General features: G+C 41.7%; 1 protein-coding gene across 1 annotated transcript; it reads left to right on the top strand.

Annotated features, from left to right (window-relative positions):
• The first annotated feature begins 16505 nt into the window (after positions 1–16505).
• DDX4 (DEAD-box helicase 4) lies at positions 16506–40952 on the top strand. The gene is made up of 13 exons (XM_069881173.1): positions 16506–16659; positions 23093–23167; positions 24188–24256; positions 25296–25438; positions 27014–27166; positions 28309–28463; positions 29674–29803; positions 30852–31018; positions 34584–34729; positions 35512–35611; positions 38385–38655; positions 38812–38883; positions 40878–40952. The coding sequence occupies exons 1-13, from the start codon at positions 16506–16508 to the stop codon at positions 40950–40952; spliced, it is 1710 nt and encodes a 569-aa protein (XP_069737274.1).
• The last annotated feature ends 12618 nt before the right edge of the window (positions 40953–53570 follow it).

Genomic DNA, 53570 nt, shown 5'->3' with positions numbered 1-53570 from the left:
TGCCTCCACAAAAACAAAACAAAGCAAAAAAACCCCAACCAAACCAAACCAAAAGAAGCACACACAAAACCCCCCCAACAAATAATCTGAAGGAGAGCATGAAAAAGGAAGGAAGGAAAATCAGTAGTTTTCAACCACATCCACTCTCCAGGGTTCAAACAAATCCTTAAAGAGGAGTAGGAGAACATTGAAGGCAAGCACAGTGGAGACTGGGGAAGCACAAAGACTCGTTCAACCTGCTGAGGAAGTGCATTTTATAGGACAGGCACGTGGTCGCTCTCTCCCTCCCTGTCCCAGCGTGCTAAGCACAGTCAGTGGCTCTTTGCTATCAACAGGAGGTGACTGCTGGAGGCTCCAGTTAAACAAAATGTTACTGAAAGCAGTAGCACTGCCCTTGACAGCTCAAGAGCATTGGTGTGATCCTACATTAAACTGGGCTGGAAAAACTGATACAGATGAAAATTAAATGTTCTCTTCCTTGCTTTAAATTTAAATCAGTGCTGAGCTTGGGGCTTGCTGTCTGGCTGCACATACATGCATGCTTGTGCAAAGGAGGGGACAGAGCACAGGTGAATCCATTTCACCAGGCGGCACTGCCAGTCTGCTCCTACTTTCAGCATCCACGACTAGAGATTTGAACATTACTGAGCTTAACGGCATGATTTTCTCTTGTTCATTTTAAGTCTCCGAGGACATAATAAGTGATCAATAATAACCCAGGCAATCTCAAGAATCTTATCTGCACTCACCGATAGCATCTTCTTTCTCTTGCATTTCATTTTTGCCATCACACTCCCTAAAGTTTTTTCCCACCTTTTTTCCAGAGCCTTTCCAAGATGGGGTACTCTTACCTGCCTTACCTTACTGCTTCCTGCCTGCTGACACTGTAACCCTTCTAAAAACCACAAGCTCAGATTCTTTATCCTAAAAGTCATTCTCTTCTACACTGTTGCTGCTGGTTCCTTGGCCTCAACTAAACATCTGGGTGGAAAACTGGTTGGCTGGCCGGGCCCAGAGAGTGGTGGGAAATGGTGTGAAATCCAGCTGGAGGCCAGTGACAAGTGGGGCTCCCCAGGGCTCAGTGCTGGGTCCAGCCCTGTTCAATGTCTTTATCAATGATCTGGATGAAGGCATCGAGTGCACCCTTAGCAAGTTTGCAGACGACACTAAGCTGGGTGGAAGTTTCGATCTGCTGGAGGGTAGGGAGGCTCTGCAAATGGATCTGAACAGGCTGGACCGCTGGGCTGAGTCCAATGGCATGAGGTTTAACAAGGCGAAATGCCGGGTCCTGCACTTGGGGCACAACAACCCTGTGCAGTGCTACAGACTAGGAGAAGTCTGTCTAGAAAGCTGCCTGGAGGAGAGGGACCTGGGGGTGTTGGTTGACAGCCGACTGAATATGAGCCAGCAGTGTGCCCAGGTGGCCAAGAAGGCCAATGGCATCTTGGCTTGTATCAGAAACGGCGTGACCAGCAGGTCCAGGGAGGTTATTCTCCCTCTGTACTCGGCACTGGTGAGACCGCTCCTCGAATCCTGTGTTCAGTTCTGGGCCCCTCACCACAAGAAGGATGTTGAGGCTCTGGAGCGAGTCCAGAAAAGAGCAACAAAGCTGGTGAGGGGGCTGGAGAGCAGGTCTTATGAGGAGCGGCTGAGAGAGCTGGGGTTGTTTAGCCTGGAGAAGAGGAGGCTGAGGGGTGACCTCATTGCTCTCTACAACTACCTGAAAGGAGGTTGTAGAGAGGAGGGTGCTGGCCTCTTCTCCCAAGTGACAGGGGACAGGACAAGAGGGAATGGCCTCAAGCTCCGCCAGGGGAGGTTTAGGCTGGACATTAGGAAAAAATTTTTCACAGAAAGGGTCATTGGGCACTGGCAGAGGCTGCCCAGGGAGGTGGTTGAGTCACCTTCCCTGGTGGTGTTTAAGGGTGGACGAGGTGCTAAGGGGCATGGTTTAGTGTTTGATAGGAATGGTTGGACTTGATGATCCTGTGGGTCTCTTCCAACCTGGTGATTCTATGATTCTATGATTTTACACATTCTCATCCTTATCTGCTGCTCTGGTGACCACTCAGCTTATGAGGTCCTGCTCTTCACTTCCCGCTATTTTCTGTCCTTTCTACACATGGTGAAAACTGCTTTCCAAACCTGCTCTACAAAGAGATTTCTTACTGCACAGCAATATTTTCATTTCCTTTCATGTGGTGCTCTGTTCCTTTCCCAAGCCCAGTTACAGCTCTTCTCTTGTTCAGTTCTTTCCTACTGTTTTCACTTATTTTTCTGTAGCTCCAGGTCATCTCCTTCCTCCCTACTGATTTGCTGTACCATCCCATTGTTATATTAACCCCAGTGCACATCACACCTTCCTTCAGCAGCTACATACTTCTGAAACAAACCCCACAGGCCCCAGAGATTTCATGCACTGCTACAGATACTCCACCTACTCACCTGCCATCCCCATTACAAAACACTTTTTGCATCCCTCTGACCACACCTGAAGACAGCAGCCTTCATGCACCTTTATTTTTTGCTTTCAATTGTCATCTCACTTTCTTTCCTTCCAAGGCCTCACCGCTGGTCTCAGGTAGAAGACTGGAAATGCAATAGTATCTTCTTTTACTATTCCTTATCTTTTTCACCTTAACACCCTGCATGCTTTTTCTCAAAAAACCCCCAAACCTAAAACATTCTCAAAAACAGACCCCTCACACATTCTGCCTTTCACAACACTTAAGAGTTTAAATCACACTTTTGATCTAGCCATGAAAATGCAGGTGAAAATTTAAATTCCTAACACCTGAACTAAAATTGGAAATAAATTCAAATCCCAAATACTCTGAAGTGGTTTTAGCCAGAATTTTCCAGAAGACTGCAGAACTAAGATCCCTTCCTTCCACAGGCCCCATTTTATGGTGCATATTAAGCAGACATCAAATGGTGATTTAAGATACTGCTTTAAACACACCTCTTCCCTAAAACCTGTTGTAAATAATCCATTTGTGCTTTACAATTCAATCTGACAAATCCTGACATTGATCACGTTTGATATTCTCTACACTATGGCTATAAATAAAAGAACCCAGTACATTTTATAGTATTCAATAAAGAAAAATAATCCCTCCAGAATGCAGGTTACAGTAGGTTGGGCATGACAGCCTGATTTAGGGGTTAGGGAGTATGGGAGCAACACCAAGTATACGGAAGATTAATTAGGACTAACCTAAAGCATGAAGCTAGTACCAAGTATATTAGAATAAACATTACTTAAAGGACCAGGTGTTCCAAACCGGACACACAACAAAATGAATACTGAAAGCAGGAGAAGGCCAGGCTGGAAAAAAAAAGCCTGGGAATAAGTGAATTGGAGACACAACTGTAAGGAGTCATAAGAGTGCAGAACAGACAAACCCATCCTTTTTGTCTGAAGTTTGGAAACCAAAAAGCTGTATAAAAATCTGCCTCAACAAGAGATGTGGTACTTTCTGAATCTGACTCCTGCATGCTGCGCTGATTAAAAGAATATGCTTAGAGAAGACCATGAGGTCTGCGTGTCCTTCACTGCTGCAAGGGAGTTGCTGCTTACCGATTCTTTCAGAGTCTCCTTAAAACCTGGATCGGCAGCTTTTTACATCTCTGCTGCTGAGAACAGGTGGGTGAAGCTTACGACCAGCGAGCTGGGTTCTTTATAAAGACACGCCGCAACGACACACGGGAACGCTACACGAGAGACAGCCGCAAGCAGGAAAGCGAAGTTACCACCTCAGAGATTAAACAACACGTTTAACACTCCTTACTTAGGTCCGCGGGTCCCCCCGGCCCGCGACACCCGCCGCCACCTCCCCGCTGGCTGCGGCCGCGCCGCCCCCGCCCCGCTCCTCACACGGGCCCCGCCGGCGCGACCCGCCGCTCCTGCTCCGCTTCTCCCCCCAACCCCGGCTCCCGCTTGCCCCGCCACCCCCAGCCCGGCTTCTGCTCCGCTCCGCTCCCCACCCCGCCCCGGCTCCTCCTCCGATCCCCACCCCCACCTCGGCTCCTACTCTTCCCCCCGGCTCCTACTCCAATCCCCACCCCGCCTCGGCTCCGGCTCCTGCTTCGATCCCCCCGCCCCGCCCTGGCTCCTGCTCCGAATCCCCCCACCCTCCCAGCCCCAGCTCCTACTCCTGCTCCTCCGCCCCGGATCCTGCTCTTCCCCCTGGCTCCGATCCCCCGGATCCTGCGCTTCCCCCTGGCTCCGATCCCCCCGCCCCAGCTCCTGCTCTTCCCTCCGGCTCCGATCTCCCCTGCTCGGCCGGCCCCGCTGTCCCCCGTACCCGGTGCGCGGCGGCGGGCAGAGCCCCGGGCACAGGCCGGACTACGGCTCCCAGCCCGCCGCGGGGGGGCGGGGCCGCGCTGCGCGGACGGGGCGGCGCGCGCCTCCTCTTAAAGCGCCGCGGGACGGCCCGGAGCGGGCGCTCCTGTGAGGGCGTCGCGCCCCGTCGGAGCCGGCGGGGGCTGCTGTGAGGGAGCGGCCGAGGCCCGACCAAAGGCGGCTGGACCCGCTTGCGGCCCCGATCCTCGCTGAAACAAACCGCGCGTCTTGTGTGGAGAACGGTGCTTCGCGAGGCTCCTAACCCGCCCGGGGGTACTCGCCAGAGCGAGGGGCGGGGTGAGAACGGCAGCGCCAAACAAACTAGATGCAAATCTCAGCCTGTACTTTGTGTGCAAGTGCAGCCTGAACCAGATTGTGGCTAGCGGCGCGGCTGCTCCTGCAAGAAAACTGCTGTGTAGTGGAATTTTAGACTGGGAGGAAATGAGGCAGCAGGGACGAACGCCACCCATTATTCTGAAATTCAGTGGCATACGAGCTGAGTCAGACCAAAACTCTTGTTTCTGTGTAGCCCAGCAAAATCTTTTGCCTCTGAGCCACTGTTATGATCTGAGCACACGCTGCGGCTCTTGGCCATTTTTGTTAGTGAAGCAGGAGGTCTGTCCATCTCCTGCCACATGAATTTGAAGTACAATGCTAATGCCACATGCTGGTCCTGTGAAAGTGAATTAAATATTCAAATAGAGATGTGTAAAGATCTGGATTTTTTTCTCATCATGTAAGCATACAGTCTGACTCTCTCAAGCCTGTCTTCTGTCTCCTATGCTATGAAAGACCTAGTTACTAGTATAGTGGATAGATGACCTGTATTTCATTGTATTCTCGGTCACCAGCTGTAGTCCTCGGAAGAGTTAGCTTTGGAAAAATGTTTTGTTGTAAGAACTGCACATGGGCCAAGCCTAAGTGTAGAGATTCCTCCTGCTCCTTCCTTAAAGCTGCTTCCAGTTGCTGACTTCATGAAAGGGTGTTCAGTCACTGTCCTGTTGTGGCTTTCTATTTTGATGACACATCGCTTCTAGACCAGCATGTCTCTTCCCACGTGCTTGGGCAGTTTCTAGAAAAATGCAAGTTTAAATTCATTTAAGACCTGTTGGCAGATCTGTAAGACAAAGAGGGTATTAGCAGCTTGTTTAAAAAAATCCGCCTCAAACTACGATCCTGAAGGCATACTTTGCTCTGTACTTGCAGGTATAACGTAATTGTAAAATGTAAAAATTCATAAAACTGAGGCACTACAGACATATTAGTGGTTGAACAAATAACTTTTTCCCATCACTGCAAACAGAGGCGTAGCCACATGTCTAACAAACTTAGTGGGGGTCTGCATTTTGCTGGAGACCTATGTTATTCCAGATTTCTTTTTGAAAAATACTGGCATTGGGATGGCATTTAGGATGTAGAAACTGTGTTACACTAAAAATCTTGTTTGTGGGCAAAAAGAAAGCGCACCTTATATATAAGTAAAGCCAAGAATTGTTGTTAGTGCCACTGAAATTCAAAGTCTAATCATTATTAGTCCATCTCTAATTGTTAGGCAGAAACAAAAAAGAAAACTTTACGCACATGCCTTCTTTCTACCCCATTTCCTGGTGGTACGCTTACCCTTCTGCTGCAGCTCTGAGTCCTTAGGTTGGTGGTTTGATTCTTGGGCGATGGTGAGCAGAGGGGACATTATGGCAAGTGGTCAGCATCTGGAGTTCTTATCTGGGAGAAGCAGGATGTTTACATTGCTGGTAACAATACACTCTAGGGGCTTACACTCAGATGAGGGGTTATTTTTATAAGTTTTTGAAATTTACTTCTACATGTTTTTCTACTGATTTGCATCTCCATGTTACATTTGAATGTACTCTATGAGACACCATTCATGTATGTTGAATAATTCTTTGATCTTTTTTTGGTTCTACGTGACTCTGCTTGAGTGAGGCTACTAGGACAAAATGACCTCAAAAGAAGTCAGCAAACATCTTGTGAAATGTATGCCCTGCCACCATGATTTACATTGAATTGTTGGCAGCCTTAGGAGAAAAAAAAAAAAAAAAAAGTTGTAGCTTCCAGAAGAATTTTCTGAGTTAAACCGATTTGTTACATTTACTGTGTAATTTCTTGGCATTCACAAAAGTTCATTGTATGGCTTCTCCTGAAGTAATAAGAAATAGTTTGGAGGCAGCAGATAGTGTCCTACAATGAGAAGAATCAAGGGAACAGAGGAAAAAAATAGGAACTCTCCAGGTTCATCCACTAGGTAGAGGCTGTGACATCTGATTATATCTAAAATTAAGTAAGAGATCATCCATAAGTCATTACAGATCTACCACCATAACAGCATGTGTAGTTGCTCCCTACATCTGGCATTAAAAGTATTAACCTGAACTGTATCTCCTTGAGTGAGTTAGGGAGTGCAGAGCATGGAAGTTGTGCCGTCCACACTGAGGGAATGGTAACCTGTTGATGGAAAGGAGGACGAACAATTTGAAAGCTCTCATTTTGGCACAGATGTACCAGAGTGGCACATCTGCTATTAAACATAAATTTCTCAGGAAAACAGACATGCTGCTCCTTTTCTTTATGGCTGTTCAAAGTAGAGCTTCAGTGCAATGAAAACAGAAGCCATTTTGGCTCTCAAAGCAGCCTACTCTGTTTTCTTGTTCAGGCAAAAAGTGACACAGTGTGTAGCACAATGGGTAAAGAGGGTAAAATTTAGCTTGCAAGCCTCCCTACTGATTTCAGATGCTGTGTCAGAAACCTGAAAATAGCTTTATACACTTCCCACAGAGACCCTCCCACTGCATGTTCTTATCTTTGGACATTGTGTGTCTTATGAAACCTAATGTTCCAGCGGCTATCTTTGCTACCTCCACTAAGCACAACCTCATATATATCATGTGGTGGTGCAGTTTCAAGCTCACTGTGAGACGGAGAAACTGGTTCTTAATGTTTCTTAGCTGCTTTGCATTTTAAGTTGAGCACAACCTGTGTCTTGTCCCGATGTTCCTGAAAGGTGAACAGCTATAAAGAGTAGGGCTGAACTGACAATGAGTAAGATGAAAATAACCAGAGCATTAGTTTAGAGACCACTCTCCAATAGCCTCCATCTGCTGCAGGCATTTCTTTTATTGTTGCCCAAAGCACCTACTAGATACTCATATGTTCACTGCAAGATCACAGGTTGAGCGTTGCTTCTCTGTCACAGAAGGCATTAAAATTCTTCAAGAGGCACACAGGTTTATAAGTAGCTTTTCTGATTCAGAAAATCTGTTGGACATGGTGGAGCAAGTTAATGAGTATCATATTTATGGAACACTAGATACTCTTAATTCACGATTTTCAGAACAAGCATTACTGTATTGTTTCACGGTGTGAGAAGAGGTGTAGAGAAGACATTCACTGCACCAACAGCTCAGAAACCCAAGAAGTGCCAGAGTACTAACTGCAATTTTTAATAGAATGTTAACTGATACAAGCCCTACCTATGTTCTGTGGCACTTTAACATAAACAGAACTCCAGAGACAAGAATTTAGCCCTCTTTCTTTTCTCTACCAAGCCTGGTATAATGAAACACTATGGGTAGGGGATGTTGTTCTTAAGTCTGCTTGGTTTGTTTTAGACAAATATATAGTACGTTTAACCTAATTAAACTTTTTCTAATTCTAGCAAAGTGTTATGTTCTGTTAGTTGTTACGTTAAAGCTTGAAAATTTTGTTTGCAGTAATATCTTAATTGCAGTTCTGTTGAAAGTAATCATAAAATTGTGAAATTATAAAACTGCAAAAAGGCCCTAATGTTGAAAGACGTCCACAAGGAGCTAAAAGTCGTACTGCAGATGTTATGAATAAAGAAGACATTTGATTAAATGTACTGTCTTTTTAGCAAAACTAACCTTGAATGGGTGCCATGGGGCAAATTTAAGATCAGAAATAGTCTGGTAAACAGAGTGAGCCAAACAAGGATGTGGTAACTGAGAAATGCAAAGACTAGTGATTTGACTACCTTTTTAGGAAAATCCAGCAAGAAAGCGGCAAAGGTTTATCAGTGAAAGGCTGTGAAATAGCCACTAGAGATTGTATAAAGATTGTAGAATAACACATTGAGGATTTCAGGGTGTACATGCAGTAAAAGATGAAGATAGTATGATCACTTTTGAATATGCCTGACTTTTCCGGGAATTTTATGAATAGTTACCTATGTGTAGTGCATAAAATTGTGGGGTCTATGTCATGGGCTTTGGACTCAAGTTTGAAGGGTCTATGCCCTCCTCAGAGTGTCCAGAATTTGTGCAAACTCAGACTAAACAGTATCTTTCTTGGCAATGCAGAGATTGCCTTACTGTACACTGAGGAACAGATCTGCATTTCGGACTACAGTTCTGCCAAGCAGAGGACTTCACTTTTACTAGACGTCTGTAAAATAATCAAAGTTTAACAGTCACACATGAAGAAATTAAGGAATGCTCAGGTGCTCAGAGAGCCAGGCAGGATCATCAATCAGAGCACAGAAGCACCCGGATGTTCTGAACCCATGTTTTCCTGAGCTCCTGTCTCCTTCCACTGATACCAAAAATGCTGATAAATAGTCTCTAAGACTTGTTTTGGCGTTTTAGAGACAAGCATCCTTTATCAGGCTTGGGCAACATGGGGGAGTGATCTCTATTAATCATGTGCAACAAGACAAAAGCTGGTTACAGAGAATTGATAAGCTTTCCTGCAGCTATTTTGTATGTTTAATTGTCTTGTAATGTAAATCTGTCTTGTATCAAGAGATAATATGCTCCAGACATGGATAAATATCCTCAAAGAATAAATGCTGTCATAGAATTGCAAGAATTTATTGATATGCTTAATTGTCTTATACAATGTATGTTTTAGGTCAAGAGAGAACCTGTCATAGGGCTTCGAGAATTTAATAATGTGCTTAACTGACTTGTGAGATGCACTTGTCTTGGGTCAGGAGATAACCTGAAGGAAGTATCCAGAGGTGGTTTGATAACCTAAAAAAAAGAACATTCTTTAAAAACTTATACGGTTCTTTGTCTAAAACTAGTGTATATATCCACTGCTTTTGTAAGATGGGATGCCTTTTTTAGAAAGGCATCCAATTCCCAATTCAGCACTGAATTGTAAAATAATATTACTGCCTTTGCTTGGAAGTTTTTGTCCTTTTCAATATTTTACCAGTAAATAAGTGTTTCATAGAATCACAGAATAGTGTGGGTTGGAAAGGACTTTAAAGATCATCTAGTTCCAAGCCCCCTGCCATATGCCGGGACACCTCCCATTAGGTCAGGCTGCCTGAGGCCCCATCCAACTTCGCCTGGATCACCTCGAGGGTTGGTGCATCCACAACTTCCCTGGGCAACCTGTGCCAGTGCCTCAGCACCCTTATCATGAAGAAATTCCTCCTTATGTCTAGTTTAAATCTGCCTCTCTACAGTTTATACCCATTGCCCCCAGTCTTACCAGCACAAGCCTTTATGAACAGTCCCTCCCCAGTGTGATAATGGATATTAAGGAGATTCATGTCAGCATGACAGGAAATGGCGGCAATTGTGAAGTTGTGAATATTTATCTTCAGGTTTAAGTGTTCGATGAAATTCACGGTTGAACATTTGTGCAGGGTTTAGCTGTATTGGATTGTGCAGACTGGCGGTGTGAGGGGATGGGGGGAGGGTCTGAGTTGGCGGAGCCTCGGGGAGGAGCTCTTGAGGGGCCCTGGGCGGTCCGGGAGGGCCGGGTGCACTACCGGAAGGAACATTCTCGAAGGTTATTGTGATATTCATGAGACTAAATGAATATGCATGAAGGAACATTCTCGAAGCTGAATGAACATGCACGAAGGCACGTTCTCGAAGAGGGACACTCTGCTTAACTCCCTCCAAAAATACAGTTCCTTCGCAATTACTCTTGCTGTAGCATAAATCAAAAGTATCACACTTTTCGTGGCAGGAACTCCTTCTCGTATCACTGCGCGCGCCTCATCGCCGCCTCGTCGCCACCTCGGCGGTCGCAGCGGTGGCCGCAGCACGCACGCGCCCCCTCCGCGGCTCTCGCCTCGCGCCCAGCTACAGACGCTCGCACCCGCCGCGAGTCGCGCGCTTCTTGGCCGGCGGGCGGGTCACGTGTGGCGGTGCTTTTATCAAGGGCCGCGCGGGGGCGGGCTCGCCATTGTCTCTCGTCGCTGAGGGTCGGTGGAGGGCGCAGGTGGGATGGCTACGAGGACAGAGAGGGCCGGGATGGCGGGCTCTATCGCGTTGCCTTCGTGGCCAGGGCGCAGGGAGGGGGTTGCTGTTGTGAGAATTAATTGATAAGTTTCGTTGTAGGTGGTTTGTATGATTAATTATCTCGTTGTGTAAATCTGTCTTGTAAGATGTAGCTGTTTCAGGTCAAGAGATAACCTGTCTTAGGGCTGCAAGAATTTATTGATGTGCTTAGTTGTCTTGTAAGATATAGCTGGTTTAGGTCAGGAGAAAACTTGAAGGAGGTCTCCAGACATGGTTGGATAATCTAAAAAAAAAAAAACAAACAAAAAGAAGAGAATATTCTTTAGGAATTTATGTGGTTCTTTGTCTAAAACTATTATATACATTCACAGCTTTTGTAAGTTGTTATGCCTTTCATAGAAGGGCAGCCGATTCAGCGCTCAATTGTAAAATAAAAATATTATTGTCTTTGCTTCAAAGACTTTATCTTTCTCAATGTTTCACCAGTGAATAACTGTTTCTCACACTACTAACGTGTTTTGCCTCCTGAAAGCAGATCAGGCAGGGATTAGAATGGACAAAGAGGACTGGAATATAGAGGCTGGGGATGAGGCATCAACAGTTCTCCCGCTCCTGAATCAGGTATGGTGTGGCAGCTGTTGGGCAATTTGCTTCTCTTCCCCTTCCCTCCTGCCATCAGCAGCTGGGAGCTGTGGTCCTCTGTTCTTGTGATGCCTGAAGTGTTTGGAGGAACTTGCTCTAACTGACGGCTTGAAGAGACAGTGTTCTTTTAACAAATAGTAGCAATTTGTTTCTCAAAGCTTTCAAGTGCCTTGCCACCCTGGAGGCTCTTAGAGAACTATCAATATAGCCAATTGATCGTATTTTTTCTATTCTTTTCTTGTACTTCCCATTAAGATGCTGCCTCCTTATGCTGGGTTGTGAGAGGATATGTACTTTTTGGAGAAGTATGTGGTATAAAAGTGGGACGTACTAGTAACTCAGTTCTGGTGCGTAGGAATTGAGTTCCTGTGTGGACAGGCTAGATCAACAGAGTCTGGGAGGATAATAGCAAAAATCTAGGTTGAGTAGACACTAGTGATTGCATGTAGTGGTGCTAAGTATTCAAGTAAGGGGAATGGCTTTAAATTGGAAGGGGGAAGATTTAGAGTAGACATTAGGAAGATATTCTTCATGATGAGTTGGGTGGTGAGGCTCTGCAACAGGTTGCCCAGGGAAGTTGTGGATGCCTCCTCCCTGGAAATGATGGAGGTGAGGCTGAATGGGGCCTTGGGCAGACTGGTCTGGTGGGAGATGTCCCTGCCCATGGCAAGGGGTTGGAACTGGATGAAATTTAAAGATAGGTCCCTTCCAGCCCAAAGCATTCTGTGAACTACTTACTGCAAGGTATAGTTCCTATTGTCTGCACTTTCCTTCTAGTGCATGATTGTTCCCTTTTGTACATCAGATCTTGTGTGTCCGAAGTTCCAAGATAAACTGGAAATATGTGGTTGGTTTGGGGGATTTAGTAGGCTGGTGTTTCTCACATACGTTAGGTTAGTTTGATGGGATTATGTAGCAGCTGTATTTCTAGATCTGGACACTTAGCAGTCTTCAGTCCCAAGCTCTAGGGAAGCTGTTATGTATCCAGAAATAGGTGGATCTGTTGGTTCCTCTCACATCAGCTGTTTAAGTTACTTCTGTAGCTTGCCTCTTCTCTGTTTAACTCCAGGCTGTTTAGTATACTGAAGTGTAATACATGGGAGTGAAGAAAGTGGGAGACGGCATTTCAGAATGTGCAGAGTGTCAACTTCTTTCAAGTGCAAGACTTAGCATTGCCATTTATTCATGCATTTTGTTTGGCCTGGGGTTAACATGATGTGCCTTTTTTCTTTTTGTAGTCCGCTTCCTCTGGAAGACCAGATGGCCCCTCGTCTGGCTTGAGACAACATGTAGGCTCATTTGACATGCGTAAGGAACATTTGATTTTACTGACATATGTGGGGGGGTTGATCCCTTGAGCAGTTCAGGAGTTCAGAGAAAACCACAGTACTATCCTTGTGTGATATTTCCATGTGCCCCTCATGGAGCAAGCAGCTAGATTTTAATTCCAGTGGTTTGGAAACAAAAACTCGTTCTAGTCCTTTTCTCTGTTAAATATTGCTTGAATGTTAGTAAATTTAGGGTGGTAGATGATATCGTGAAGAATCAAACACTGGCATTTTGTACTCCTAGCTTCACTATAAGACCAGTTAGTTTGCAAATCTATATAGACAGGAATCGAATGAATAATTTTCATAGTAGGGAAATAATGGTAATTGGGAAAGTTACTTCACTTCTACTGATCTTAATAGAGTGGTTGGCAAGTAACAGCACGGTCTACAATTGATTTGGTGTAAATGCTGAACATAGCAGATTGACTAAAGAGTCAGTATTGGTTCTATACAGTTTACTGTCTGTAAAACTGTGTTTCTGTCCAGCATCTTTTTTTAGTAGAGGCAGTAAACACGTAGGGCGGCATGGTGAAGGAACTTACTAAAACCGATGCTTTACTGATGAAGTATTTTGTTGGCATGTTATGTGCTTTCCAAAAACTTTGAATATTGAATTAACTTATTGTACTTAAGATGTGGAAATCCCATTGGAAGAGGAGTGATGGAAGAAAAGTGGGTTAGGATGGCAAGTAAAAGCCATTTATAGTTGATAAGGTGTATTTATTTGCTGCTTGCTATGTGTTACATGTAAGCACAAATGTCAGAATCTTATACTGCTGTTGCCACAAACTGCTCATTTAAATCTTCAAGGTGAGCAGGCATCTTGAACATTCTTCATACTATGAAAGCAGCAGTTCAACTTCTTATTTAGTGTTGTGGCAGCAAACTTCCCTAATTGAGTGACTTGGTAATGTACCAGGTGTCAGCAGTGTTATTTTTTTCCTTTATGAGTGGTCTCTTCTTTAGCTAATCTGTTTGTGTTCTTGCAAGAACAAGAAAAAATAAGTGCCTAGTTTTTTCAAGGGTAGCTATATCATTAGGTTAAGGAGTTTTAACTTGGAAAGTGGTAGCAATCAGTGCCGTATATTTGCATATCATGGAATTTTGCGGACTTCATGTTTTGATTTCAGATTTCATATATTTATGATGCTGACATAAGCCTATCTTGACTTTCATAGTGCAGAATAGATAATTTCGTTTTAATAGAATTACTCAGATTGGAAATGAATTGAAGATTGAATAGTCTGAATCCTTGTTCTGAGTAGGGTCAATTATAGCAGGTTACTCAGGACCTTATCAAGCTGAATTTTGAATCAGACTGTACTAACTTTCTGGGCAATTTGCCTAGTGTTTAACCACCCTTAGCGTAAAAAGGTTTTCTTAATGTTAAAATGGAACTTCGCGTATTTCAATTCGTGCCCATTTTTCATCATGTTTTCTTACTGGATATCAATGAGAAGAATATGAGTGTCATTTTTGCTTACTGATTTTTAAGATGGAGGATCCTTTGAGCTTTCTTGTCTCCAGGGGCAGCAGTTTAAGCTGTCAGCTGTCATCCACCAATCTGACATGCACCAATCTTTTCATTATCTTTGTGATCTGTCGTGGTGGGGGTAAACCACAACACGTAGAAGTTGTGGGCAAAAGGACATCTTTATTGATTTTACAAGACTTTTTATGCCCCTTCTCGAGCTGCACGTTCATGTGCAGTTGGTTTAGATGGGGACCAACAGTTCATAATTGGATGACTCCTTCTCACTTGTAACTTCATAATTGGGTGATTCCACCTGCAGCCTGGCAGCTTCCTAATCTTGTTTACTCGTCTCTTCTTGGCACCTTCCAGCTTCTCCAAGGATACACGAGCATCTATTCAAGGCCAATGTTAAGCTCACACGCTCTGACTCCCTGAACTAGCCGAGATTTCACACAGTGATCCTTCACTGGACTTGCTCTAGTATATAAGAGTGTTGTGTACAGAACAGCCTAGAACTGGATGGAGCACTCTAGATACCACATCATCCAAAGGGAAGGACCAGCTCCCCCAGCCTGCTGGCAAAATTGTTCCAAGTGTAGTCCAGAAGGCTGTTGGCCTTTACTGCTAAGGCATTTTACTGGCTTATGTTCAATTTGCTATCCACCACAGCCCTCAGGTTTTGCTCTGCAAAGATGTTTTCTTGCTGGCTTGCCCCAGCCTGTACTAGTGCCTGGTGTTATTCTTCACCAGATGAACGATCTTGCGTGTCTTTTTGTTGGACTTCAGGGTTCTTGCCTGCCCATGTGTCTAGCATGTTTGGAGTTTCCTCCGAGTGAAACACAGCCCTGTTTTTTTCTGGTTTTGTGTGTTTGCAGATTTGCTGAGGATGCATCCTGTCCCATCATCATGAGTGAAGGTGATAAATTGTGTTGTCCCCAGTATCAGTCAGTGGGGCACTCTGCTTGTAAATAGTCTCCAGCTGGAGGTTGTGCTGGTGATCACAACCCTTAGAGCCCAGTGCTTCAGCTTGCTTTCACTACTTGCTGTCCCACTTATGTAGGCTGTTCTTCATTGTTTTGTGTCTGGAGATGTTGCGGCAGATGGTGTCTTGCAGTCACTTTGTGTTTTTCTTTTGCAGGTAATGCTGAAAAACCATACGAAATAAAGAATATGCAGAATCTTTTTGGAGGGTATTCTAGTGATAGAGGTAGGTTTGGATGGTTAAAATATATGCTTTGGGGGTGATTAAACCTTCCTTTTGGACAAAACATTTAGAATAGAGTAGATACTTGACACTGCAATTATTACTGTGTTCATAGCAGTGCCGTTGCTGGGTGGTGCTATTCCTTATGGAAAACAGTAGTTGCATGTATCTGAAGCTTTTAATTCTAGTATATTTTCTTTGTCTTAAAAAAGGACACCTTCATCACTTGGTGTTTTTTTTGTTGAGTGGATAGTAGGCTACAGACCTGAGGTCCATTTTAGCATGAATGATTCTGTAATTTTATTCTTGATTTTAAAAAAGAACAAAAAAACCCCAAACCTACCCAAAACCAAAAGCCTACTCCAAAGTCAAAGACAGTTTTGGATGTTAATTTAAATTACATTAAATTGAATGTTAATTAAATCTAGCTGAGGACATCAAGGGCAACAAGAAAATATTCCATGTCAGTGATATGAAGAAGACTAGGGAATATGTGGGCCCTCTCTGGAACGAGTTGGGAGACCAGGTTACCTAGGTTATGGAGAAGGCTGATGAGATGCACCTGCACATCCTGAGGGAGCTGGTAGATGAAGTTGCTAAGCCACTATCCATTGTGTTTGAGGAGTTGTGGCAATCTGGTGAAGTCCCTTCTGGTGGGAAAAGGGGAGCTATAACCCCCATTTTTAAAAAATGTTAGGAAGACCCAAGGAACTACAGGCCAGTCGGTCTCATCTCTGTGCCCAGCATGATTGTGGAGCAGATTCTCCTGGAAACTGCAGGCATATGGAAAATAGGAGGTGATTTGTGACAGCCAACATGGCTTCACTAAAGGTAAATCATGCCTGAGGAATTTGGTGGCCTTCTACAACAGGACTACAGCACTGATGATTAAGGGAAGAGTAACTGACATCATCTATCTGGACTTGTGCAAAACATTTAAGTGTCCTGCACAACATCCTTGTCTCTAAATCGGAGAGACATGAATTTGACAGCTGGACCACTTGGTGGATAAGGAATTGACGGAGTGATTGCACTTCGAGTTGTGGTCAATGGATCAGTGTCCAGGTGGAGATTGCTGGCAAGTGATGTACCCCGGGGGTGGATATTGGGACCAGTGGTGTTTAACATATTTGTTGATGTGGACAGTGGGATTGAATGCACTCGCAGCAAGTTTGCTGATGACACAGAGCTGTGTGGTACAGTTGACACACTGGAGCGAAGGGGTGCTATCCAGAGGGTATTTGGAAGGCTGAAGAGGTGAGCCTGTGCAAACACCATGAAGTTCAACAAAGCCAACTGGATTGAGAGTAGCCCTGAAGAGAAGGGCTTGGGGTTGCTGATGGATGAGAAGCTCAAAATGAGCTGGCAAATTGAGCTTGCAGCTAATAAAACTAGCCACATCCTGGGCTGCATTAAAGGTGGTGTGACCAGTAGGTTGAGGGAAGTGATTCTGCTCCTCTGCTCCTGCGAGACCTCACCTGGAGTACTGTGTTAAGATCTTGAGTCTCCAGCACTTTAGAGAAGTCACAGGAGCCCCATCCTTGGGGGTGGTCAAGGCCAGGCTGGATGAGGATTTGAGCAATCTGATGTAGTGGGAGATGTCCCTACCCATGGCAGGGGAGTTGGAACTCTAGATGATCTTTAAGGTCCCTTCCAACCCAAACCGTTCCATGATCATGTTAAGTTGATTTTTTTTTTTAATTATATGTTCTGAAGAATGTGTGAACAGACAGCATGAACCATTGAGAAGACTTGGTAGTGGAAGAACTTTTGGAGACGGAGGTAACTTTCTGTAATTCTACTGACCAGTCATATTTGATGTGTAAAATTTTACCTATTCAGGTATTCAATTCTATTGTATCAGACCCAAATGAGTATTTATGACTTAGAGGGTAATACTAGTCCTTATTTCTGTGTGAAGTAGATGCTTAGTATCACACCTTCGTTCTGACTGCACGATGTAAAATACCCCACCATATTTGCTAGAAGACAGGACTTGACATCTAAGATCAATGTTTTATTCTCCTCTTCGTTTGATTCCATTCTCCCTGGAGAGGAGTATATTTCTGGTAATTACTTTGAATCATAATGTAATATAAAAGGCAGCTGAATATTGGTATATACATATACACCATGTGAGTATACCAGTGCTCTTCTGTGCGAGAACTGAGAGTGCTTTCTTTAGTATACATAAAGTGTTATTTCGTCCCTGTCTTCTTCCCGCTTATAATGGCGACTGCCAGCCATTCTTTCGTGCAGTGCACGTGGAAGAAGTTAGTAACTGGCAGTTCAGCAGTACTGGCACATATGCTTGTATCAGTTGATTTTGAAAGGGCTACTGCCATGTAGCATCTGTCTAAATAGTTCTATGGCTATTAGGGGACTGGTTATGAATTAGGAGGATGGGAGCTCTATAGCCCTGGTCTGGGCATGTGTAGCATAAATTCTGACCTGGAGATCAGCTGTAGACCTGCTTTAAGTTCTTGTGTTTATTCGCTCAAAATATTCTACAACATTTCTGCATCACTTGGGTTGATGCCCATTATGGCAGGGGAATGCTGGACTTCATTTGACTAAGTGGGCCAGCAGCACTTTGGTGGTGCTTTGGAATGGTGGTGGACAGGTCTGCTGTAGACTCTGGCAATTGCAGTACAAGTCACAAGCTGTGTGTAATGTCTGTACTTTTTGTGGGGGTTTATATCTAGACTGTCTTTTGCATGTCTTTGAGATGTAGGTATTCTTTTTTTTAACGTGCAAAAATTTGAATGGCAGAAATTGGTAGGCACCAAGGTTTGCTGGAGAAGGAGCTACAGATGCTGTGGTAGCAGAAGTTTGTATTTATCATTACAAGAGGATAGAACAGGTGTTGAGTTGAAAAACAAAGACTAAGGAGCAAATGATGATCTCAGTTGACTGCTTGTATCTTAGATGATACCTGAAACTGTCCAGTCTCAGCTGAGAAGTAACCTTGTTTATACATGTGACTGTTTACATCATCTGCTCCCCTGTCAGAAAGGTGTAGCAATTAAGGCATGGACCCTGTCAATGAAGCAACGTGCTTGTCCCAGCATACATGCCACAGTGAAATCTTCCACGCCCGCATCTTTCTCTTCTTTTGTTCATAAACATCATGAACTATCAATTGCTTGTTGTACCTTTTATGGAAAACATGATAGACACGTGATTAGGCACAGAAATATCTTACTACAGATACACAGAAGTATACTAATGCAAAGAAAAGTGATTTTGATTAAAGCCTTAGCTAGCTTGTCAGTCCTTATCCACCAAACGAGTTCTGACCCAAAAGTCCTTTATAACAACTTTTTCAACCAGCATTCATCTTCAGACTTCTTGTCCCGTCCACGAGTGCTGATACAGCCCCAGCGTTATTGCTTTCTGTATTAGTGTCGCTGTCATCTTTGTTGTAATTACCATCTCTGCTTAAATATAGACGGGCACACAGTGCTGGCATCCACTTCAGTCCTTGACCTGTGGAAGCACAAGCAGATCTTTGACTCCATGTTATTAACTGATACGACCCTTCCCATTGGCCTGATTCCAGTGATTTTAATAATACCTTGGCTCCTTCCTTGTTGAGCTGCTGACCCTCTGTGAAGAGGAAAAAATGCTTTAATATAGGTGATTGTTCTGTTCCCTAATTCTCTCACACATTTAAGCAATGTAGTACATACAATGATTTCCCTAATCTGTTCTATGGTATTTCACCCTTCATTACCCCTTATTGTTTTAATAGCATATTTCTTAGTGTCTAATGGGCTCGTTCTACTATCACCTGTCCTTGTGGAGAATGCGGTATGCCTGTGACATATGTTATTCCCTTGGTTTGAAAAAACTTCTCAAGTTGGTCACTTACATATCCTGGCCCATTGTCTGTTTTTACCTGTGTGAGAATTCCCAGGGCTGCAAATGCGTTGACAAAATGCTTCACTATTTTGTTTGAAGATTCCTCTGTATGTGCTGTTGCCCATATCACATTTCAGTATGTTTCAATTTAAACATGTACATATCTCAGTCTTCTAAATTTGGGTATGTGTGTGATATCTATTTGCCAAATTGTAAAGCGCTTAATCCCCTCGGGTTGGAGGGGTTGTTCTTCATTGCTCTGTGAGTGTCATACTTGGCAGGTTCATGATTTTTGTAGTTTCTGCATTCGTAGAATCATGGACTGGTCAGTCAAGCCAAAGCCTCCATCTCCCCCTATGCAATTTTCTTCATGGGGTACAATTGCTGGAAAACAAATCAGCTGAGTAATTCTAGTGCCCTTTGATATAAAGCCAGAAGGCATAGGCGTCCAAGCTATTACTTGCATTGCTCTTGTAAAGTCGGCATCAGTCAATTCCAGTAAAACAAGCAATCTTTATAACAGGTGATCATGCAATTAACAGTGCATCAGGTCCGGTTTTTTTGCATTCTCTAAGGCTAATTGTTGAAGCAATACTTCTCTAGCAACGAGATTGCCTGCCTGCTTATTTAAGGTCTCATGTAGTTAGTTTAGAAAAGTGATGTATTAAATACCATTTTCCAGATTTCTTTTTTATCACAAATACAGGTGTGTTCAAAGAACTATTAATTGGGACTATATGCCCTTGATCTATTTGCTCCTCCACTGACTTTTGCAGTGCGCCCAATTTTTCACTCGTTCCAATGGCTATTCCCATTGCACTTAACACATCTCTCCCTGGTAAGATTAGTGGAACGTGCACAACAAAGGGTTGTACTATAGCCATTTAAAGATGTTCTGGCTTTCCCCCCCTCTTTTTTTTTTAAAAACTTAATGTGCACTTCAACATAGGACGATGAGTTTATAAGGACTAAACCAGATGTATTTTAGGGATTTTTGTGGAACCAAAACCTTGTGAGTAATGCTCTATAGAGTCAACTTGGAACACAGCTGCTTTGAACAAAATTAATTGTGCTATCTGGCTATCGTTTGGTATTAATATTAGTGGGGATGATGTTCATACCCTTGCTTGAATTATTCCAGTAAAGCCTGTATCTGTGACCCCAGGTAAAACAAAGATTCCCAACTGAGTTATTGATAATCATTCTAATAACAAGGCAGTAAAGCCACCCCCCAGTGATCCTTTTACATTCAGTAGTATTGTATGAACTGTGTACGATTGCATCACTACTGCGATGGTGATGGACACGTCCGTCCTGGCACTGCTGCTGGATCTTCCTCTGAGGTGAGAGCTGCTGCTTGCCGTGGAGGCATCTGTGTCAGCACATGCCTCTGAACCATGCTTTGCTCCTGGTTTTTCGACAATACTGTCCTGTTCTTATCCTATTGTAATCTACACCAACTGGCAAAATGTTTACCCTTTCCCCACACCAAGGGCAGATTTTAGGCCCTCTATCCTGGCATTGGATGTGGCAGTCTCGTTTAAAATGTCCCTCCTTGCCACATCTATAACAGAATGTCTTTCTGTCTGACTGGTTTACAGTCAGGGCAGCAGCCATCAGCTGTGCTTGGTAGGTAAATGATCCCAGCTGTTGTTGTAGGATTTTTCAGACTGTGACATATCTTTCTGTGTTTCTCATTAGGATTTTTTATTGCTTATTGTAAATTTAAGACTACTTTAACTGCTTGGTTGTCTACCTGCTTGTTGAGTGCATCCTTCAGTCTGTCTATAAATGTCTTATACGGGTCATGTCTGTTTCAACTTTCTGACATCCGGTATCTTTATAAACCAAAAAGCCACGCTTGTTGTAAAATTGCATTATTTAAACTGGCTTGAATCTTGAACTGCTACCAACATTGTTCCCGAAACTGCCTGTGTTACAGAAAGCAGCAGCGCGTGGCCCGCGGCGCAGTTAGTACTTTCTCTACAGGTTTTTGAGTCTCCAGCCTCCCGCAAACAAATCTCATGGAAAGTTTGTAGCTGCTTAAGGTCACTGCACCTCCGCAGATGAAAATAAAGTTCTTTGATGGTCTGTTGGCCCTGGATCAAAGGGACTGTTGGCAGCTGCTGATGGCCCTGCACTGGCTTCCAAATACAGAATATTGCTGCCCTCCTGCTTTTTCCATGGTTCTGCTAAATCTTTGCATAATCTCAACTGTTTTGACAATTTGATCATTAATTTCCAGGTAGATAACAGGCTTACTGCCCCAGGGTCGTTCCTGGTAGCCATGTCCCACAATTTAAATCCCACAGCATCCCAGACTTTTATATCATATGCAGGAGTCAAATCTAAACCTGTATCCTGACCCTGTATCCATTTTAATAAAGTCCCGAATCCCTTTCTTTAAACTTGGTTTTAAGGTACCTAGTGTACTCTGCTCTTCCAGGGACAGCGAAGACCCCATTATTCCCGAGTTCCCAGTTGCTCACCTTTTTTTCAAGGCTTTTACTCATCTGGACTGCTTCAGTGTTCCACACTGGTCAAAATTTGTCCAACCGGACGTCGCTACAGCCACTTCTGTCCAGTGGTTATGATCCTGAATATCAGGGTTTGCCCTGAGAGGTGTGGGTCCCTCTCAAGTTGGGCGCCATTTGTAGTGATTAAGACATGGACCCTGTTGATGAGGCAACAAGCGAGATCACCTTAATTGAGAGGATGAAAACCTTATATAGTGTTTCTGTATCCAGCAAACAGCTATCCCAGTGAATTTCCACCTGTGAGAATCCCACAGTACAATGATAGAGTGCAACCCACTGTTCCCACAGATGTGCCTCTTACCTTCATGTTTTCCATCTAGCGCATTCTCTTCTTATTAACTCACTGGTCTTAATAAAGATGACAAGGTCTCAACAAGCTAGTGAGTATGAGAACACCGGCTGTTTGCTCTGTGCTTGCTGCTAATATTATGAGTATGCCAAGGCATCAGCTGCTTGTCCCAGCATACACGCCACAGTGAAATCTTTCATGCCTGCAAAGGGGTGACTAGGGAAAGAGATCAGAAATAAAAACAGACCAGATACTTGGCGTCACCTGCCGAAAACAGCTGTATGAGCAGTTCTGAGTTACAAAAAAAATTGACAGATCTGAAAGGTGTGATTTCAAAACCTCAATCATAGAAGGCAGCAATTGCAGTAGAACTTGACTGTGCGGCACTGGTTATGAGAACTGAGAAGTTACGAATGCAGTCATTTGTCCTGTGACTGAACCAGGATCCTGAACAGATCTGCATTGTAACTGAAGAGTTGAAAGCCAGCCGCTTATATAGGGTAGGTGCCTGTAAAGTTCAAGACTGATTTACTTATTGCAAGAAGCAATACTACAGAAGAGCAGTGGAGTCTTGTTTTTACACTTTTTGGCAAAAAAATATTTCTTCCTTTCATTTTTGTTGTGTGTCTAGGCAAATCACTTAGCTTTACTCTACTTTTGATCTGAATTCATTAAATAAAGACTGCGTAGAAGTAATTGTCAGGCAAAAGGTGCTTTGTCTGCATGTGCAAAACTGGGCAAACTTAAGTTATTCTGTGCAATGCTGTACTGCAGGTTTTCAAGAAAGGAACATGGCGGAAGATTGTAGCACACAAAATAGAGCTTTTAGAGGATTTCCTGCTGGCTTTGGGTGAAGTGATAGTAAGTTTTTTTATATTAGCTGTTTGTGTGGTAAGAACATACATTTCTTAACTCTTTCTGGGTTTGCTTGCTCCATGAGAACTACTAGCATATAGGTGAGAGGTGTGAAATAGCTTCTGTTCTTCAGCTGTATTATGGAATGTGGATGGTATCTTTGGAAAAAGGCACTGGGGATAAGGCAGTGTAGGTTGGAGTTACAAAGAATCTGCTGGGGCTGTTGCACTGTAGAGTTTCTGAAGTAAATAATATTAGCTTTAAGCACAGTATTCTGTTATTTTAGAGACTGTCCGCTATACTTTGTATTATTTACAGGTACTAAAGGTGAGCAAAGGGATGGACCTCAATCTGGAGGTTTTTTTGACTCTAGAAGAGGAAGAACATTTGCAGGTGAGACTTTTTAGTAGGGTAGTGAACCTCTCAGATTTCCCTGTTAGTGACAATGCACTATTGTCTTAGCCTTGCTAAATCTGTCACTGTGATTGTTCTTCTTGTCTGAATTAAGACCCTACTGCAAGTGTTAGATAGCTTGTTTTCATGCCCACACAAGACATGTTTGCAACTTGGATAGATTTTAGTAACTGGGTTTTCAAAGCTGTTGTCTTCCATATTTTTTTTCTTGTTTCTGCTGCTACCGGGTTAGTTAATGCACAGCGAAGCAGAGGTGTTAGCCTTAAAATCCAAAGCAAGCCTTTAAGGACATGCTCAGTTTCAAAATAGCCACTCACACCCCCTGTAAAAGGAAGTAGTGTTTTGCATTTGTCCAGGCTGACAAGTAAGGTTTGAAGCTCTGAGAGGCCAGGTCTTCTTTATGACTTGGTTCTGATATTGGGTTTTTTTTTTTTTTTGCCTACAAAGGATATTTCCCTTATGTTCCTGTCTTTATTTGCTACTGATGCTACTGTAATGTGTAACCTATGTATTGTGCTACCTAGAGCATAGTATCTGTCAGTTGCTGAAGTCCTGCCGTTCAAATTAGGAGTTCCATTACTATGTGGTAGTGAGTAGCAGATGGCCGATATTCTCAGCCTAAGAATGTTTTCTGTAATACTGGTAGAAGAATTTTTGAATGTAGACTGAATTTTTGAATAGCAGATGGCTGTTATTCTCAGCCTAAGAACGTTTTCTGTAATACTGGTAGAAGAATTTTTGACTGTAGAAAAGATAAAATGAATAGTATGTGTTTTCAGAAGTGCTCCTTAGTATCCAACAAATAATTGATGTGCCTCTTATTTTGACTTAAATCCAAATAAAGTTTTTCAGGTTTTTTTGTACCTAAGCTTTTATTGTTAATTCATTCTATCAACCATATCAGGACCCAGTACTGAGTTTTCTAAGTGCCTCTGGGATTTTTTCTTTAAGGTTCTTATTTAGATTTTCTCTCAAACATGTTTTATTTCCTAAAACCAGTTAACTTTGTTATGCTTTCTTTCACAACATCTTACAACAAATGTAATGAGGAAGCAGGTTCTGAAAGAGGTGAGTAGCTTCTTCAGAAGCAGCGTGCCAGTTGTAATTTGCTTTTGACTCAAGCAACATTCTCTTCCTTGAAGTTGTTGAAACTAATGGGGTATAAAGAAGGCAGTGATATGGGTAAGTGCATAACCATCGCGAAACTACTCATGCCACTTGAGTTGCTAAGCAAATACTGTTAAACTCAGTACATTTAAACTTTCTTCATCTTTAAATTGCTGGACAGTGCAGTGTTGGTTCTCATGTAAAGAAAGACTCCTCTTTTGGGATGGAATTCCTCTGTTCTTTCTAACAGTAAAGCTTGTCTACTTGAGACACAAGTATTGGAGGACTTAATTGGCAGTAGTGTAGGCATCTAAGTGATGATAATCATTAAAGCAAATCAGAAAGAAAAAACACATTCTCAGTTTCAGATGCTATAGCATCTGGAATGCTACTTCTAGAAGATGAGCTTAATGTGTTTTACTGAGCGCAAGTTAGTAAAGAGTTTCGTGAGTTGTATGTTCAGGACACCAGGTGGAGATGTGTGATGAGTAGTGACTTTGACATGTACGGAAATTATCATTTGGGACAATCTGTTAGAATGTTTACTTACCTGCAGTGTTTTTTATGAATTATTTGAGCCTTATTTTTGCACAAAGACAAATTGCAAACTTCTGACTTTGGTAGGAGTAATTTTCATTCCTGATCCGTCCTTGTTTGAGGTCCTTGTGAAATGGCTTCTACTTCTAAGCTTTCATGAAATAATGTTATACCTCTGAGATGATAAGCATGGAAAATATCTTAAGGAATACAAAACTGTAGAGGTACTACCACCAACAGATAGATTTTATCCTTGCATATTATAAAACTAAGTATATAAAACTAGTATTCTAACACTAAGTTCTAATAGAATTAATTTATGAAATTTCTTGCCTTCCTGGAAAGTGGAGAGAAGTCTAAATGACATCCTACTAAACTTAACTTCAGTTGCTCCATACTTAAAATAGTTTTGGTTTATGTTATTTTTATGCTGGTCACAAACTTCAGTGGTTGTGTTCTTAAGGTCCAAAGGTGACTTACGTGCCCCCTCCTCCACCTGATGAAGAACAAGCCATCTTTGCACGCTACCAGACAGGAATTAATTTTGACAAGTACGATGAAAACATTGTTGAAGTGTCAGGAATTGACCCTCCAGCACCATTACTGGTTAGTGAACTCATTCATGTCAGGGGTTTTGTTGAGCATGATTCTGCAAGGATGTATGGTGAGTGTTCTAGTCACTGCAAATGAGAATATTAATAAGGGTTTCTAATTTTGCAGACAGTGCTGTGTTACAAGGAGATACTGCCCATTTGAAAGATATACATTGGAATATAAAGTTACATTGGCAAATTACAGAAATGGCCTGGAGAAACTAATATTGGAGGGACAGGCAATACAGTTCTTAAATTGCGAAAAATACTGGTTATAGATCTTTAAAGAAAGAGGTCTTTGGTAGCAGTTCCTGGGAAGACTGGTAAGGTCATCTTGTTGAAATCTGTTAGTGAGGGATCTGTCACAATGTAAATGCACATTTGTCAGCATAGTTTTCATTTGGACAGAGAAATTTCCTGAGGTCATTCCTAGCCCTGTTTTCTGTGGCTGCAATTTAAAAGCAATAATGTAACTTGTCTTCTGCTCCAAATTAGGTGGTAAAAACCACTCCCTCTTTTTCAGGGAGAATGAAGTAGGGCAGAGGGAGTGATAGCACTTACGTTGAAAGAGAAGATGCAGAGTTTTATTTCCATGTGTCTTCTGGAAGGTTTTCTCACTGAAGTTAAACTGATTTTTTGATGTGTGATGCTTTTTAATGTTGGAAGGTGATGTTGCTGTAGCTCTGCTTGAATACTGTGTTCAGTTCTGGGCCCCTCACCACAAGAAGGATGTTGAGGCTCTGGAGCGAGTCCAGAGAAGAGCAGTGAAGCTGGTGAAGGGGCTGGAGAACAGGCTTTATGAGGAACGGCTGAGGGAGCTGGGGTTGTTTAGCCTGGAGAAGAGGAGGCTGAGGGGAGACCTCATTGCTCTCTACAACTACCTGAAAGGGCGTTGTAGAGAGGAGGGTGCTGGCCTCTTCTCCCAAGTGACAGGGGACAGGACAAGAGGGAATGGCCTCAAGCTCCGCCAGGGGAGGTTCAGGCTGGACATTAGGAAAAAAAATTTTCATGGAAAGGGTCATTGGGCACTGGCAGAGGCTGCCCAGGGAGGTGGTTGAGTCCCCTTCCCTGGAGGTGTTTAAGGTATGGGTGGATGAGGTGCTGAGGGGCATGGTTTAGTGTTTGATAGGAATGGTTGGACTTGATGATCTGGTGGATCTTTTCCAACCTGGTGATTCTATGATTCTGTGATTCCCCATACCAGTTTTAGCAGAGAAACTAAATGTGTATGTCCTACATGAAATATGACTGAAGAATTTTAGTTTGATTTCACAGGATGCTGTGATCTGAGTTTTACCTGCTTGAATCCAGATTTATGGCTTCTGAGTAGGTTTTTCTCAAAGCTAATAACACCAAGTGAAGGCCTTCGCTGTCCTACAATCAATTTTAGTAGAATGACATGAGCGTATTGAAGAAACTTATGAGGCTTTCACCTGTAGGAAACTTGGCAATATTGATGTCTGGGGAAACCCCGTCTAAAGTTAATACTTCTAGTGTTTGTATGTATGTATCCGATGGTACCTCAGTTTTTAAACTTCAAACCTCTGTGGTTGTGTACTGTGAATAATATTTTTTTTTCCTCTTACAGTCTTTTGAAGAAGCTAACCTCTGTCAGACTTTAAACAGGAATATTGCTAAAGCTGGATACTGTAAACTTACTCCCGTGCAAAAGTACAGCATTCCTATTATACTGGCAGGACGGGACTTAATGGCATGTGCCCAGACAGGATCAGGAAAAACTGTAAGCATTTGTCACACCCTGAAGTAGACAAGAGTAGGACCCAGAATTGTATTTAAACGTTTAGTTTATTAACTATAATGTTACAATTCTAAGTCAAGAATATAAGCTTACGTCTAGGCCAATATTAGTGTTCTGTAAGGGTTGAAAAAGGACTATACGACCTGTACGGGGTTCGGTGATAGAGTCTTTAGGTGTTTCCTAGAAGCTGCTGAAGGTGAAGTTTCTGCAAACGGTCCGGCACGGTGCCCGTGGGTTGTCTGATTTTGTGGGGCTTTTTTGGTTTATGCTTTCTGTTTTTTTAATTAAAACTTCTGCTAGATTGTAACAGTGTGTCATCCTTGGTTTGGTCAGGTCTCATCTAAACCAGACTTAGTTTTAGATAATTCAGTATTATTCATGGGATAGTGTTGAGACTTATTAGTAAGTTGAGAGTGGTCTTGACTTGTTAAACTGTCTAATGTACCCAAATCTAACCACTGAGAGCTCTGTATGAGAATACTTGGATATTAAGTATAGCTTTTTGCCTTTCAGTATTGTGTGGAATTCTAACTTTATGTAGCTTATTAGTTGTTTTGAAATACCTCTTCTGTTTGCAGAGAGGGAATGTCCAAGGCTTGTGCTAAAAATGCTCTGAATGCTTTTGGGGCTGCTGTGCAGGTTCTGTTTTGGAGGTGACTAGTCTTACGTGGATGTTAAGGTGCTCGTGCAGCTGTGTTGCAAACTGATCTGTTGTAATGGTCTGGAGAATGGTGGTAACATGATTACTTTACAAATCTACTAATGATAATGGGAGGCTTGTAAGTAAATGTTAAGGAGGGTTTTTGATCCTGGGGTACATAATTATCAGTATCTGTCAGCATCGTGTATGGAACTTCCTGAAGAACTCACAAGTTAGACAGTGCATGATTCTATTTCTGCATTATTAGACTCTTTGGGTCCAGGGAGGTATTTTCATGCTTCTTAAACAAGAAGAAATAAGCTTTAATGTTCTGTAGTGCATCTAAGTCAATTCTTTTGTGGTCTGAATTCCTTGAATTTGATAATGTGCTGTATAATTTTGGCTTTGAGATTGATACACAGGTTTTAGTGGAACTGATGAAAGCTTTAACACTAAGCAGCATAAATACCGAGTTTCTTTTTAGGCAGCTTTTCTTCTACCAATTGTGGCCCACATGATGAAAGAGGGTGTAACTGGCAGTAGCTTTAAGGAGCAGCAAGAACCGGAATGTATTATTGTTGCCCCAACTAGGGAACTGATAAATCAGATCTTCCTAGAAGCAAGAAAATTTGTGTATGGGTAAGCTCTTGCACTGTTGCCTGGTGTTAATTATTAGTTATTACTTTGAATCAGCAGTTCTTTGGTTTCTTTTTCATGAACACTTAACAGATTTTTTCTGTGCCTATAGAATGACTATGAACACTTGAATTTAGATGATAATACTGGCTAGTAGTAATCTTACTATATGGCTAGGGATTTAAACTACTAATGTTCCCAATATTGGTGGGGACAGATATGGGGCAGTCTTACTCCACCTTGAATTGGAACAAGATCAGGGACTGAACCTGTTCCCTCTAAAGAATTGCATGCATATTGCTCAGTTCAGCTTGATAAGATTAAGCTCTTTGGTTTAGTTCAGAAATAGGAATATGAAACATGGATATTAATTTATAGTGGATAAATCTTGACATGCTGTGAGTTCAGCCTGTTTCTGTTCTTGACTGAAAGTTTCTGAAAAGCGCCGATTAAACCTAGTAAATTTCTACCATTGTTGTATATGAAGTTAAATTAGTATCTTCAAGAATAAACAGTTTGAATTTGAGCATGAAAATACTCATGGTATGCATGTAAAAGCCTTAGGTTATAAAGATAAGCATGTAAGCTTGCTCTTCAGCTATGTCAGGTAGTTCTTGCTTGTATGGGTAGTTTTGTACAGGAGAATATCTAACATAACTTTACTTGGTAGGTCTAGCCAAAACTCTTAGTAGTTTAGTGTTTGAATGAGTTTGCAGTCCCTGATGCTTGAATGGCACACTGCAGGGCTGGTGTGATTAGTTGCTTTGCAAAATCCGCCTGTGTGGGTTTGTTGTTTTTTTTTTTTTTTCACTATCCTTTAAAGGTGTGGAAAAATTACTTCTGAAGCCTTAAAGGCATGTATTTGGTTCTGCATTTTGTAAGTATGCTGTATAGAAGGAAACAACATATAAGTGTTTTGGCTTTTAGTGCCTCAGCTGAAAGGAGGAAAGAATGCAGGTGAAATCAAGTGTTCTTTCCAAGTAAGCAGCCTGTGCAGCCTCTGTTATGTAGTGTGAAGGGGAACTTGGAGCTTACACTAAGTGAGTTTCCGGTCTGGGATCCTGCTTTTGGTCATAAGCTGTGTTGTTTGATGAAGGAATTGAACCACTGAGTAAGCTGGTGTAAAGTTTATCTGATGATCTTTTACATAATTTTGTGAAAGAATATTGTTTGCATACTTACATAATTAATCAGTGTTTTTTCTGTATCATAGAACGTGTATAAGGCCTGTTGTTATCTATGGAGGTACACAAATAGGCCATTCAATTCGCCAGATAATGCAAGGCTGTAATATGCTGTGTGCCACTCCAGGAAGGCTTCTAGATATCATTGGAAAAAAGAAGGTAAGATCTTAAAATGTAATCTGACTTCTCTAAGCACTTCTTAGGTTTTTACAAAATGGTTTTCATTCTTCAGATTTGATAGAAGGAAAGATAGAGGCATGAAAAATGGTCAGTATGCTGCCTTTATACTAGCATTTAAAATACAAGTGAGCTGCTCTCGAAGTATCTAACTACCATGGGATTTTTGAAGGGGTACCATGAGTCCAGATCTCTTCAATGCTTTCAAGAGCCCACTGAAGAAAGTCAGTCTATATGAAACCGGCTGCAGTATTCTTGGCTATTAAATTTTATAATTTTTAAATACATGGAGCACCTTCTTTTGGTTCTCATGGAAAATTCCATAGCAGATTTTCACATGCTGTCCTGCTTGATTTGCCACAATAGCTTTTCTCTGTCTGGAGGCATGCTAATATTGATTCTTTAAATGCTTAAATATTGGTTTTATTCAAAATATAAAAACCTCCAGGTGTAGCATTGTATTTGAGTTTTCATTTTTCCAGCCACTGTAAGTTCAAGTAGAAATTGCTACATGTTATAGTGCTGGCTCAGTGGTGATGTACTAGACGAATGAAGTTTGGAAAAAGCACTTCTTGATAGTGAACTGGAGACAGGCTTTTCTGTGGTTGTCAGCGTGACAGCTTTGGTGAGAAACAGTGAAGTTGTAATGTCCTTAATGCTTTCTGACAATTTTTTCAGAAAAAGGAGTTTTTGACAATGTGAGGGTTATATGAGAGAGCCTTTCAAAAACTCGAGACATAATTTCAAAGTAGATGTGCTGAATAATACCCGATCTGTAGGTTTCATCTTGGGTTTACATTGCTGAAGTAATTTCCAAAGCACTTTGGAGTATGCATACTGATAGAATTAGTGCAGATTAAAAAAATTAGATGTCGAGATGCAAATAAAACAGTGCGCGTAGGCTTTTATTTGTGGATATTTAAATTTTACTAGAAAGAACAAAGCAAAAGGTGGATTTTGGCAATTAAGACATTCTATAAGTGTGTACTGTTGGTGAACCAATAAATTTTTTTCACTGAAATACTTGCAGATTGGTTTGCGTAATGTGAAGTATTTGGTGCTAGATGAAGCAGACCGCATGCTTGAAATGGGTTTTGGGTTAGATATGAAGAAGCTTGTTTCTTTACCAAACATGCCACCAAGAGAAGAACGTCAGACGCTGATGTTAAGTGCCACTTTTCCTGAAGAAGTTCGGAGGTGAGTAAAGGAAAAATGGAAATATATCTGAAGATGTATAGCGCAAGATGTCTGAAGAGTTGTTAAGGGCACTCCTTATGTTGAAAAGCTTATATTACTAGAAGATATTGAAAAGCTACCATGTTAACATTGCTTGCTGAAGATTCCCCTTTATTTTAGGTAGCAGAACTAATAACTTGCATAGATTAACTCCTTGCTTCAGGTGGGAAATCTGAGGCAACTCATGAAGTTTTTCTGAAGGCTTTTAAATTCCAGTTCTGCAGAAGCCTTTGTGCTGTTCATTTTTATTTCTTGTCCTTCCTCCTCCACCACATCTGTGCAGTCTCAAGAACATTGGTCCTGATCTTGTGCAAGCAGCACTGTCTTTGGCACTAGGGCACAATATAAACAGACATCCCAAGTGCTGCTCAGCTCACGAGGCATTCTGTTATGCAGTTGTTATTTACGTGCATAACTGCTATTTCATTTCATTATTTTTAAAGCTTCTACAAATGGGTTGAGAATAAACCTTACAGCTCTACTACTCACTACCACTTTCAGTTCCACTTCCCAGACTCTGAGAGAACAGTCTTCAACACATAGTAGTGGGATTGCTGAGCCTGGAGTAACAGAACAAAACACCTGTTCTCCATGGGTGGATGGTAGTGATTCAATATTTCCAGTTTTGAAGAGGCAAGCATCTGAACACTCGTTCTTAAATCTGAGGAGTCTGAACTTCAATTTGAGCAGTTGACATAATCTTGGTGGCTTTTGCAGTAGGGATACTGTTATGACAAGTGTCACTAAAAACGGCCAGTAAGCATGCTGCAGTTTGAGAGCATTTGAACTCATCAGACCATTGCTCTGAAGTATGTGTGTTGGTACTTAAATGAGTCAAATCCTAACCACTTCAGACCTTCAAAAAGACTGGATGATCTTTTTTGAGGTACGGAGGAAACATCTTCAGTGGTTAACTGTCCTAGGACTGCCTTGTCACATTCAGTTAGTTAATACTGACACTTGTTGGGGAGATAAATCGCCTTTCTTTTCTTTGAGTAGGATTGAATTCACTTCAGACTCTGTCTTAAGTCACCGATTGTGGCTTTGGCTCCTCGGTTTAGACTTCTTTCGTAGAATTTTTTTATGTTAAGGTCTTTTAGTGACGAATACTGGTGGTGCTCCTGCGGCTGGAAATCAAAGCGTTGAAATGATACTGCAGATGTGTGTTTCATACTCATGCTGTGTTTAGTATGTGTGTGGGAATATGTGTTCACTTCCCACCACATCTTGGGAAAAGATCAGATGTGTCTCCCTTCAGGGTACACAGCATGGTCTGATTGGCTCAGGTTTTGGGGTTGAGAGGAATCTTGATGCCTTAATCCTAGATCTGTTGTCTTTATGAATGTATGTCAGCTGATGCTCTTACATTTTGCTGCATATTGAGGGTTGAGTAGAATCCTATATTACTAGCATCTGAAAGAACATCCCTTCATGCAAGAGATGTACTGTCTGCTTCTGTTTAATGGAAAAAAAGCACATCTGCCTTTCCACTGTCAGTCTTTTAGGATTTCCAAGTGCTGGTGGAGGACTTGAAACCTGAGCATTTGGACCATGGTTTGGAAGTGCATAATAACATTCTTGTAACCTTCTGAAACTGGAATGCATAATGGCATTAGGGAGTGAAAACCCTTCTCGTCTGGAGTCAGTTTCTTCTTGGGTGTACTGCCTTTCTGATTCTGGAGTCAGAAAGACTGCTATTCTCCATCAAAACTCTTTTGGACAGCATACTACTTTGGTAGTATAGGATAAGGTGCTTTTTTTTTGGCCCTGCTAGGTTCAGGCTTTCCTATGCTTCTGTTTAGTGAGTGTAATCAGGTTTAGTTTTAACATACTGTCTGGTTTTCCATCTGAATTTGGGTCACTGCTGTGATGTAAACTTGTTCATTTTCTATGAAAAACACCTTTTCATGGCAATTATGCCTATAAATTGGGTGGGAGATTCAAGGCCTTTGGGCATTCCTTTACCATTTTTAAGATTTTCCTCTTTTAGGAATTTTTTGTGAAGCTTGAGTTTGACTGTTTTCGGTTAGATGTCAACTTGTTTGTCATCATAATTTTACTGTAGTAGAAGCTGCTGTGTGTCCCCTGGACATGAAGCACACTTGTGTATTGATCTGTTAATACAGTTTAGTAAAATGTGAGGATTATGGGGCATTCCAAGGAATTATCTATTTTGGCAAGTTTGATCTCTCTCATAGGATCACCGATTTAAGGAATAACTGAAGGAATACTGTTTGAACAAAGAGCACATGGCTTTTGCCTACGGCCACTGATACCATGTAGTCATATAATCATAGAATGGTTCATGTTGGAAGGGACAGTGAAGGTCACCTTGTTCAAACCCCCTGCAATAAGCATGGACATCTTCATGTAGATCAAGTTGCTCAGAGCCCTGTCTTGCCTTACCTTGAATGTTTCCAAGGATGGGGTCATCTACCACCTCTCTGGGAAACCTTTTCCAGTGCTTCACCACCCTTAGTGAAAAAAAAATCACAGTAGGGTCTTCTCTGTGTCTTCTCTCCAAGCTGAACAACCCCAGCTCTTATCAGCCTCTCTTCACAGGGCAGGTGTTCCAGGCCTTTGATCATTTTTGTGGCCCTCCTTGCGACCTGCTTCATGACCCTCCTGTGCTGAGGGCTGTGGAGCTGGATGCAGTGTTCCAGATCTGGTCTCAGCAGAGCAGAGGAGCAGAATCGCGTGCCTTGACCTGATGGCCACATTTTTTCAGATGTAGGCCAGGACATGGTTGGCCTTCTGGGCTGTGAGCAAGCACGTTTTGTTGGTTCATGTCCTGCTTCTCATATACCCCTAGGTCCTTCTCTGCAGGGCTCATCTTACTCTCTTCACCCCCCTAGCCTGTATCAGTACTGAAGGTTGCCCTGATCCTGGTGCAGCACCTTGCACTTGCCCTTGTTGAACCTCATGGGGTTTTCACAAGCCCATTTGTCCAACTTGCTAAGGTCCGTCTGGATGGCACCCCATCCCTCAGGGGTGTCAGCCTCACCTCTCAGCTTGGTATCTTCCAGAGACTTGCTGAGGTTGCACTCAATCCCAGTCTGTGTCATTGGTAAAGATATTGAACACCAGTAATAAACCGTTTTTAAGCAGTGCTTTTGTTGAATAGTCAAAAAGGATCATGGTGTCTTTTTGAGATTTGTTTTGAATTCTGATCTGTGTAGGATTATCCGCTGTCACTTAAGCATATGAGGAGCTAGTACCCTGAGAAGGCTTCTCAGTAACCCATTTTGCTACAAGTGTATATCTGGACCTCTTCCTGAGATGGCTGTAAAATGCAGTGTATTCTGAAAAGTTGGAGGCATGTAATCAGTCTGGTCACCTTATTGATCAGGTTTTTATGTACAGCAGTCTAGAAATAATGCATGTGTGACTGCTTATATGCTCTGCCTTGTGAGGAATGGTACAAGTGTTGTGAGGGTTGCTTAAACATAAATGAAGTTACTTGTTCTTAAAGCAAAATTAAGCTATGTAATAGGTTTCATGCTGCTCAATTTTGTTTCCTTTCAAGGCTGGCTGGTGAATTTTTGAAAACTGATTACTTATTTGTTGTTGTTGGACACATGGGTGCAGCTTGCAGTGATGTTCAGCAAGAAGTTCTTCAGGTTCCTCAGTATTTGAAGAGGCATAAACTGATAGAAATTCTACAAAGCATAGGTAACTTTCCTTATTGCTAGTCATTTTCCAAGGAAGACAAAATAGCTTGTTTTTAAACTTGTCCACTTGCAGTTGATCAGATCATGATTTCATTCTGTTGTGCGTATTATGTGCTCTACAAAACTACTGATTAAAGCTTGAACCAGACCTCAGGGAGTTGTAGGTTTTTAGGCATATTAGCATTTTGGGTATTTGTGAAGTTCTTATCTCTGTTGAGTACTAGCAGACAAGCTTCCCAGGTAGTTAGTTAATTTTTTTTTTCATATGGTCAGTTACAACAGTTCAGCATCTTGGGGTATTATCTCCGTATAATACATAAGTGCATTAAACTTATTGTATGTACATTTGGGGCTGCGCTTCGTTAATGACAAGGAATTTTCTTTTTGGTCTGAGTTTATCTTAGGTTTTATTGCTGAAACCTGGAAGGCAGTTTGAAATTAAATGTGGTCTCTGTACCTTGCTGTCCAGTGCTCAGACTTACAGCCCTATGCTGTAGAAAGGGGATGCATAATTAATGCAGAGAACATTTGTTTCCTTCTTTTATTGAGGAGAAAAATACAGTGCTCTTGTCTTCCCCTGGGAGCCTGTGCTGATCTAGAAATTGATGGATAGCATTTATTTAAGTTGAACACAGGCAAGAAATTGAAATCGTATCTTAAAGAAACTATTCAAACCCCACTCTAATATTAAATGTTTATGTAAGTAATTGTAGCTGTGAGTAGTTAAAATACATGAGGTGTCGAACTGCAGTGGATCTGAACCCTTGTTTTAACATAACATAGTTCCTGAAAGAACCATGGTGTTCGTGGACAAACGGAAAAAAGCAGACTACCTAGCAGCATTTCTTTGTCAAGAAAAAATACCAGCTACTAGCATCCATGGGTAAGTATTTTTTTTAAATGAAACACGGGTAGTAGTATTAATTGAAAGTCTTATCTTTTGGAAGGCTTACATAGAGATTTCCTGTTCACCATGGCTGTGTGACTTAGCTTGCCTGGTTTCAAATAGCTGTGTAATTCTTAGCAGCTTAGTCCCACTGAGAATGTCATGTTTCTAGAGGCCAGTTCTCACAGCATAGCTGCATATACCTCTTTCTGGATGACCACGACTCAAATGCTGTATATGAACTGGAGAGTCTTATGCCTAATGTTGTTATAAAAAAAAAAAATAATTAAAAAACATGTAAAGTTCAGTAGAAAAAGCTGTTGTTCATATGTAGTTTTTATCCTTTGCTTAACTGAAGCCAGACTTTTTGATGTTAGTGGGGAAATGATATTTGTTAATTCAAGTGGCAGTTGTGGACCTTTGAATCCTGTCTTACAGGCTTCCTTGAAGTGATTGGGTAAGTCATGTGTGATAATGATTTCTAACGATGCTGTCATTTCTGCCTGTTTGATGCATTTATGGGTGTGGTATTTCATAGAATCATAGAGTCATAGAATAACCATGTTGGAAGAGACCCACCGGATCATCCAGTCCAGCCATTCCTATCAAACACTAAACCATGCCCCTTAGCACCTGGTCCACCCGTGCCTTAAACACCTCCAGGGAAGGTGACTCAACCACCTCCCTGGGCAGCCTGTTCCAGTGCCCAATGACCCTTTCCGTGAAGAATTTTTTCCTAATGTCCAGCCTAAATCTCCCCCGGCAGAGCTTGAGGCCATTCCGTCTTGTCCTGTCCCCTGTCACTTGGGAGAAGAGGCCAGCACCCTCCTCTCTACAACCTCCTTTCAGGTAGTTGTAGAGAGCAATGAGGTCTCCCCTCAGCCTCCTCTTCTCCAGGCTAAACAACCCCAGCTCTCTCAGCCGCTCCTCGTAAGACTTGTTCTCCAGCCCCCTCACCAGCTTTGTTGCTCTTCTCGGGACTCGCTCCAGAGCCTCAACATCCTTCTTGTGGTGAGGGGCCCAGAACTGAACACAGTATTCGAGGAGTGGTCTCACCAGTGCCAAGTACAGAGGGGGAATAACCTCCCTGGACCTGCTGGTCACACCATTTCTGATCCAAGCCAAGATGCCATTGGCCTTCTTGGCCACTTGGGCACTGCTGGCTCATGTTCAGTCACTGTCAACCAACACCCCCAGGTCTCTCTCCTTCAGGCAGCTTTCTAGACAGACTTCTCCTAGTCTATAGCACTGCACAGGGTTGTTGTGCCCCAAGTGCAGGACCCGGCACTTGGCCTTGTTAAACCTCATGCCATTTGTATGGAGATGAATCTAAAGAGAAGCTGCTTGTACCTTATGTTTGTACTTTACTTATTAGTGCTGCACAATTTTTTTTTGCTGAACAAATGATGAGAAACAAGGTGAGATAGTCACTAATTCCAGGTCTAAACCTACCAAAAAAGATGGTCTGTCTTTCACGTAATAAGCTGGAATTCAGTTCTGTGGTGTTTGTTTACATGTCAAGATGTAGGACAAGCTGAATCTTGGAATCCCAGTGAAGTGTAGCACATAAACTGTAATTTTGCAATACTTTTTACCTTGTAATAGGAGGAGGGGATGTGAATTCTTACCAATAGAATAGTTTTAGGCAGTGTTCTGACAGAATATCAAGGGTATACGTGGGTTAAAATGATATTTGTACACAGATAAATGTTTGTATCCTGTGTCCTGTCAGTCTTCCAGGCATGCGAAGGGTAATTTTGAAAAGATCTGTCTTTCAGTGTATCCCACAATCTCTGTTGTGTTAGAGGAAGTTCTTACCACATTTCTGTGTTATTATTGCACCAAGTTAAGGTGTGCTTAAAAATGGAATAACTGGTTTCATGGAAAGGGTCATTGGGAACTGGAACAGGCTGCCCAGGGAGGTGGTTGAGTCACCTTCCCTGGAGGTGTTTAAGGCACGGGTGGATGAGGTGCTAAGGCGAATGGTTTAGTCTTTGATAGGAATGGTTGGACTCGATGATCCGGTGGGTCTCTTCCAACCTGGTTATTCTATGATTCTATGGAAGCTGCTGAGCTGTCATGAATGTTAATGATTTCTGATTCATATGAGTTTTGAGCTGAAGTAACTGTTGTTCTTCTCTGGAACAGTGGTCATGCAAAACTTCACAAGATGTTCCATGTTAGATTCAAAAGAGCACTGTTTTTTAGCTTTCTAATTTGTTCTTTCATTTGGACAACAAAACATGAGTTGAAGTCCGTATTTAAGTACCGGATAATCTGTAACTGGATTGACTGGATAAAAACTCTTTAGAAATACAAACTCCAAGCCAAATCTAGTTTTCTTCTCATGGTGATAAACAGGGGACAATTTCTGTACTGTTGGCTGGGCACACTATCTGAAAAATGGCCTATGCAGGAATCTAGGTCGGCTTAAGCTTTGCTGTTCTGGCTCCATGCTGGTAAGCAGTAGGAAGAGGGCTTCTAACTATGGCTTGAGAAAACAATCAGTTAAACAAATAGATCATCAGTGAATTTGCATGACCATTTCTGATGCATCTAAGAAAATTTGTTTGTCTAGAGATGTAGGTTAAATATTTGGTTTGTCTTACTGCTCCTAGGTTAATTCAGTAAACCTAAACTGGTAGTATACGGGTTGTTCCCTCCTTCCCATCCCCTGAGAACTACTTCTGAATTATGAGTTTTTAACTTGTATCTTAATAATACTGCAGACTTTTTTAGTTGTTAATTCTAACCATTGCTTTCTTTGTAGAAACAGGGAACAGAGAGAGAGAGAAATAGCTCTTCATGATTTTCGTTCGGGAAAGTGTCCAGTTCTTGTGGCAACTTCTGTGGCAGGAAGAGGTCTGGATATTGAAAATGTTCAACATGTTATTAATTTTGATCTTCCCCCCACCATTGAAGAGTATGTGCACCGAATTGGACGCACTGGTCGTTGTGGAAATACAGGCAAAGCAGTTTGCTTCTTTGATAGCAGTTCAGATGGCCGTCTTGCACGATCTCTAGTTAAAGTTCTTTCAGATGTAAGTTTCAAATCTTGGTGCTTAGCTTTTTCTGTTAGGATTTCACTTTAATGTACTGAGCAACTACTATTTCTTTGGTACTGTTATGGAACTCATAGCATGAATTGGTAAAGCAGTTGGTAAAAGTCTCTTAAACTCACTTTTCAAATTCTGTAGGCCCATCAGGAGGTTCCTGTTTGGTTGGAAGAAATGGCTTTTGGTTTTGAAGGACAAAATAATACCCAGAAGGTAAGTCTGGGAATGAACTGCAAGTCTTGGCTTTTTGAACTTTCTCTCAGCATAAAAGTCTGTTTAGCAGAGAATGCCACTGAAACTGTTTTGACTCTGACAATGTCCCTTATCTTGGCTGTGCATCTTCAAAGTACTTGTTATTTCTGAAGCTAATTTTGAACAACTTGCTTGACTTGGACTTCTGCAGCGTGGCCTCACTGGCTGCATTAGTCTTGATCCGTAGTGTCAAGAGCTGGTCTGTGAAAGAAGAGGTACGCTGAAGTTCCAGAAGTTTCTCTACTGCACAGGTAGAGGAGCATATAGTTGCTGATTACACATTCACTGCTTGTTATGAATTGCTCAGTCAGGTAATGCCATTTGACTGAAAAGTTCAGCTAATTATAACTCAATATATGCCCCAGTGTGATCTGTGTCAAAGTTGTTCTTAATGCCTGTGATGAGAAGGAGCCTTCTGGTCTCTTACTGTTGCCGATATCAGATGTCAAAATACAGATTGGGTAACTGAGATAGCCTAGGTAGCATAACTCTCAAACCATTCTCCATTCACTGGTTTAGGATTTAAATCCTACACCTACTCCTACTTAAAGAATTTTTTTTTTCAACTGATGTTTGCTACTTCTTGCTTTTACCTTATTTGGATTTTAACCCTTTCATCAAAAGCCTTTCCTTGATCTCTTGCTTCTGTAAGAAATTTATCACATCTCAGTTGCATTCCAAATGTGAATACTGTCTGGGAGACCACAAGAGAAATGCTCTCACTGCTTATACTGTCTGAAGCTAGAGTTCAAGTTCAGTCCTTCTTTTGATTAATTATCGTAATTATTGGAAGTATTAGATGATTTGAGTGTATTTACTAGTCTTAACTGGTTCACTCTCAGGTCTGAATCTTTTTAATTTGGGTCTTCATGGGACTTCAGTTACATGCTTAAGCATTTGACTCTTCCTTGTGCTTGCAGCCTTAGTGGATCTTCTTTTGTCCTGTTCAAAGACACTTTTTAAATTTGGATAGATTACTTTCAAAGGTGGATCTCTTCAGCCTTTGAGTCTAGATTGCTTCCAAATACCTATCTCTAGCCTTTTTGCAGTGTTCTCCAGCATGTCATGAAATCTGTCATTTCTAGGTCCAAGTCTGTCCTTCATGCTCCTTAAGACATCTGAGTTACTAAAACTGCCTGCTGCTCTTTGTCCTTGTACTTGTGAATGGAGCAGTTTCAGGGGATATCTGTTTGCCTTTGGAGTATTGCCTCTTAGTCACATATGCAGTGCCCCAGCTCTCAAGTTAGATCATCAGGTTATGATTCCTTTCTTAGACTACCTGATGCCAGTGATTTTGACAGAAACGGTGCTTTTTTAATCAGCCCTCTTTTTTTTTTCTTAGAAATTAATGATTAAGGTTGTTTTTTCCTGTTTGCTATTACTGAGAGGCTTGTATCATCTGGTGTTCATTATGGATCCTGATTCCTTTATTTTTTGTGGTTTTCCAGTATTTACTTTCAAAGGGAATGTATGAAAGGGCCATTTGATCATCAAATGATTAATTTGAAAGAGGAATCTGGAGGCTCTTACCTGATTATTTTGGAACAATCTTATAGATAGGGCTTCATCCTTTTTCCAAAGGAAAATGATTTTTCTGGGAAAGTAATGCAGACAGCCATTCTTAAAGAAGAAGTGACGAAGGAAATAGTTCTTCAAAGTTGCGTGAACTGATTTGTGTTGGGTAAGAGAAATTGAGATTTGAACTTTAGGAAGGATTATTCCCATACGTGATAAAATCTGAAGTTGGTTAAGCTGTGTTGATTTCACACCCTGGTCTAAAACCTTAGGTATAGAAGTTTAATCAAGAAAGTGGTCCTGTATTTATTGTAAAAATATGATATTAAAATTACATTGTGACATGCATGCAGAAAGCTAGCATTGTTTTGTAGTGACTTTTACTGTTGAATAACTGAAAGTATTAACAATTCTAAACTAGCATCTCTTCTGTTTTCTAGGTTTACAGAGGCAGAGACAACATGAACCAAGGAGGAATGATGTATTCTGCGAGTGAAGTTGATTCATGGGATTAAAACTACTTTAGTACCAAACTAGGTTGTATTCTGTTGTGTTTTAAGTGAACAGTTGCAGTTAATGTTCCTTACTGTTGATCTTGCAGAACACTTAATGTCGTAAAGAGTAGCTGATGTCATATGCTAAAGCTTTTAGCAATGTATGTATACTCTGTTATGATGAAGCCAGTGATGATTATCACTTAATGTAGGAAGTCAAAAGCAGATCTTTTGGAAACACTTCAGATATTAAGTGCTACAAATTTGTGTTTGATGCTTGGTAGCTAGTATGCTGCTGTGAAAAGGTAGGTGTTTTGCAAGTGGAAAATAGATCACTCGAACTTAACTATGTTGTTACTAGTATTTTGCATGGAAGGATAGCCTTTTGAAGACCCATTTTGGGAAACAGCTTCATTTAAAGGGGTAACCTAATGTTAGTTCCTTTTCGCAACAGATCTGTTATAAAATGGCAGCGTAGCGATGAGATGATTTAACCTTAAAGACTTGTTAAACATCTTGTAAGCAGTTACTAATAAAAGCTTGAGCAGGTATTGATAGTTGCTTCTACATCAGATATATAAAAAAGCATGTCATTGTGTTTTGAACTGGTGTTACTTTGATATGTGTGGAACCTGTGCATAGAAATAAAAGGTCAGTGGCTACGTCCACAAGTTAATTGAAATAATTTTTTTTACAGAGCAGTCGTCAGAGAAGCATGGAGCCCTCTGTTGCTTCTAGTATTAGGTTTTCGCATTTGACACACCTAAGTACTCTTCTGCTACTTCTGTGGAAAAGTTTGCTGTAGAATAAGCTTGGTAGGTCAAGTCCAAAAGAGTTGCACAGGTTGTAGAAGCTATAGAGGGCAAGCAGCCATTAGCAGTTCAAAGAGATATCCTTAAAACCTGGGTTTTCTTTGAAATTCTTTTGTTGACCAGTGTAGTATGCCACAAAGATGCATATCGTTTTGTCCTAGAAGGACACAGAAAGAAATGGCAAAGTAATTGTTATAATTTGTAATGTCTTACACAGTTGAACAAGGTTACAAGCTTCTCGCATGTTCTCTGGCAGTTAGCACACAATAGTGAGCGCTATTTCTTATATAGTCTTTCCACTTCTTAAAGGGAAATGATACTTCTAAGCTCTGCTTACAAGAGTGAAGGTTTGATGCCCAAGTTTGAGAACTGGCACTCACTTGGGCAGTATTATGGAATGTCTTATTGTGGAAAAGTGGGCTGCCATTCTTATTTTCTGTGTGCATGTTTTCAAAGTGTTTTACCTACTTCTATAGCTACTTAAAAAAAATACTGTTACTTTTGTAGGCTGTTCTACTGCTATGTACTGTGCAGAAAAGTAAAATAAGTGTTAGTTTTGTACTTGGAAGTGAGCTGAGGAGCTGACATACCTAAATTACTACTTCTAAGCAGTGGATATATTAAAGTTTGAATCTATAACTCAGCATACAGTACCCTAAATAGCATGACTTCTTTTCCTGACAAGTCTTGAGCATTTTTGCATCCATTCTCAATTTTGTGTCAGAAACTGAGGGTGCTTTTGATTCCTGGCTGCATCAAATGAAGTGAACTGTAATTTTTGAAGTAAGCTGTACAGCTGGTTAAGCCTTCAATTTCTGTGAAGAGAAACCAAAGGAAATAGAGTCCTGGGCTGCTTGTAACCTAGGTTAAACATATGAAGGGAACCTGACTTAGCCTTATTTACAGGAGCACGTAGGTTACTGGGTGTTTGTTCCTTTTTTTCCAATATTCTGCCTTTTGAGTTGGATTGGAGGCAGCAGAGGGAATGCTGTAACAGTCTGAAAGAGGTGTTCTGGCCCCACTGTTCTGAAAGTGCTTGTAGTGAAAGCTAGGTTAAAAAATGTGGTTCTTTTCTAGCTTAGAGCAACTGTTGCTGTGGAACTATGTCATATTTTGCTTCTGAGAACTCTTTTAAGTGCTCAAATTGCTCAATATCTTCCTTTGGAAGCATTGCATCAAAACCTAAACCTGGTGGAATTTAATCCTGTTCAGAAGTAAAGTTGAAGGTACAGCTTGTCATACCTGACTACAGGCAATTAGATGTGGTGAGTCAAAGTTAAAACTGCATCAATCTCAGGCTTGCATTGTATTTTTAGCTTGGAAAGTAAGGATGAGAACAGCTTTTTAGTACTTTTTACAGTTTATCAAATGTAGCATCTCAAATTACTCCTGTAAGAATTTAGAGTGCATGTATACAGCATGTTTGTGAGAATTCATGAGCTTTCCTTGACTTAAATATTTTGAGAGAAGAGTATTCAGCTTTGTGTCATTTAGGATGGGGGAAGAGTTGGTAACATCTGGTTTTCTGAATAAATGTTTAGTTAAAGGCAAAACTGAAAAGTGAGTGTGTGCTCACCTGCAGTATCTTTTCAACACAAGTTTGCTGATGGACTGTTTCATTACTCTGTTCTTTATAGGTTTTCCATGTTGTCTTTCCATGCATGGACTTGTGTCATTTATTTTCTCATGTTTCCAGGTAAAAAGAGGTTGCACAGAACTTTGTCTTGAACTTGCCTGCATGAAATTCTGAAGTGTAGTGTCTCTTTGTTTTGCCATATAATGGCATTATGCACTGAACTACATTCTTTAGTTTTCTTCTGCTTCAGCTAGGTGTAGATGTGCTGTAAGGTATGAAATTTAAGACAAAAAAAAAGGCAATAACCAGCTGACTTTACCGGTGTAATAATGGTAGTGCATTGGATAACGTATGCATAAATCTGGAACCCATGGTAAAGTCTCTCTGGAATATTTGATGGCACAATACTTGGAAACTTTTGTCCTTGAAGTTCCCCTTTACAACAGTCCATAAGTAAAACATAGTGTTCAACACAGAAGTTACATTGAGCCTGGCGGACTTTTTCTTTATATGAAATGTTTCTTACCTCTGCATTCTACATCTACAGTCTGTTTTTCTTCATGTTCAGAACTACTCCTTTCCTAAGGGAATAAAACTGGCTGTTGAATTTGTTTGAATAGTTTCAGAAAGTGGCAGGAGTTACCACCAGTGAATGTTTCCATATTGATAATATGATTCCTGCTACATCATAAAAAAACCCCAACCAAACACAGTAAAGCAAGGAACAAAACTCATCCCTAGACTTACATTGAGATAATTTGAAGAGGAAAATACGTGAGATTGTCTACTTTTTATGAGAGGTTGAGAAATTGAAGAACTAAGTCTGATGTCACACGGTTTGGTCTAATCAAAAGTACAGAACACTCAAAAAAGGAGAGAGGGAGAATGAGGATTAAGGAAAATGGAAAATTTAAGAAATAGTATTTGCAGAAAATTACTGTTCCTTCTTGAATATTTAGTTTTGTGGTATGCCTTGTGACCCTCTAAATACACGTTTAAGCTGCGTGTAAAATATCTCAGCTGGAGGAAAACACTGACGACAAGCAAGGTAAGGTGGGATGGGGAGTGAACTGCACTGTCAGCTGCCTCTGTTACTTTTATTCCTGCACTCAAGTAGTTTTATATTTATATGGAGGATATGTTGAGTCTTACTGGGAAATACTATGATAACACTTTCTGGATAACATCAGTCTTTAATAGTAAGGTAAGATGTACTCTGGGTACTTGGCCTCATGAGCCTCATGAGATGGGATGGGAGAGCAGAACAAAGCTCCCATGACCCATGAGGAAAAGGTTAAAAGACCTGCTTGGCAGTTTAGGAACTTACAAGTCTATGGGGCCAGATGGGATCCACTGGAAAGTACGAAGGGAGCTGGCAGATGTGCTTGCCAGACCCGTTTCCATCATCTGCCAGCAGTCCTGGCTGCCTGGGGAAGTTCCACTGGACTGGAGGCTGTCTGATGTTGTGCCCATTTACAAGAAGGGCTGGAGGGATGATCCAGGAAACTACAGGCCTGTCAGTCTGACCTCAGAGCCAGGGAAAGTCATGGAGCAGGTCATCTTGAGTGCTATCACACAGCACAAACAGGACAACTGGCTGATCAGGCCCACTCAGCACGTGTTTATGAAAGGCAGGTCTTGCCAAACTAACCTGATTGCCTTCTGTGACAAGGTGACGTCCTGCTTGATGGACGAGGGAAAGGCTGTGGATGCAGTGTACCTGGGCTTCAGTAAAGCCTTTGACACTGTTTCTCATGGTGTTCTACTTGAGAAACTGGCTGCCACTGCCCTGAACAGGTGCCCCCTCTGCTGGGTTAAAAACTGGCTGGATGGCCCAGAGAGTGGTGGTGAATGGAGTTAACTCCAGATGGAGGCTGGTAACAAGTGGTGTCCCCAGGACTCAGTGCTGAGTCCAGTCCTGTTTAATGTCTATCAATAACCTGGATGAGGGGATTGAATGCACTCTTAGTAAGCTTGGGATGACACTAAGCTCGGTGGAAGTGTCGATCTGCTGGAGGGTAGGGAGGCTCTGCAAAGGGATCTGAACAAGCTGGACCAGTGAACTGAGACCAATGGCATGAGGTTTAACAATGGCAAGTGCCAAGTCTTGCATTTGGGATGCAAAACCCCCATGTAGCACTACAGGCTTGGGGTAGAGTGTCTGGAAGGCTGCCCAGAGGAGAAGGGCTTGGGGGTATTGGTCGACAGTGGCTTAACATGAGCCAGTAGTGTGCCCAGGTGGCCAAGAAGGCCAATGGCGTCTTGACCTATATCAGAAACATCCTGGCCAGCAGGACCAGATTAGTGATTTGCACTCAGCACTGATGAGGCTATACCTCAAGTACTGCATTCAGTTTTGGGCCCCTCGCTACAAGAACCTACAACTACCTGAAAGGAGGTTGTAGAGGTGGGTGCTGGTCTCTTCTCCCAGGTGACAGGTGATAGGACAAGGGGGAACGGTCTCAGGCTGTGCCAAGGGAGGTTCAGATTGGACAATGGGAAAAAATTTTTCACCGGGAGTGTCATCAGGCGCTGGAACTGCTGCCCAGGGAGGTGGTGGAGTCATGATCCCTAGAGCTATTTAAAAGATGGGTAGATAAGGCCCTTAAGTATATGATTTAGCAGCAGATAGGTGTGGTTGGCCTCAAATGATCTTGGAGGTCTTTTCCAACATGGTGATTCTATGGTTCTAAGAAAGATATTGAACTGCTGAGGTGCATCCAGAAAAAGGCGATGCTGGTGAAGGGGCTGGAGAACAAGTCTTGGGAGGAGCAGCTGAGGGAACTGGGGTTGTTTAGTTTGGAGAAGATGAGGCTGAGGGGAGACATTATGGCTGCCTAAAATTTGCTGAAAGGGCACTGTAGAGAGGTGGATGTTGGTCTCTTCTCCTGAGATACAGGTGATAGGATGAGAGGGAATGGCCTGAAGTTGTGCCAGGGGAGGTTCAAGTTGGACATGAGGGAAAAAATTCTGCACTGAAAAAATTCTGCACAGAGGCTGCCCAGGAAGGTGGCTGAGTCACCGTCCCTGGGGGTAATTAGAAGATGGGTAGTTGAAGACCTTGGGGATATGATTTAGTAGTGGACAGGTACCATTTGGCTTGATCTCAGAGATCTTTTTCAACCTAGAGATTTTATGATTTACTTACGTTTTTCACTTGAGTCTTGTCCTCCAGGTGGCAGTCGGCATTTGTAAAAGATTTCACTGAACTGTTTGAAACTTGGGGAAAAACATGCTTATAACTCCTTTTAGATACTTGTGATGTCTGTGTTGCGCTAACCTCTGTTCCTTCAAAGTTTTTTTTCCTATCTTTACCTCCATGTTGATAAAAGAAATGCCATTTGTATTGGACCATAGTTTAAAATTAAGCTGAGGGCTTGTGACAAGCTAGTGTTGCAAAATGCGACCAAGCCTTCTTTCCTTCAACGATCCTTTGAATGCTGCTTTTTCTCATTTCTGCCATATTGCAATAGTAATGCAATGCTGTGCCTGAACTTTTTTGCCCTCATGAGTTGGGTTTTTCATTGGAGTCTAAGAGGACTGCAGGTATGAAGATGAAAAAGAAAGTTGCAGAGGTGACTTTGACAGTTGTGTTTTGACTGTGGATCCTGAGCAAAACAGCAGTTCTAGGAGTAGCAAAAAGCAAGTGAAGTCAGGTTTCTTTGTATAGCTGAGAAACAAAGGAGAGTAGTAAGAACTTTGCACAAGCACTAGCTGTGATAAACAGACTTTTTCTGAAATAAGTTCTGCTTCTGAATCCAGCATAAATACCAGTCCTTGCAGATGTTCTGCCTGTTTAAAAAAAAATCCATACCCTAAGAAAAAAACCCCACCCAAACAACAGAAAAAGCCAAAACAAAATGTTTAGAGTTCCTAGACAGCTGGGAGTAGAGAAGTTGGATAATGTGTGAACCAGCCTGTGAGCTCCTAGGATGGAGAAGTGCTGGGAAGTACATCTGCTCTGATCCTGTAAAGCCAGTAAGAATAATGCCTGTAGCTGTTTCTTTGTTACTGGTAGATCTGTGATCATTGGTGTGATGATGTGGTTTTCTGAATATGTGGCAGAATTCATCTGGCACTTGTTTCATTTCTTGTTTCTGTCATGCTTCTCCCAGTGTAGGCTCTGTCAGGAATAATTCATACTAGTTGTGGTTGTCACAGTGTTCACAGTTGGCTGTTAATGACAACAGAGACTAAGTTCGGCATGACAATTATTATACTGATAAAATCAGGAACAGACACTAATTTTGTTGTTGTCTGCAGGAAAGTTGGGGAAGGGACTGTATCAGGGAGTACAGTGATAGGATGAGGGGTAATGTTTTTAAATTGGAAAGAGGAGAGATGTAGATAGATATGGAGATAAAATTTTTTACTGTCAGGGTGGTGAGGAACTGGAACAGGTCACCCAAAGAAGTAATGGATGCCCCATCCCTGGAAGTGTTAAAGGCCAGGTGGGATGAGGCTTTGAGCAACTTGATCTAGTGGAAGGTGTCCCTGCCCATGGCAGAGGGGTTGGAACTGAATGGTCTTTAAGGTCTCTTCCACCCTAAACCATTCTGTGATTTTGTCTGGAGTTGCCAAGCAAAATGGTAGTACCATGTTGCCAGTCTTGGTGATGATGCCAGAGTTATTGCTGAAGTACTTTATGGACTGCTGCTCGATTGTACCAGCTTACCTTTCTTTCTGGGTGCTGGTTCTTCAGCATGAGAGGGTCACAGCTGAACCTCATGTGAATTTTTTTTTCTGTACAGACAAGGTGATTTCGGAATTGGGGGTGAATCTTCATCTGAAGTCACTTTTATCAATATATGTCATTGAGTTGATTTGAGAGGCAGCAGAAAGTAGAATGTATAAAATTGTGGTATGGGCCCAGGCTTGCAGCCAAACTCCTTCCGCACTGCTCTTATCTCAGCAGGCAAGAATAAGGAAGAACAGGAACAAGAGAACTAGTGAAGATCAGAGAGTTTGCTTACTAGTTACTATTGCTGACAAAATGGACTTGACTTGGGGAAAAGTAACTTTTATTGCCAATCAATATATGTATCTTTAATTACTGATTCAGATATCGGGAACCACAAAGATAAGCATTGAAAGAGAAGAAAAACACCTCTTGTCACTCTTTTCCATCCTCAGCATTACTCCAGGAACTTCTCAGTGCCAGGCTGTTACCTGCACATTTTACACTCCCTCCCTTTAGAGCAGCAAGGAGGGCTGTGGGAAGGATTGGGAAGGGGAGGTGTCATGGTCAGTATGTAAGAATGTCTTTCTGCTCCATTCTTCTCCCACGTTTCCTTTGCTTGGGCTCTGGTCCTCCACAGGCTGCAGAGACCATCTTCTCTAGTGTGGGTCCTCTGTGGGCTGCAAGAAACACCAGCTCTGCCATGGAGCTCCTCCTCTTCTGGACCTAATGTTTCTTCTGCTGCTGCTTCCTCGTTTTTGTTCCCTCTTCCTTTGCCTGTCTGGTGTTTTTCCCCTTTCTTAAGCACTTTTTCCCTGAGGCGATCACCACCTTGGCTGAGGGGCTCAGCTATGCCCTGTGATGGGCCTGCTGGGGCTGGCTGAAACAGTGTGTCTGGCACTGGGCAGCCCATGCTCCTCATCCCTGCAGCCCTCTGATATCCCAACCTTGCCGCTGCAGAGTACACCCAGCCTGGGGTGACAGATGGTGGGGCAGGAGCCACATTGTTTTAAGGTAAGGGAGCTGAGAAGTAATGTCTCCGCTACCTTTTGAGGGCCAGGCCAGCAAGGAGCTTTGCTTAGAAGAGATTCAGGGTCTGTAAGACTGGTGATTAGCAGTGTATGTTTGAAAAGGCTGCTTTGCCCCTTGGAAGTTGTCTATGTATCACCTGTGCGGTGTTGCACTTCTACCCTTTAACTTAGAGAAGTGCGATGCTGTTGAATATATTGCCTTTGAAGGATGCTGGCTCCAGAAATAATGAGAAGCTTTTCAAAGCCAAATGTGATTGCGTGATAGGAGAGGAATATCTGTGTGATAAGCCACTCTCAGCTATGTAGCCCTTTTCTGATCTTTGTTAAAATGTGTGTTTGTGAGAAGCTAGCTGGATATTACTATAAACTACTGTGACTCTCCCCATATAGTGTCTCTGTCTGGAGTAACTCATGCTGGTTGTGGTTGTCAGCTGCTTGCTGTGGTCTTGGGAGAGAAAATTAGAGGAAATGGCATCTTGTAGTCCCGCTATTAAAACCACATGGGATTTTCAGTAATTCCCTTGATCTGTTTGTACAAATGGGTTTAATGATGTTTCTGTGCTTTTGCAATTGTAGTAAAAGCTTGAATCACCATAGAATGAAAACATTTTAAAAGTTTCTGTATTAAAACTCTAAAGACAGCTCTCTGGGAACAAAGTGTCTCTTCTTTGCCAGCATTTTAACAGCTTGCAATTACAGCTGATGTTAGTGTTGCAATACTGTGAAGGGAGATGTGACAGGAAGGAAGTATTGCACAGTTCTCTGTTCTGAAATGGATAACGGCTTTGTGGCCTTCTTAGGAAAACACCTGATTCTTTTCTAGAGGAATAAATCCTCTCTAGCACAGAGATTAAGATGATTCACAAATAATTCCACTTAGCAGTTAAAACCTTTCTGCACACATTAAACATGGGCAGTTGCTCACTGCATAGCATAGCAGGTGGCATATTTGTTACCCCTTCTGTTAGGTTTGGACAGTTTGTAGATCTGCCTCTAAAACTATGTCAAATTAAAGTGGTGCAGTTGTTGCACATTATTGTTGCTTATTTGGTGATACCTTTGGCTGATGTAATGCAGTGAAACTGAGGCTATAGTCATAAATCAGTAATTTAAGAACATGGTTCTGAGAATGCTGCTGTTGGGGAATTTTTATGCTATCTTAGAATGAAATTCAAGGGGGATAGAGTTAATTTTTCACCCCTTAAATGCAGTCTTGCATTGTTTCTGATGAGTTATTTACTGCAAAACAAAGTTGTGTGTACTCAAACTGATAACAGAATTTGTCTGTTTTCACTGGATTCTCTCCTCTTTCCCCCTACCCCCCCACCCCCAAGCTAAACCAGTGGGAAGTAGGACACTCACAGTTTTTAGTTGTGTGGTTCTGCAGTCAATGAAAGTCAGAACCCAGCCTGTACTCCTTACATTTAGGGGAATGAGGTGGTTCAGGTGGTTGGCCCAGGAAAAAATACTCAACCTAACAAGTAAAGTAGGACTGAGTTAGCTTATACAGAGTCTTGTGAGTCCTGGTACTGGCATAAAAGTCAGGAATGTGGATGAGGTAAAGCAGGGAGTGGGGCACTGCCAACTTTTATTTCCCTGCATTGCTGACGAATTGTACTTTTTATAAGCTGATAACAATGCATTTTCATATGCAGAAGAATGTTCTATTCTGCTGCTGACAGGACAAAAAATATTACAATGATAGTTTCCATTGCATGGTATAGCTAGGTGTATTTGATGAATTGTAAAGCAACCAGAATGAGGGTGGGTTTGCAGTGTAACTTTAAAGCCATGCTACTCATCTCCTATGACATTAACCTGCCAGATCTGAAATCACAGCAACTTATGTTAATGTTAATGCAAGAAAGATGCAGGTTTTGAAGCAGTTAGAATATCCAAATGTGAATACAAACAATTATTTTATTTGTTGTTGCATATATCAAGAGTCTTTTTTCAAAGATATGCTGCTGTCCTTTCAGTGTTTGGAAATATAACATTTAAGAACTATGTTTCTACACAAATTATTAAAATAGTTAAATAAAAATAAAATGCTTTTAAGTTAATGCTTTTTTAGCTACAAAATCTATCTGTAAAAAATGTGGCATGGCTACTTTTGAATTTCTGTAAAAATAAATTCAAGTCTTAATTATTTAGGTGGTCTTTTATACGCAATATTAACATAAGCAGTAAAGTTGACTTGAGAATGTAAACAAAGGCTCAATATAAATCACTTTGGTTTAGATAACAAAGATGTGATTTTTTCTACTTCTTTTTGTGATTACATTATGCTTACAAGTTTATGAGCAAGTAAAGTTATGCCTTTGATATTTGAATTAGTCAATACTTCGCATCAAGTGTGGGGAAAATGTCAGGTTTTCAACAGAATTGATGAAGCCTTTGTAGCTGGAGATGAAAAGAAGTGTCATTGTAGTAAGGATTGAGGAACCTCTGTGGCTTCAAGAGCCATGGGCACAGTGGGAATAGATGGAAAGGGCAGAGTTAATAAAGATTTAGGTTGGATCTTGCTTTGGCTAGAAATTTGTGAGACAAAGTAGCAAGTTCATCAGAGCATCTCTGGCAATACTGCCATCTCAACATATGTCGCTGTCACATGCATCTTAACTTCTTTGCCAACAGCAATGAGCAATGGCTTGGGATGCTGTTGAAATGGTTAACATGGGCCAGTTCCCTTCTCCTGGTCATTACTATTTTGCTCATCCATATAGATCTCCCTGGTCCACTTATTTCTGCCTTCAGTTCAGTAATGATTGGACTGGCAAGGATGTTTAGCCTAGAACTGTTTTCAATACCTAATTTTATATAATTTGTAAGTTATTGGAAATGGCTGAACAAGTGAGAGGTAATTTGAAATGTCTTACCTTTTTTCTTCCTCAGATGAGAATCTGACTAAGTTGTCCCTCAGATTTTGAAATGTTTTTGTTCTTGGGCCACCTCTGGCACTTAGGGTGTCTCTGAATGTATAAGTTTTCTGTTTTGGTTGGGTGGATAAAAATCAGATGCGTATGCAGCTCAAAACGAGGCAGGGTATTTGTGTGCTTCTTGAAGTTACAACTCTGAATGCTTGAGGTTTTCCTCTATGTGTAGATGATCTTCAGAAAATGGTACCTTCTCGTGTTTTAGAAGTTGTTGTTAGGTGTGTCTTCACGCTTTTCTTAAGATGTCGCTGAGTCTTCAACTATTTCATGTCCCTTCTTGAGCTGAAACACTGTACGTGTTTACCACCAAAGCTACTTGCATCAAGACTGCACTGATACAATATGCAGAATATTTCAAAGTGGAATATTTTGATTTAAGCTAAAATACAGTTATGTTTTGTCTAAGCAGTTGTGGATTTTGGAAGTTACACGGAATGTCCCTCTGATAGCAGGTTTCCTTACAACGGTGTTTTCTAGACATTTTTTGTTCCCTGAAAATGATAATGTATTGTGTGAGGAACGGTTTGTGCTAAATAGATCTCTCTTCTTCTATAGTCACCTCTGTTTGGAACCCTAACTAATCTGAAAGTCAAGGTCAAGTGAGAGCTGGAGCCAGCTCCAAATTAGCAAGAGTTCTGACTGTTGCAGAGTTTCATAACATTAAAATTAGACCTCTGAAAGGAATAGGATATGCATGAGATTTCTGGGAAAATTTATACATGTGCATGTAAGTGGGAAATACATTCTGTAACTAGCCTTTGTCTCGTTGCACATGATTAATGGAGATCACTCCCGCGTGTTGCCCAGGCCAGGAAAAGCATGCTTGTTTCTAAAACTCCAAAATCAGTCTAAAGAGTTTTATTTGATGATGTTTTCAGTATCAGCATGATAAACTGTGGCAAGGTCAGTTTGCAAACTGGCCTATGAAAACGCATTTCTCATTTTTCCACTTCAACTACATAATTCTCTGTTCTGTGCCAAAGCATTAATTTATACAGACTCACTGTAATTATACAGTGATTAGTAACTTTATAGGTTGTGGTCACAAATGATACAGAAGATAAAAGCTTTTCACAACTGAGCTACAATAAGATGACTAATTAATGTGCAACAAGGGTCAAATTTTTAGTAGTAATACTGCAATGTCCTTTCAACAGGGACAGCATAAATGCCTCCCTTCAAGATGGGATAGCATCTGCGATCAAACAATCTCTGGAGCAGCTCTCCTTGAATCAACAGCCAAAAGAGCACTGGTAGACAGGAGTGGTCAGTGAAAACAGTGAGTCTTCCTTTTGAAGGCACTTTATTCCTCTATGTAGCAGTAGCAGCTTTGATTTCCTCCCACCCACAGAAGAGTTTGTCATTTTAGAGCATTCATGTGCAAACTGGATAAAAGTGACTGTAAATGTGGATATTAACACACGTTTTTGGCAGGATTTCTATTGTCATCGAAAGGTTTCCCATCTTCTTTGGCAAATCACTTTCACTGAATCACATCACCTTTTTTTTTTGTAAGATGTTTTTTCCCTTGCTATTAGAACATCATAAAAGGTGTTAGCTGGAACAGTTATTGCAGCTCTTATTAAGTGTCCTCTGCATACTAGAA

The sequence above is a fragment of the Phaenicophaeus curvirostris genome, chromosome Z, assembly GCF_032191515.1.
Source record: "Phaenicophaeus curvirostris isolate KB17595 chromosome Z, BPBGC_Pcur_1.0, whole genome shotgun sequence".
NCBI classification, from domain to species: Eukaryota; Metazoa; Chordata; class Aves; order Cuculiformes; family Cuculidae; genus Phaenicophaeus; species Phaenicophaeus curvirostris.
The sequence above is the reverse complement of the archived record's forward strand: the minus strand, read 5'-3'. Positions and strand labels throughout refer to the sequence as shown.

Coding starts and splice junctions, on each gene's coding strand:
- DDX4 (XM_069881173.1), top strand. CDS start 16,506: ATGAAGTTCAACAAAGCCAACTGGATTGAGAGTAGCCCTGAAGAGAAG. Junction 34,730..35,511: donor AGAAATTCTACAAAGCATAG/GTAACTTTCCTT, acceptor AACATAACATAG/TTCCTGAAAGAACCATGGTG. Junction 35,612..38,384: donor CCAGCTACTAGCATCCATGG/GTAAGTATTTTT, acceptor CTTTCTTTGTAG/AAACAGGGAACAGAGAGAGA.